This window comes from Canis lupus, chromosome 3, assembly GCF_003254725.2.
Source record: "Canis lupus dingo isolate Sandy chromosome 3, ASM325472v2, whole genome shotgun sequence".
NCBI classification, from domain to species: domain Eukaryota; kingdom Metazoa; phylum Chordata; class Mammalia; order Carnivora; family Canidae; genus Canis; species Canis lupus.
The window spans coordinates 9,855,601-9,927,689 of record NC_064245.1 but is presented as its reverse complement, the minus strand read 5'-3'; the positions used below and the strand labels follow the sequence as shown (position 1 = coordinate 9,927,689).

General features: G+C 35.9%; 1 protein-coding gene across 3 annotated transcripts; it reads left to right on the top strand.

Annotated features, from left to right (window-relative positions):
- Positions 1-33,736: 33,736 nt before the first annotated feature.
- Positions 33,737-69,768, top strand: FAM174A (family with sequence similarity 174 member A). 3 transcript variants are annotated; one of them, XM_025437560.3, is made up of 3 exons: positions 33,737-34,923; positions 40,096-40,135; positions 56,542-56,680. In XM_025437560.3, the coding sequence occupies exons 1-2, from the start codon at positions 34,207-34,209 to the stop codon at positions 40,108-40,110; spliced, it is 732 nt and encodes a 243-aa protein (XP_025293345.1). In that variant the 5' UTR covers positions 33,737-34,206; the 3' UTR covers positions 40,111-40,135; positions 56,542-56,680. The 3 variants fall into 3 exon arrangements, with proteins under 3 accessions (XP_025293345.1, XP_025293347.1, XP_025293346.1); XM_025437561.3 differs by lacking the exon at positions 40,096-40,135 and adding an exon at positions 69,165-69,768 and having other exon boundaries at positions 34,371-34,923; positions 56,542-56,676; XM_025437562.3 differs by lacking the exon at positions 40,096-40,135 and having other exon boundaries at positions 34,360-34,923.
- The last annotated feature ends 2,321 nt before the right edge of the window (positions 69,769-72,089 follow it).

Sequence of the window (72,089 nt, the reverse complement as noted above, 5' to 3'; positions counted from 1 at the left end):
CAACATCAACACAAGACCCTTTATCAGCAAAAATATTATGGATCTGTGAAAGCTCAATTAAAGGCTAGCCTTTTTAGCAAAGAGGTTTGTTTATAGAATTCTAACATGTGTGGGCACAGTGGGAGGGATGGAGGGAGACAATCTCAAGCAGGCTCCACACTCAGCATAGAGCTCAATGTGGGGCTCAATCTCAGAACTCTGAGATCACATCCTGAGCTGAAATCAAGAATCAGACACTTGACTGAGCCACCCAGTCACTGGGGTGCACTGAGCCACCCCGGGGACCTGGCAAAACCAATGAGCCACCCAGGCACCCTGGCAAAACTATTCTTCACTAAAGGTGTATACACTGCTTTTCTTTGGACCTAACAATGTTGTAGACTTAATATAGTATGGTATAAACATAACTTTTTAAAAATTATTTTTAAAGATTTTATTTAATTATTTGAAAAAGAGAGAGCAGAGGGGAAGGGTAGAGGGAGAAGAAGCAGACTCCCTACTGAACAGACAGCCCATCCGGGGCTCTATCCCAGGACCCTGAGGTCATGCTTGAGCCTGAGCCAAGGACAAACACTTAACCAATTGAGCCACCCAGGTGCCCCAATGCCCTAGCATAACTTTTATATGCACTGGGAAATTGAAACATCCATTTAACTCACTTTGTTGCGACATTTGCTTTACTGCACTCTGGAATCAAACCCATAATATTTCTGGGTATGTCTGTATTGAAAGATCATCCTCTTGGAACACCACTTTTAGTGTAAAATTACCCTCAAAAAGGGTCCTGTTTCTTGAAGGTAACTGTGTTTCAATTTCAGATGATGTTTGGTAGCCTTTATCAAATCATTTGGAAAATTTTTAATTTTCTGGGGAGAGTTAAGGAGTGTGTATATGGGAGAGTGGGAGTGGAAGGGTGGCAGTAAGCTGATAAAATGCTATGATTGAAGAATGTTATGCTAACTGTGACCTTTAAGCTTATTATTCAGTTCTACGGCAAATGGCAGCAGCTTCTCCTACAGGTTATGTATATCACAGGTTTAGCAGCAGTAAAAGACAGATGTGGGTCCCCATTTGGCTTCATAGTTTGCAGTTTGTCCTCACAGGTTCCAGTTTTCCTCTGTTCTCCCCTATTACACATACAGCTTTCCTTCTAGACTGATGGCCTAGCTGATCTTTTTTTTTTTTTTTTTTTTTAAGATTTTATTTATTTATTCATGAGAGACACACAGGGAGAGGCAGAGACACAGGCAGAGGGAGAAGCAGGCGTCTTGCAGGGAGCCTGATGCGGGACTCGATCCCAGGATCACTCATGCCCTGGGCCAAAGGCTCAACTGCTGAGCCCCCCAGGTGCCCCTGAGCTGATCTTTTGAGACTTAAGGCCTAGCATAAGATGCAAAGGCAGCAGCAGCGTTGCATAGATTTCTACACCACCTCCCACAATTATCTGAGGTAAAAGCCTCTATGATAAATCTCTACATCACTCATAGTGATTCTATTTCTCAGGCCAAATCCTGACACATAAAGCAGGAATGCAGTGACGTGAAGAAATTATTCAAAGGGATTCAAGTCCAAACACTCTCCAAGGCAGTTAGCAGAAGAACCTAGAAGCCTTTATCTTCTTTGAGTTGATTTCACAGCTCTGAATTCACACTTCTATAGTCCTTATTTTAGAGACTACTTTACACAGTAACATGGAGTTTCTCCAAAAGTAGAAAGAATATAGCTTCTAATAGCTACTCCTTCAGACATGTACTCTCAAGCCCACTAGAGTCTTCAGTCTGAAGTGTTGTGGTTCTCCTTTTCTCTGCCTACTTGCAACTACTTGGAGAGATTGTACCTCAGGCTATTTTAACAGTTCCTTAAAAAAAACAAAACAAAAACAAACAAACAAAAAAAAACTATCACAGGTTTTCTCTTTGTGTATTAAGAGTGAAGTCTTTACAGTTTAGCTATTCACTGCAAACTTGTGAAGGAAGAGATGCTCACATTTTCTTTCCCCTCTATAAGGGTTTCAGCCTAGCTGTGATAATTCTAGCAGAAGCACAGTAAACCAATGACCACATCTCCTACCACTGCACTAAATCATTCATAATGTGAAAGGAGCAGGGGATATTAGCCTCTGCCTAGGAGCTACCAGACAGCCATTTCCTTCTATTCCAGCAAACCTAGTTTTTGGTAACCTGAGCACTTCATTTTTCTTTTCTGACAGCTATATCTGAGTCACAGGTCCATTATACAGAGCCCTTCTTTTTCCTTAAGGTGTTATCAATTATTCTATAAGTATTTACTGAACACTTACCATGCAGCATGCATAGTACTAAGTCTAGGCCTTGCCTGGAATAAGATATTTGATGAGGGAAGACTTTTCAGTTATGTCTGAGGACACAGCATATCCTTGGGGATGCAGGCCACCCAAAGTATATATACTTTTTCATTTTACCTAACCTGTCACTGCTAGAGTTTTGTGTTATGTGAGTAGGATTCTCATTCTTTTAGGTTAACCCTTGATGCTTCCATTACAGCACAATACATGGCTGAGAAGAAGTGGTTTATAGTAGACCTCTACAGTATGCTCTTTAGATAAGCTATGCCCAAGGCTTGGGCTTCGACTCATCCAGTAAACACAGATTCAAATCAATATTCCTTAGATTGCAATGTAGATCGTAGAGTCTTACTTAGGACATAAAAAGAAAAATCAATTCCTTTCTGTAGTCTTTTCCCATTCATCAGTACATCCTACCACAATACAGTAAGATAGTCAGTAACCCATTCATCCCAAACGCAACAAAGGAGAAGTACCTATTGTTAACTTACTACAAATCAAGCTTAAGACTAAAAGAAATCAAAATAGGGACCATATAAATGACTGCAATTTTACTGCAATTTTACAATCTTAGCCGTACACGTACATATACAAAATATACTGGTGTGCACTAAAATACTTCTCAAGGCAGAAACTCATAATTATGTTTATAAGTATAAGACATAGCACATAATTTCTAAGTAATATATTCAATTTTGTCAGATTATCTGAATTAGCAAATGTAAAATAGCACATTTACCAAAAACATTGATGCCTAAATATGTTTTTAAACTTAACGGGGAAAAAAAGAGCTTCCCCACTCCACCATTCAAGTTAAAATACTTTGTATTCATTCTTCAGTGTTGGCCCTTTTTTCTTACTACTATATTAAGGATACATTAGTAGCTTTTTAACCTAAATAATAAATATTTACAACAAAAAACTATAAAAGCATGTTGTTACAGAAACCATTTCTGAAAGCATTTCAAAACGATAGACCGCGTGATAGACCGCGTGAAAAAAATGTATTAAACAAACAAAATGATTTATATGCTGCCCAATCACTATTGTTATTTATTTATTCATTTATATTTGTACTCTCGGTGCTTTTGGAAATGATTTAGGGCAACTTATAAAAGTAAATGGTACAACAAAATGCATGAGATAAAGAAGTGAAGAATTTGTGGCAAAGGTGAATCAAGGTAGAAACAAAAGAATAAATGCAAAAGTTATACAAAATACATGCCCTAGAGTACAACAGATAACATCAAGCCTCTAATTTGGCAGTGGAGGAAAAACAATAGATCTTTACAAAAGAGGCAGCGGTGGGGTGCTGGGGTGCGTAGAGACAGAGAGAGACATGGAGAGAATACAAATGACACACACACACAAAATGCCTAATTTCAACAAACAGTTCCTGGGGTCTCCACAAGGCTATTCGGAAATCATACCACTGAATGAACACATAAATAGTGAAAGCTTTAAGGTATGTAGCAAAAATGATAGCAATAATATAATTCTAGAAAAGATGTCAGTTCATTTTAGTCATATTTTTTTATTTTTCAAAAAATTGTGTATCCATGTGCTTATTCTTCAGAAAAGCACCCACAAATATTTAATGATAAAAGATCATAGTATATATTCCAATAAACATGTCGTTGCTGGATTCAAAGCAGTAAACTGTTGGAAGACATGTACCAAAAGGCAATGTATGCCTTTGGTTTTAGAAGAGCTGATGTGAATTCATTTCTTCTGACATGAATTATCTAATCAATTCAGTTGGCTCCAAATTTAAGAAAATAGATTTCTGTCATTTGCACAGAAGGGAAATGTGTTCTATTCTATCTGTTAAGAACATGCTCAAAAGTGGCAGCAAGTCATGATTTTTCCTAGAAAACACATTTTTATAAAAATGTATTAAACTATGAGTTCTATATAAAAATTAGTAATGAGGTATCTACATTAATTCCAAATAGCTCTCATTTAATTATTGTATAAGTATGAGACAAATTTAGAGATTATGCTGATAAAAACAGACAATAAACCTATCAATTCCTTTTTTTATTACACTATTAAACTGTTCACCTCAACCTAATAGTATGGATACATTATAGCCATACTTGACTCTAAGTCATTGAAATAAAGGACAAGTAAGGTCAACAAAAGTTCCACATTATTTAAAATTCTTGTCAACAGAAATTTCCACAGTGAGGAATAATATAGAGTTCCATAATGAAATAGTTACACTTTAAGCTAGCCTACTCTTCAAATAAAGAAGTTGACATAAAAAGCCCAGACTACAAATTGTGAAGAACAGAGTTTAGTTAATATTTTATATGGAATATCTATGAATAGAACCATAATATACTGAAAGCAGAAGCTTGCTTTAAGAAATGGATAAGTTTGCTAATTCTTTCAAGCAAACTTACTCTGCTCTCCCTTGTTATTGCTACTCATCTTTCTGGTCTATACTTAAATTTCTCTTTTTCAGAAACCTTTCCTTCAACTGACAAAGTAAATCAGGGTGCTGTCATGATTTCTAGTTTTACCTTATACTTTTATATAGCTTTTTACTTTGAATTAAATTTCTGGGGATCCCTGGGTGGCGCAGCGGTTTGGCGCCTGCCTTTGGCCCAGGGCGCGATCCTGGAGACCCGGGATCGAATCCCACATCGGGCTCCCGGTGCATGGAGCCTGCTTCTCCCTCTGCCTGTGTCTCTGCCTCTCTCTCTCTCTCTGTGACTATCATAAATTAAAAAAAAAAAAAATTGAATTAAATTTCTGTACCTTTATAGAATCGTTTAACAGCGGCATTCCTCATCCCTAGAAATTGAATCTTGTGAGTGTTGGTTTCTTCTTTCTCTCTTCTTATTAGTTCACCCTTGTGCTTACTCACACTCTCGCTCCCTCTCTTGCTGTCTCTCACTCATGTTGGCTCATGCTTGCTCTCTATCTCTGTCTCATTTGCTCTCTATCTCTGTCTCATGTTTGTTTCCATCATATTCCCAGCATCCAATACAATGTCTGTAACTTGAAGATACTAAATCAATATTTGTTAAATTGATGAACGAATGAATAAATAACTGGACGGAAGAATGGGTAGCTGGTTTAGCATCTATGCACTATCTTCTCCCATTCTGTATGTTGCCTTTTTGTTTTGTTGATTGTTTCCTTCACTGTGCATAAGATTTTTATCTTGATGAAGTCCCACTAGTTCATTCTTGCTTTTGATTCCTTTGCCTCAGGAGATGTGTCTAGTAAGAAGTTGCCATGGCCCATGTTGAAAAGGTTGCTGCCTGTATTCTTCTAGGATTTTGATGGTTTCCTATCTCACCTTAGGTCTTTCATTTTTTTTTTTTTAGGTCTTTCATTCAATTTGAATTTAATTTTATGTTCGGTATAAGAAAGTGATCCAGTTTCATTCTTCTGCTGTCCAGTTTTCCCAACACCATTTGTTGAAGAGACTCTCTTTTTTTCCATTGGATATTTTTTCCTGCTTTATGGAAGATTAGTTGACTGTAGAGTTGAGGGCCCATTTCTGGGTTTTCTATTCTGTTGCATTAATCTGTGTGTCTGTTTTTGTTCCAGTACCCTACTGTCTTGATGACTACAGCTTTGTAATATAGCTTGAAATCCAGAATTGTGATGCCTCCACTTTTGATTTCCTTTATCAGAATTGCTTTGGCTATTAAGGGTGTATTGTGGTTCCCTAAAAATTTTGCAACTGTTTTCTCTAGCTCTGTGAAAAATGCTGGTAGTATTTTTTTTGTTTTGTTTTGTTTTTTTTTGCTGGTAGTATTTTGATAGGAATTGGTAAACATGTGTAGTTGCTTTGGGTAGTATAGACATTTTAACAGTGTTTGTTATTTCAATTCATGAGCATGGAATGTTTTTCCATTTCTTTGTGTCCTCTTCAATTTCTTTCATAAGTGTTCTAGCTTTTCAGAGCACAGATATTTAACTTCTTTAGTTAGATTTATTCCTAGGTATCTTATTGTTTTTGGCACAATTGCAAATGGGACTGATTCCTTTATTTCTTTTTCTGCTGCTCTGTTATTGATGTATAGAAATGCAACTGATTTCTGCACATTGATTTCATATCCTATAACTTGCTGAATTGATATTATGATTTATAGCAAATTTTTGGTGGAGTTTTCTGGGTTTTCTACATAGAGTATCATTTCTGCAAAAAGTGAACGTTTGACTTCTTTCTTGCCAATTTAGATGCCTTTATTTTTTTTTTAATTGTCTGATTGCTGAGGTTAAGCCTTCCAGTACTATATCTTGTCTAATAAGGGAAGAAGATATTTGCAAATGACATACCTGATAAAGGACTGGTATCTGAAATCTGTAAAGAACTTATCAAACTCAACAAACCCCCCCCCACCCCCACCAAATAATACAGTTAAGAAATGGATAGAAGACATGAATAGATATTTTTCCAAAGACATCCTGGTGGCTAACAGACACATGATAAGATAATCAACATCACTTATCATCAGGGAAATACAAATCTCAACCATATGAAAAACCACCTCACACATGTCAGAATAGCTAAAATTAGCAGCACAGGCAACAAGAGATTTTGGTGAGGATGCAGAGAAAGGGCAACTTCCTGCATTGTCAGTGGGAATGCAAACTGGCACAGTTACTCTGGAGAACAGTTTGAAAGTTCCTCATAAAGTTAAAAATAGAACTACACTACGATCCAGGAATTGCACTACTAGGTATTTGCCCAACGGATACAAAAATACTGATTCGAATGGATACATGCATCCCAAAGTTTACAGCAGAATTATCAACAATAGCCAAACTATGGAGAGACCCCAAATGTCCATGGACTGATGAATGGATAAAGAAGGATAGTGCACATATACTCAGCCATCAAAAAGAATGAAATCTTACCATTTGCAATGATATGATGAAGCTAGAGTGAATTATGCTAAGTGAAGTCAGTCAGAGAAAGTTAAATACTATATGGTCACACTCATATGTGGAATTTAAGAAAGTAAGCGGGTGGACAAATGGGAAATGGGAAAGGAAAAAAAAAGGAGAGAGAGAAACAAGCCGTAAGAGACTCTTAACAGCAGAGAACAAACTGAGGGTTGATGGAGGGAGGTGGGTGGGATATAGGCTAGATGGGTGATGGGTATTAAGGAAGGCACTTATTAGTTCAAGCACTGGGTGTGCTTCAATGAATCAGTGAATTCTACTCCAGAAATCAATATTTCATTGTATGCTAACTACTTAATACTTAAATTAATAATAATAAAAATAATATCCATGCACTGAAAAAATACATATTAATAATTATTTCTCAGTCCCAGGTCCAGAGCCCTGCATTATCAAAATCAAAATCAAAATCAAAATCAAAATCAAGCAATGGTTAAACGGTTTCATTGAATCTTACTGTATACATAACACAAAGCAGGGGTTTATAGATTAGGTGCTTTCAACAAGTCAACTGCTACAGATCACTTTTTTTTTTTTTTTTGTAGACTACATTTTTCCTGTTGTTTGCTCCTAGGCAAATCCTTAAATTTCAGTAGCAAGGAACAAGGTCTGAACTCCCTGGGAGTAAATTACTTGCCAGTCTTATCATTTGTTGAATATAAAATAGAAAGGGAAAATTGCATAGAATTGCTTAGGATTGATGTTGGAGGGATGGGAATAACATTGAGTGTATGCTGTGTGCCAGGCATATTTTATAGTTTCACAATAAATTAGGAGGTGGGGGGAACCCTGGGTGGTGCAGCAGTTTAGCGCCTGCCTTTGGCCCAGGGCGCGATCCTGGAGACCTGGGATCGAATCCCACGTCGGGCTCCCGGTGCATGGAGCCTGCTTCTCCCTCTGCCTGTGTCTCTGCCTCTCTCTCTCTCTCTCTGTGACTATCATAAATAAATAAAAAAAATTAAAAAATAAATTAGGAGGTGGGATTTGTTATCTCCATTTGGTAGAAGAAACCTAATTTAATGTTTAAATAACTCACCCAAATAACTAATCACTAGTTAGTCTGTGTAATTATAGAATGGTGCACAACATTTGTATGTCTAAAAATGCATATATGTATGTGTGTGTGTGTGTGTATATAGCAAAGTTTAAAAATTATGTAAAATTATCTTTATCAGAAATATGTAAGAAATATAAATAGATGTGAGAGGTTTTAGGGGAGGCCAAAAAAATGTGTATTATGTAAAAATGAGTGAAAATTTATAGAGTTACAGAGAAAGACAAACTCTTTTATGAATCTATTTAATAAGTTTATCCAAATAATGTAGTACGCAACACAACAAAAAAAAAGACAAATAGAGTTTCAATAATAGACATGCACATTATCAACTAAGGGAAGGTATGTGTGAGGAGGCAAAGGGAAGAGGCAATGCATCTCTCTCCTCTCTCTGCTATGAAGGCATCCTCAGCCAGACATCTCCTCTATAGCTCTAGCTCCAACCAATCTCTCCCTCCACAATTCCATTTTTTTCCAGGCAAACTGACTAATGTGCACAAATAACAATATCTCAGCCCTTTGTGTTCACCTTAGAAGTGAGAGCAGCTTCCCTCAGTAGCTAATCTCTGGTTGTTTTACCTACCTCTATTTGCCTTTTTAATTCTCTAAAAATTCTCTAAGTAGTTCTCTACTAAGTTCTTTCTATTTAATTTCTTGACATTACATCTGTTTTCTGACTGGATGCTAACTGATGCTCACATCATTTTGTTATCTTAACATCTCTGAAATTGGAATGAATCATATCATTTTTCTTGATGAGCCAGCAAAACTCACTTATCTGCAATTGTCTGTATGTGCATCAAAACTTATATAATGAATGTCAGTGGCTTAAAGGGAGAGCTAAGAGAAAATAATAGAACATTCCTTTAAAATGTTTTTAAAAGATTTTATTTATTAGAACATGCTAACGGAGAAAGGGACACAGAGAAGAGGGAAAGAAAATCTCAGGCAGACTCCCCACTGAGCATGGAGCCCAACACAGGGCTGGATCCCACCACCCTGCAATCACGACCTGAGCCAAAATCAAGAGGCGGAGGTTTAACCAACTGAGCCACTCAGGTGCCCCAAAAGAAATATTTACTTTTCTTAAAGAAATATTTACTTACTTTCTTAAGAAATATTGCATCATATGCCCTTATAGTCCAACGGATATTATGGGTAAAAGTATGTACATGGACCACTCTGAAACAAAAAATGATTCAACAGAATTTGTATTTCACATAAAGACAATTTAGGAGTATCTTAACCAATTTGCTTCACACCTATTTTCTTCCTTCTGCATATACAAGTGTCATCTGTGACTAAAGTTATTTGCTAAATTGCCAAAAAAGACTTTTCAATACATGGAAGTAAAAATGCTATGTCATAGACAAGCATTTTATCATAGTTTTAATTGGAAGCATATCCTTTTTCTTTCTTAGTGGTTCATAACATAATGGAACATCTTAAAATTGATAGTTATCTTTTATTTTTGGAATTTTATGTCTTTTATTTAATTTTTTAAAAAATTTTTATTTATGATAGTCACAGAGAGAGAGAGAGAGAGAGAGAGAGGCAGAGACACAGGCAGAGGGAGAAGCAGGCTCCATGCAGGAAGCCTGACGTGGGACTCGATCCTGGGTCTCCAGGATCACGCCCTGGGCTGCAGGCGGCGCTAAACCGCTGTGCCACCGGGGCTGCCCTTGACAGTTATCTTAGATGAAATACGTATAGGGCAAGCAACTGGAGAGATTAATTCCAAGTTCAGTTTAGGGACTTTTAGTTCCTTTATAACTTTGTTTCCTTAATTTCTAAGTTATTATGTTAAAATATTTTTTTAAAATAAGAAAAATCTATACTTTTCAGTAAGGATATATGTCAAAATCAGTATTACAGGGATCCCTGGATGGCTCAGCGGTTTAGTGCCTGCCTTCAACCCAGGGTGTGATCCTGGAGACCTGGGATCAAGTCCCACATCAGGCTCCCTGCATGGAGCCTGCTTCTCTCACTGCCTGTGTCTCTGCCTCTCATTCTCTCTCTCTGTGTCTCTCATGAATAAATAAATAAAATCTGTTTAAAAAAATCAGTATTATAGCTACATTCTGGACTCTGTGCTTAGGCAGCTGAGTCTGAATTCAAACCTAGTTTCCTAATATTTCTCTGTTACTCTCTTAGGTTAACTGACACTGTAGAGCTTAAATCAACTGGTGATTCCCTTTCTTATTAAAGGGACAATGATTATTGCCATTTCCTTGTAATGTTAAACTGAGATGAACTCTCATTTAAAATTTGAATATTTAAATTTAAATTTGAATATTATCCGACAAATTCAAATTTAGTAGCAAATCCAACAAATTGATCCTGGCATAAGGATGGACCCCAAATCTGGAGTGTTAAAGTACTCTCTCAAGAAACACGAAGATCTTGATAATGCAGAAGAATACATTCTAGGACAACAAACTCTGGATGAGAAATGAGTATCACAGGCTGAGATTTTCCTAATAATATGTCTGTTTGTCAGGATGATGAGATGGAGATAACACAAGAATGTGCACATATATAGTAATCATGAAATTTCAGGCACTGTTTGAAGTACTTTACATATATTACTCATTTTATCTAACTATCCAGTACTATTATCATCCTCAACTTATACATATAGTACATATAGTACAAGAAGCCAGAATTACCTGGAGAAAGGAAAATAAAAATATTTAATAGCAGAAGATAAACCTTTACAGTTTTTACAGAGATTGACCCTAATCTTAGTGCCTGCTATGTATCCTAGACACCATGAACTAAATAAGATTATCAAAATTATGGAAAGAAGAATAGGACCTTTTTTCTTTTAAATTTCCTGGATCATAGTTACTGAAAGGGTATAGTCCCACTCTATGAATGACAAACATAAAATGAAAGAATATTTGTCATCATTTATTTTAAAGAAATCATTTCATAAAGGAAAAGCTTACGTTCCATTGTAGATGAAAACAACCAGGGTATCGAACTACTGCTGCATAAACAAATTACTGCAAAATTTAGTGGCGTAAGACAAGAAACTTGATAACGTCACAGTTTCAGAAGGTCAGGAATCCAGAAATAGCTCAGCCATGTGTTTATGGCTCAGGGTATCTCATGAGACTGCAATCAAGTTGTTGGCTGATCTGCATCTCTATGAATGGAACTGGAGGATCTGTGTCCTAGCCCACTCATGTGGCTAAAAAGAGGTTTCAGTTCCTCACCATGTGGGCCTCTATCGGGCTTTCCCCAAATGGAATGATGTGAGAGAGAAATCAAAAGACTGACAGAACAAAGAAGTTGGTGGCTGTCATCTCTTATAATTTAAACTCAGAAGTGACATACCATCCCTTTTGCCATATTTGATTCACCAAACAGATCCACTCTAGTACAATTCAGGCCAGGAGGCATTAGGGGCCATCTTTAAGGCTGGCTATGCAAAGCCTTTGCTTTGGAATCCAAAGATTCAATAGAATCATTTGGGTAGTAGGGGAGGATGAAACCTCTTCTCCTATCTTCCCCCAAATGTCTATTATTAGAAAAGATGACCCTTGCTCTTCCCTTAGAGGTCCTGGATATACTGCTGATTTTGTCTAATCCTTGGGAGACAGAGTGTATTTGATAAATGAAGTGTTGCACTTAATGCTCTCCAAAAATCTTGAATTCCAATTTTTATGCATTCTCTAGTTAAAGTAATGAATTTACTAGAGATTGTTAATCAGAAGGGGGAAGCAGTTTTCTTAATGGGAGCAACTGAACAGAATAACAAAGCAATTGCACCTTTGAGATGCTATATTCTTCATTCTTGTCAAAGTTCCCATCTATCCTCGTGGCATCCACAAAATAGTTTTTAGCTCTTTGAGGACTTATGAATTCCTCTTTGATGTTTGCCTGAAAAGTTTTCTATATGCTTCAAGACGGAACACTGAATTAAGTTAGCCTCAAGGTGAACCTACACTCTAGGCTGAGAATTCACAGTCTGTTCTTTATTCAGTCTTAATTAGGCTAGTAGGAGTGATGTAGTCTAGAATGACAATAAGGTGTATGGCTTACCATTGTATAGAGAGGGTTTTATAAATGTAACCTTGCTTAAGTTTGCCTCTTTAAACAGAATTTTTAATAAGACATACATTTTTCAACGTAATATCAGGTATGCCAATGTATGCAATTTTAGATTCACAATCAAGAAGAATTAGGAAGGCAACAAGTATTTTTGGGCTAAGCTTCATTGCTCAGAGTGACTACTTCCATGGAACAAATGTAGTTCAAACATCAGCCTGTCTCTTCTTCATTCATTTTAAGAGAGAGGCTCTTTTTTCCCCTTATTGATTTTTCTCTGCTCATTACGGATCATTTCATCTCCCTTTGATTTGTTTCTCTTACCGATTTGGTACTTCTGTAGGTGCTTCACTTCTCACTAATGGCAATTGCTGCCAATTGACCAAATATGACAGGACTACTGAATCGAAACTTTTTACATCATTATAGCTCAATACTGGTAAATGCAGTTTTATATGCTCCAAATTAGCAATTACAATACTATTAAAAAATGTAGAGGTCACCAAGGACAAAATCATAATAAAAATGTCCAACAATGAAATCAGTTTAGATTTATCCTGATACTGTAAGATAAAATAAGTTTGCCTATCTAGAATCAGGTAAAGAAGATTCCACAAACTCCCCTGTACTTACTGAATATCTATGTTCATTCACTGGGATTTTTATTCCATATGGTAACAGAACAGCAAAAATTAAATTATTCCTATATGGTAATTATTTGGCTGTTGAATGAATGAATGAATGAATGAATAAATCACTGATTTTTTTTTCTTTTTTAGATGCTGCATTTGACAAATCCAACTTTCTCAAAGTCCATAATTGCTAACTTAGCCATCTTGTCAGTATGGAGTGATAGAAAACAGATGATTACACCCACTGTTTTCTAACCTGTTTCTATGGCTTATCAGAATTGCTGACTCTTCACTTTTTCCCAAAGTTGCATTTGTAATGTAACATTCTACAGAATATGTGCCTGTAGCAGAAAATGGAAATACATTCCTTTGAGATACGTGCATGTTTTGGAAACACAGAGAGTCAGATATAGGAAGGATGAAGCATAAGAAATGGTAAGAGGGAAGAAACTAAAAAACTAAAAAATGAAATGGTATCGTGTGTTTTTTGCCATACTTATGAGGGCCCTAGAAATGACACATACATCTTTTAATAGGACACACTAATAGAAACTGAAGAAAATATAAGATGCAGAGCTGTGTGAGATTTTATTTGAACTCTTTTTTGAACACTGACCTTTTTCTTTTTCTACTTGAGCGTAAAAGTACATGATCATTTATATGAATGAGGTAAGTCAACACCTTCTTATTGACTTCTTTTCCCATTCTTCTCACTTATTTTGCTGTACTTTTCTACTCTCCTTGAATCCTTAGCCTGCTTCTTAATTGACACTCTCATGCTGGCTGCAATATGTTCAGTCCTTTCCATTCCTTCCAAAAAAATGGACAAAATTATCAATGTATTTCAGCTTCCACTTCTTTCTCTTTTTCTGACATAGGCTCTCAAGAGGGATCTACATCCACTTTTTTTTTTTTTTTTTCATTCTTCTGCCTCTCAGTGAGGCTTGAATTCATTGCACTGTTTTTGTTTTTGTTTTTGTTTTTGTTTTTGTTTGTTTGTTTTCCCTACCACTCCACTGAAACACCTGAAATTGACTCCTGGATTGTGAAATAGACTTCACTTTTCACCTGCTTTGTTTTCCTTTGTGATATCTATCTTCCTAGATATTCTCTCCTCTTTTAGCTTGACAGGCAGTACTATTTGATTTTCCTTTTTAACACTTAAAATTATTTATCTGGCTGGCTTAGCATTAGTTTTTCATCTGCTCTCTTGCTCATAGATGACCATTTTTGTTCCTGTTATGGTTTTATACAGTCCCTTCCATGATGTACACTATATAAAATTTTTTCTCCAGTATTAAACTTTCTCCTGAATACAAGGCTCATTTTAGTTGACCTACTAAACTCTGAACATCTATACAGTTCTCCAATAAAAATCTCAAGTATATTATGTACAAAAATAGTAATATTAGTATTATATTGTTATGATAGAAATAGTAATACATTTCATATACAATATCTGTTTTAATTTATATAATAATCCATTCAAAGTAATTACTCTACATCTTTTATCATGAACAAAACTAAGAATGATTAAGTAATGTACACAATGTCAAAAACCAGTAAAAGCAAGTGCAGTGATTTGAAATTCGCTATTTCATTAGAATTTGATCGCTAAATTCTACTGCATACCAAAATAATTTTATGTACATTGAAACCTGCTTGACCATCTTGTTTAAAGCTCAGTTAATAGCTGTATCATCCAACAATCATTCATATGTGAAATTTAATTTTTATTTATTTATGATAGTCACACACAGAGAGAGAGAGAGAGAGAGAGGCAGAGACACAGGCAGAGGGAGAAGCAGGCTCCATGCACCAGGAGCCCGACGTGGGATTCGATCCCGGGTCTCCAAGATCGCACCCTGGGCCAAAGGCAGGCGCCAAACCGCTGCGCCACTCAGGGATCCCCCATATGTGAAATTTAAGAGATAATTCTGACCACTGTATCTCCAATAATACCCACATGCAATTTATATATGAATTTTGATAAACTGGTGCCAAAAATGTCTTTACATTAAGTTATCTTTTTCTTCCCTAACCTTGTTCACAGACTTTCTATCTCAGTTCTAAGTCATTTTCCACTCATTACCTGAATTATTCTTAAACTTAAGGCTTTTCATATCATTTCCTTGAACAAAAGCTTTCAATTATTCTAATTGCATACAGTTTAAAGTTCATACTCCCAACCCTCATATTCGCATATCCATTATCATTTTTAGTTAGATCCCATGCCACTCAGTCCCATGCCTTTTTGCATTTAGATTCACTCTATCATTGTTTAGTGGGTGAACATGCCAATCATTTCACAACTTCTTATTCTTTTGCTAAGTTCTTCCTTCTGTCCTTATTTTCTTCCCTGACACAAGTTCATCTCTATTCATTACTGATATATTTGGATTTGAATAAGTTGGTCATATATGTATCTTCCAAAATAAACTGACAAGTTTTCAGGGCAAGAGTCAGCTATTCATTTTCATAGATCCGTTCTTTTTCCTCTAGAGACTCCATTGTCTAGAATTTCTTGGACATAAAAGCTCAGACTGAAATCACTGTTTCACAGCTACAGTGGGATAATAAGAAAAAGTTTCAACATTCATATATGAAGTTTTGAGACCCTAGGAAGAATATAAAAGTGAGAATAATCATAACTTTTCAATAAATTACAATGTGACAATGATATATGCAAAAATCTCACCATTACATGGGAACATTTCAGAACAGTTATAACATGGAATTAATCTTTGAACATTTTTTAAATAGAAAAACAGATTATACATAATGGAGATAAGGGAAGCATCACAATTCTTGAAATCTATCTATCATCTATCTATCTATCTATCTATCTATCTATCTATCTATCATCTATCTATCTATCTATCTAATTTTTTTTTTTTTTTGAGAGAGAGAGAGAAAAAAAAAAGCATGAGCAGGGGAAAGGTTAAAGAGAGAGGGAGAGAGAGAATATTAAGCAGGTTCCATGCTCAGTGCAGAACCATTGCAGGGCTCAATCTCAAGAGTCTGATGCCTAACTGACTGAGCTACACAGGTGTTGCACTATAATTTTTTTTTTTAATTAAGGATACCCCCTACAAAAGTATAAATTTGACACAAAAACAGTCCAATCATGCAAGGAAAAAATGGAATGAATAAAAAAGTCTTAATTTTAGCAAAATTCATAAAAAAAACCCATAAGAAACATAATAACAGAATATAAAATCGACTAAGATAAATAAGAGCTTAGTATAGTTGTAAATAAAGATTAAAAACCTTTTACATATTATTAAAGAAAAAAGGAAAGTAAAATGCAAATATAGGTAGTTATACCCTAGAAAAACTAAAACGAAGCCAATAAATTATACATAGGTAAAATATAAAATAAAGGCAGATAAAAATATTTTAAGGTGGCCATTTTATATTAAATGACACAGTATTCAAGAAAAATGTCTTAAATTGTATTAATGGGACAAATGTCAATCTTGTACAATGAGAAAAGTTATAAAATTCTGAGCATTTATTTATTTAATATTTTAATTATTTATTTATGAGGGACAGAGAGAGAGAGAGAGAAAGAGAGAGAGAGAGAGGCAGAGACACAGGAAGAGGGAGAAACAGGCTCCATGCAGGGAGCCCAATGTAGTACTTGATCCTGGGACTCCAAGGTCACGCCCTGGGCCAAAGACAGGCGCTAAACCGCTGAGCCACCCAGGGATCCAATTCTGAGCATTTATAAACACACATTCCTTTAATGTAGAAACAAAATATATAAAGCAAGAGTAGTAGAAACAAAAATTGTCACCTCTCTCCCTTCTATAACAGATTAATGTTAGGAGACAATAACTTATTTACCTCAGAGTTCTATAGCTTTAGGAGTCAAAGAAATGATAGAAGAGTTATCAATCTTCTATCAACCAATATCAACCTAGATTTCCCTAGACTTTTATACCATAACCTGTATATTGTTTTTAATTTACAAATATTACTTATAAAATCAGCTCTATCTTTTCCACAAAGAAAACGTCAGTAAATTTCCAAATAGTGACTATAAAGGCAACATTCTTTAACTTTAATGCAATCAAAACTATTTTTAAAGTTAATATAAAACAGGAAATTTTAAAAAAATCAATCTTTGAGTAATTTTTCCTAAAAGGAGAAACTATATTTAAAAATGTGCCTTAAATTAATACTGATGAAAAAAACATTACATTCATGGAATACCTGCAGGATTCAAAGCCATACACAGTAAAATGAAAATATGCATCTTAACATCTTTTATAAGAAAGAGACTATATGGAAAATAAATTATGTATTTAGTGTAGATAAAAAGTAGTAAAATATATCAAATGAATTTAGATAGATATTAAAGTGGATTTTTTTAAACTAACATCATTTGTTTTTGGTTTTATGCAAATTCAAGTTAGTTAACATGAAGCGCATTATTAATTTGGGGGTAGAATTTAATGTTTCATCAGTTGCAATATAACACTGAGTTCTTATTATATCAAGTGCCTTCCTTCTTCCCCATCCTCCATTAGGTCATCCCTTCACCAACCTCCCCTACAGCAACCCTCAGTGTGTTCTCTATAGTTAAGTGTCTCTTAGTGGTTTGTCTCCATCTCGTTTTTATCCTATTTTATTTTTCCTTCCCTTCTTAAAAGTAAAACCCTCAAAAAGTTATGTGGTCCCACTTGTTTATCTTCATTTTTGTTGCCTGTTCTTTTGATGCCATATCCACAAAACCACTGCCAAGATCAATGTCATGAAGGTTTCCCTTCTGTTTTCTTCTAGGAGTTTTACAATTTCATGTTTTATGTTCAAATATTTGACCTATTTTGAGTTGATTTTTGTGTATTGTCTACAATAAGGGTCCAATTTCATTGTTTTATATATGGATATTCAGTTTTCCCAGCACATTTGTTAAAGTGACTATCCTTTTTTCCTTGTGTATTTTTGGTGCCCCTGTCAAAGATCAAGTGATCTTATATGTGTGCATTTACTTCTAGGTCCCCTATTCTTTTGTATTAGTCTGTATGTCTGTCTTTATGTCAGTACTATACTGTTTTGATTAATGTAACTTGATAATATATTTTGAAATCAGGAAATATGATGCTTCTAGCTTTGTTCAAGATCAATTTAACTCTTTGAAATATTTTGTGGTTCCATATGAGTTGCAGAACTGTTTTTTTTTAATTCTGTAAAAAAATTACTTTCAGATTTTAATTACATTGAACTTAAAAAACTTCTGCAAAGTAAATAATCAAGATTTGAAAGGTAACTATTGATTGGGAAAAATATTTTGAAATTACGTATCTGATAAGGGGTTAATATCCTAAATATATAAACTCCTACAATATAGTAACCCAAAAGTAGTAACCTGAATAAAAAATGGGCTAAAGATTTGAATAGACATTTTTCTAAAGAAGATACACGAATGACTAAAAGGTTTATGAAAAACCGTTCATTGTCACTAATCAAAGAAATCCAAATCAAAACCCCATTGAGATATCACCTTACACCTGTCAAAATAGCTATTATAAAAAACAAACAAACAACAAAACAAAACAAAACAAAACAAAGCAAAACAAAAAATAAAAGACAAAAGTTGGGCGAGGATGTGGAAGCCTTGCACACTGTTGGTGGGAGTGCAAAAAGGTGCACCTACTATGGAAAAGAGTAGGAGGCTCCTTAAAAATTAAAAAAAAATAGAACTATCATATTATCTAGCAATATCATGTCTGGATACGTATCCAAAAGAAACTGAAGTCAAGAACTCAGAGAGGTATTAGCACGTCTATGTTCATTGCCATACTACTCACAATAATAGCTAAGATGTGGAGATCTTAAATGTTCATGGATAGATGAATAACTAAAAAAATGTGGTAACTGCACAAGGGAATATTATTTGGCCTTAAAAAAAGACATTACTGTAATACATGACAATACACAAAAACCTAGAGGACATAAAGTTAATTGAAATGTCAGACCCAGAAAGATAAATGCTGTGTGATTCTACTTATGTGAGATATCTAAAACAGTAAGATGCATAAAATCAAAGACTAGAATGGTGGTTATCAGGACCTCAGGGGTATTAGGAAATGTGGAGCAATTAATCAAAAGGTATAGTTTCAGTTAAGATGAATAAACTCTAGAGATTTGCTGTAAAACAATGTACCTACATTCGATGATAATTTATATATACTTAAAATTTGTTAAGATTTATCATCTTAATATATATATCAGGTTAAGTATTTCTATCACATTAAGAAAAGTTAGCATGATTAATAAGACTAAGAGCTGGGATTTTATAATGACCAACAGAACAAACTTCTAGGAAGCCTGATTAAAAAAAAAATCAAAGAGAAATAAAAAATAAACATCAGAATACAAATATAATGACAAATAAAAGTTAGATTAAAAATGTAACAGAGCAAAAAGATAGTGTTAAATTTAAGGATACTTTTAGTCATTCATTTATTGTAGACATTTTTACAAGAAATATATGGTATCAGAAACTATCAGAGCTGATTCAAAATGTAAGAAACCCAAATAAACCGAATTCTATAAAATAAATGGAAAAGCAAGTCAATGATCTACTTTCTTATTGTTATTTAAAATATTTAAGAACATAGATTTTTAAAAACAAATTGCTTTCCAATTTATTTAGAAATCTAACTATACCCTGACACTTAACACTGACGAACAGCACAAAAACAGAAAATCATACTCATTTCATTTATAAATATGCAATAGATTTGTATTTTATGAGATAATTGGGTTCTGAAACCTAAGGTGAAACTTTAATATTTGAAAGTACTCCCTAAAAGTCCTTAAAATACTCATAACAACATAATATGTTGTTTTGTGTTTGCAAAACAAGGCAATACTACTCTGTATATACACCAGATTACAACAGATTAAATATTCACTGCATTTAAGAGCCCCATTGGTTTAAAAATACATACTTTTAAACACTAAACTAAAAAGTCATCTTACAAGTCTTCCACAATGAGAGGCAAACAGGAACTGTGTTTATCTGAATAGAGATTTCTGTCTTCCTACATCACCCTATTTCAGAGGATGTATGCATTGGGTAGAAGGGCAGAAAGAAAGTGCCCTTACTAGTTAAGATTTACTATCTAGCAATTTTGAATCTGAAGGAAGCATACTTAGCATGATAAAACTATACTCAGAAAACAAATGTACACTCTGTGTATTTACAAGTAAAACACTACAACCAATTCCATTTAAGAGAGAGGAGGAGGATAAGGATGTCCACTAACATCACTAGAATTCCAGAATTTGACATTGTATTAGAGGTCACAATTGGAGCAATGTATCAACTGAAATAAATGTTTAAAATTTCAAAATAATGAGGCAACTTTCCATTATTTCCAAGAATATAATACTTAATTAGAAAAGTAATATTAGGGACATCTGGGTGGCTCAGCAGTTGAGCACCTGCCTTTGGCCCAGGGCGTGATCCTGGAGTCCTGGGATAAAGTCCCACACTGGGCTCCCTATCAGGAGCCTCTCTCTCTCTCTCTCTCACTGGGCTCCCTACCAGGAGCCTCTCTCTCTCTCTCTCTCTCTCTGTGTCTCTGATGAATAAATAAATAAAATCTTTTTTTTTTAAGTAATATTGTATTAAGAAAAAAATACTATTAGATATTCTAGGAGAGTTTAGTGAAGTGCCAGGTGAATACTGATATACTGAAATTAATATCTTTCATATACTAAATCTTTTTGAAAGTGAAAAAAATAATTCAAATTTACAATAATAGCAAAAACTATAAAATACATAAGCATAAACCAAACAAGAAATATGTAAACCTATAAAAAAACTGCAAATCTTTGCTTAAATAAATAAAAGTTAAGGGAAATATATACTATACTTTTAGATGAAAAGATTCCATATCATAAAAACAAAATGATTCAGCAGTAAATGCCAAACTCAATAAAATTCTCAGAGGGTTCTTTGGGGGAGACGACAACAAATTTATTCTACAGTTTTTTTCTGCATGAGTAAATGTTAAAGAATATCCAGGAGAATTTTGAAAAGGAAGAAAATTAGAATAAGGCTGAAATATTTTTAAAATATGGTATTGATGCAATAATGGACAAAGAGGTCAAAAGAATCAAGTTGAGGAGTTAAGGAAAAAACACGAATATTTAAGGGAAAGTTGTATATGAAAACAAGAAAATTTCACTTTATTTTTTTTTTAATATTTTACTTATTTATTCATGAGAGACATAGAGAGAGAGGCAGAGACACAAGCAGAGAGAGAAGCAGGCTCCATGCAGGGAGCCTGATGTGGGACTTGATCCCAGGACTCCGGGATCATGCCCTGGGCTGAAGGCAGCACTAAAAATACTGAGCCACCTGGGCTGCCCAGAAAATTTCACTTTAACAGGGAATAAATAAGACAGGGATAATCCCAGTCTTCTGCCATAATAAAAACAATAAACTCTAAATAACTAGGCAATTTAAATTTTTATATAAAACATATAGTATAAGAAAAAAAATGTTTTTTAATGTGCCTAAGACTTTTCTAATCATGATATGAACAAGATGCCACAGAAGACAGATTTGACATTAAAACTATAAACTTCTGTGTATTACCAGGCCTATTCACAAAACAAAAAGAAGTGACACAAGACAAAAATATTTTCAACATATGTAAGAGTTAATATCCATAATACATAAAAAGTTCCCACAAGACAAAAATATTTTCAACATATGTAAGAGTTAATATCCATAATACATAAAAAGTTCCCACAAGTCATAGTAGAACAGGTTGTTTTAGAATCTAAAACCAACTTTCACACAGGGTGCAAAGATGAAAGTACAAGAATGCTTATTACTGCAGTGTTTCTAATGATAAAATATTAGAAACCCACCAAATGTTCATGAGTCAGAGAATTTAAATATATTTATCATAGTAAGAGTGTTTTATAGTTTAAATTTTATGAAAGATCAGTTTGTTTCATATCCTTTCCAAAACTTTTTAAAAGTCAGTCTCTTTAATTTTAGCTATTTGGGGGATATATAGGGTTACCTCATTATTGTTTCAACATGCATACCTTTTATAACTATGAGGGTGAGCACTTTTTCATAAGCTTATTGGTCATATTGTATACTCTCTTTTGTCAAGAAGCTATTTAAATTCTGCTCATTTTCCCAGGTTATCTCTTCCTTACAGATTCTTAATTATTTTATTTATTTATTCATGAGAGATAGAGAGGCAGAGACATAGGCAGAGGGAGAAGCAGGCTCCTTGAGGGGAGCCTGATGTGGGACTCAATCCAGGGACCCCGGGATCACGACCTGAGCTGAAGGAAGACCCTCAACCACTGAGCCACCCAGGCATCCCTCTTCCTTACAGATTTATAGAAGCTGCCTCTATATATTTAGATACAAATTCCTTGATGAATGTATGCATTGAAATATTTTCTTTCATAGTATACCTTGCTTTTTCACTCTCTCAGTGGTGTCTTTTCCTAATAGAAGTTCTTAGATATAATGAATACCAACATCAACAAATATTAACACTAACATCAACAGAAATTAGTACATGTCCAGAATGATATGTACAAAAACAGTCATATTAGCTTTATTCATAATTGTCAAATTTAGAAACCATTCAAATGTCCATCAATATAACAATAAATTAAATTGTAAACAATAAAATGGTACATTGGGGCACCTGAGTGGCTCAGTGGTTGAGCATCTGCCTGTGGCTCAGTTCATGGTCCTGGGGTCATGGGATCGAGTCCTGGAACAGGCTCCCCACCAGGAGCCTGCTTCTCCCTCTGCCTATGTCTCGGCCTCTCTTTCTCTCTCTCATGAATAAAATAAAGTATTTAAAAAGATAAATAAAATGGTGCATCAATAAAAAAGGAAATATAGCTGCCTGCAATGACACAGCTCAATCTCACAACCATAGTCAAAACAGCATCTACTATAACAGCATAGATATGTAGGTCTATACTCAAGGAAGTGATGGATTGAACAAAGACAGGGAAAAAATGCATATCATCTAATTCCATGTATGTGAAATTCAACAATAGGCAAAATTAATCAGTGGTAAAAGAAGCCAGAATAGTGTTTACCAGTGGTTGTCAACTAAGAGTGTTTACATCCTCCCAGGGACATACGACAATGTCCCTACTGCCATCTAGGATTAATGGGCAAGGATGCTGTCTATTTAGATATTGTCTTTCATTTTCTTACTTTGTCTGCCTTGGATGGATACCTAAGAAGCAAGAGTGAATTATTAGTTTAATTTAATCCATTAATGTCTCCAAAACAAGCATCAAAATTGGGAATGGAAAGAAGAAAAAAAAAAACTCTAAAACAAGGCAGAACTAAAACTTTCATATTATTACGAGGGAATACAGGCATTGATAGGGAGACTAGAAGGAGGCCAGAGCCACTTAATTTTTTTAGACTTAGTACTTCTGCTTCATTTTTCATGATAATTTTTGTCCTAACCTTTAGGATACCAATCTTGTCTGTTTTCTGAGGATATTTATTACACTTAAATTATTGAAACATTTTATTAATTCTGTTTTGTGTAAGCTGTGATGTTTTCTTGCAGAGCTGTATTCTTCAGATTTCTGGTTATTTCTTTCTTTCCCTGTAAACTGTAGTAGTTGGAGAAAAAAAATTAGGGATGTATTAACTTTGGCCATTCAAGACCCCTTGAATGATATGGAAAACCCAAGACAGAGGGTGTTTATGGTATCTCTGTGTTCAGGCACCTCCATTTGCTATCCCATCAAAAAGTGGCCGTAATGGTTAGCAAATATCTTTATAGTTCTTACAGGGTGCTATCCTTCCAAGAGATCACTATGTAAATACAGTGGTTCTTAAAATGGACTGAACACTGTAATACCGGGGATGCTTTACTAAATATGCCTAAGTCCCAGAGAATCTCACTTACTTGGTATTTTTGTCCGTCACATCAGAATTTTTTAAAGTTCCCTACCTACATGATTCTAACGATAGCCAAGATTGAAACTAATTTTACAATCAGAAGATTCAATTTACAAAGAACTCATCATATCAATCTGTTTTAATCTTTTCCTAGTAGCCTATTGTAGCGGTTCTTAAACTATAGCATGTTTCCAGATTATGTAGTGGCTTGTAAAATTACAGATTGCTGGGCTCGGCCCAAAGTTCCTGATTCAATAGCTTAAACTGGCACCTGAGAACTTTCATTTCTAACAAGTCTCATAGCTGATGCTATGGCCTCCACTCTCTAAGAGAACAATTGTCCTACTGTTGATTATTTATACTTATCCCTAACTTATAAAAAAAAAGTACATTAATATGTTGCTAGCAATTACCTTATCACTTTCTAAACAAAATTATTCATGTAAGTACAACATGAACATTAAGTAAAAATAATTTTAAGTTTATTGAATTAAATTTTTTGTTTAAGAAAATGATTTGAAACTTTAGGGCACTCACGGAATTAAGTAGAAAAATCTCGGAATGTTGAAGAAGTCACATTGGAAGTTACTGTTCTGACCTGAAAATTTGGAAACTATAAATAAAATTATTAACCTTTGTAATGATCTAAAAGTTTTTCTATTTTTTTGTAACTTTAAACATGCTATAGTAATAGTAACAGACTAAACTATTAGATTTTGATCTACTGTCTTATTGAATAAATCAAACAAAATAATCACTTTGGAGAATGTTTTGTGAGGAGTCCATCTGAAACAACATACACTGAGAGTTTATTACACTATCTTGAAGATGTAGGATAATTATGTGTCCTGTTATAGCATAACTCTCTAATAATGCTAAGCCATAAATTGACTTAAGTACTTGGGAAGTTCAAATCATATAATATAGATACATGTGATGTCCTTTAACACTGTATATTGTTTTTCAGAGCTAAAAGCTAAAAAAAAATGCTAATGGTTATTAAATACTTTTTTAATTTGTTTAAGATTTTTATTTATTCATGAGAGACACAGAGAGAAGCAGAGACCTAAGCAGAGGAAGCAAGCTTCCTGTGGGGAGCCTGATGTAAGGCTTGATCCCAGGACCTCTGGATCAACACCTGAGTTGAAGGTAGATGCTTAATCATGGAGCCACTCAGGTACCTTGAATACTGAATATTTTAGATATGACTACTGTGTCCTCACCTAATGATTTATGTTTTTTTAAGCTTTGTAAGACAGAAGCTACAAAGATACAACCTATAAAATTTTCACTTTCCAAAGGGAATTCTGATGTAAGTCAACCTTACATGGAAGTCTAAGTAACTTCATGGCATTATGCAGCTGCTGATCCTGTCTTTCAAGGAGGCCGTCCAAAAATGGTAAGATTGAAGTGCTAACACAACCATTTTACTGAATCTATACTTAGTGGGCTAGCAACATGTGGTGGTTTTATTTTTTCCTGTTCTTTGCCTCCAACTAGCCTCTATCAACTCTCTTTTTCTTTATTTTTCTTCTTAAGAAGATCTTTGAATCCCTAGTAAGAGAAAAGGGATATTGTCCTTTAAACTATAAGGAGTGTCTGGTCGACATGTGTCCCCAGGTTTCCTTAAAACACATCTCTTTGTCCCCAGTTTTGGTTCCTAGTTACCAATTTCCAGGTACAGGAAAGACCAGTTCACCACCCTGTTATACCAGTTTTAGAAAACCAAGCATGTTAACCTCAGAGCATGAAATGTTAATACAATTCTTTCTTTCTTTCTTTCTTTCTTTCTTTCTTTCTTTCTTTCTTTCTTTCTTTCTTTCTTTCTTTCTAATGAATATCTATCCTTCAGATTCAATCAAATATTTTTCTGAACTACACCTATTTAAAGTTCAAAGTCAGTTGCTCTTAAATATATGAATTGATCAACCTGCACAATTAAAATATCATTTAGAAAAAAATATTATTTAAATCTACTAGATTGGAGGCATTAAAGAACTGCAGAATTAGGGCATTTAAATCTCCCACACATCCATCACAGTTATCAAGATTCTTTATCCTAAAAATCAATCAGAAAAAAAAAAAAGGAAAAATAAGGCAGTTTACCTTAAAATCAGATGCTTTCACCAAATCTTTGCTCTTCTGTAGAGCCATCTTAATGACAGAAACTTAAATAGTATATTTGACTTTAAACACTATATAATGAACTTTCAGAAGAGGTGTGAGGATGACCTAAATACACTAATACAGGACAAGGTAGTGTATGCTTCTATTTACATTCTGAAGAGTTAAAATAATAAAAGTTGAGCAAGTAATGTAAGTTGACTAAAGGCTAATCAGGGAAAATACACTAGAGAAAAAAATGCTTTAAATTAGATTCTGAGGGAGGAAGAGGTCCATGGAAAAAATTAAATATGGTGTGCTCTCTTTGGAGAGTACAAAAAAGGGAAGAGTATATGAGAATTGACACAGTAAATATTGCGGTAAAAGGAAGGTCTAGACATAAAATCTCTTAATTTCTCAGGTTGGCCACTAACAACTCATTTCCCTGGTGTCTCCTCCCAGTTTCAGTGGTATTACTTCTAAAATCAAATTATTTCTTTTCCTGAACATGTTGCGGGATGGAGGTTGGGGAGAATGAGAGTACCTTGAGTATGGAAGACTTATGGATGCAAAGGGGAAATGGGTTTGTTTGGGGCTCACTGGTAGTTCCCAAGCTCTTGAGACCCAAGAAGACTAATGTCCCAATGTCTGCTCTAGATTTTCTCTACACTTTAGTATGAAAAATGATTTTTTTTAGCTTATCAGAGAAATAGGAAACATCCATGCACTATGTATATTTCTTAAACTGCTTGTCCCTTAGTAACTCAGTTTTTAAATTAACATTTAAAAATGGAAATCAGTTAATACACATTTTCACCATTTCCCAAATCCTTTTGTGACAAGCAATTTTCATCATTGGCATTCTGATTTCAAGAGTGGTCCAACATCGAATTCTGAAATTCTCCTCATGTATCTACTAGACATACACCTTCACTTTTAATAAAAGACCACTCTCTAGTGACCAGAGATGAATGTCTAATACTCGCTTTAATTTGAACAAGCTAAGAACCTGCAGTTTGCAGACACTTATCTGCCATTTCAAAATATAAATCTGCAAAATTATCTTCCAGAATGAGATTAAATTTCCTAGACTTCACTACCACACTTCAATATAGTAGTCCTCAGAATGACTTTTCATCACTAGGGTATACAAATATCTTTCAACCCATTCTGTGCTACGAAAACAAAACAAAGCAACAACAAAAATCTTAGTAGTTTTTTCAGATTCAAGTATTTTGAAACCCAGCTTAACTTGAAGCTGCATTGAATCTCACAGGCATTCTTATATGAATCTTCTTTCAGTAGCTTCTCTTTCAATTTAAGACTCTTAAAAGCAGAGAATCTTAGAAACATTAAAATCTTGCTCATATAACACTGCCCCATTTTGGTAGAGCTGCTTTGTGAGGACAATAGTTTTGTGTAAAATGTCATAAAAAGTCCCTGATTTGTTATTGCATAATACATACAGATGACTCCTGCACAATTAGGCATTCTTGTTTTACTTGTTCGAGGGAATTTTTTTTAATCTCCCCCGAGGGAATTGTTTAAAGGATAAATTTATGTTAGATAGATGGAATCCAGAAAAAATCCAGAAAAAATCCAGAAAAATTAAGATCATGAATTCTTGCAGTAACTTACTATTTTTTATTTTTATAGCATTGGTGATTTTCTACCCTTACCATATGTAAACTCATCCATTGTTCTTACTTTTTTTTTTTTTTTTTTTTTAAAAAAGCTTAATGGAGAAGTTAGATATCCCAATTTGGGTCCAATAAAAACCAGTGACGTAGTTGAGGTTAACTTGTGCAGATTATAACACACGGAATAGCTTTGTGTTATTTAGTTCTATGGATAAATAGATTAAAAATGCATTTTGCTTAAGGGGTAATCACTAATTTTATATTAATATTTGTAAAATTTTTACCCAATGTTATACAACAGCATCTATATTTCATTTCCCTGAAAATATCTTTATTTTCATATTTAATAGGCAATTCATTAATTAAATTAACAGCTTTTTTATTTCTTTTAGCATCTTGAAGATGCCATTGCATTGTCTTCTGGTCTCCATTGTTTCTATGGAAACGCATGCCTTCATTTCCATCTTTTTTTTTTTTTTTTTTGTATGTAATGCATTTTTTTTTCTGTATCTTTTTTCAAGATTTTCTATTTTGGGGCACCTGGGTGGCTCAGTTGGTTAAGCATCTGCCTTCGGCTCAGGCCATGATCCTAGGATCCTGGGATCAAGTCCTGCATCAGGCTCCCTGCTCAGCGAGGAGTTTGCTTCTCCCTCTATGTTTCCCCCTGCTTGTGATCTCTTTCATGCTCTCAAATAAGTAAATAAATAAATAAATAAATAAATAAATAAATAAATAAATAAAATCTTTATTAAACAGATTTTCTATTTTGGACACTGCTATTTGTGACCATGTAACTGTGATACACCTAAATGTGGTTTTCTTTGAATTTACCTTGGTTATTGCTCTGATCTTCCTGGCACTGTAAGTTAAAGTTTTTCATCTTTCAAAAATATTTTACTGCCACACTATATTCTGATTTCACTTTTGGAGCTCCAACACATATACTAAACTGTAATATTGCCCCATGAGGTCATGAAGTTCTGTTTTTTTCTTGAATCTTTCTGCTTCTGAGACTATTTCTGGGTTCCAAGTTCCTCTAGACTGGAGAAGTTTAATCTCCAAACTGTCTCCTCTAAGACTTTTATTAGAGCTTGATTTTAAGCTTTGCTAAAGTGGGTTTAGAGGGGCCTTTCTCTGGGTGTGGCCTTTACCAAACAGCACTGGTTTGGCCTGATTTCCCTTGTTGTTAGGTGTTGAAGTGTTAAAGTCTGTCTATTCAGTATGTCTGGGTTAAAATTCTAAAGTCCCCAGCACTCTTTCATATTTTAACATCCTTGTTCTGCTCTCACCTCTGTAGAAGTTACTCTAAGACTTGAGTGGCCATGCCTATGGTTGTCCAGCCCAGTCATTGGTTAAGGACTTATAGGAAATTCCCATAGGAGTTGCAGGACTTCTATAGACTCCTTTTCTTCATATCCTGCCCCATAGTTTCCAATCACTTCAAATGTCCAGAACTCTCATCTCTGCCTCCTTAGATGAGAGATACTTCCATATTCTGAATGAATTTCAGGTCACTGCACTGGATCTAGGAAAATTTCCTTAAGCAGAGGTCCAGAGCAACTGTGGGCTCACCTCTTTCTTTCCTCTCAGGAACCATAGCCCATTTCTGCGGTCATCTTCTTTTAGATATTTAATTCTAACATTTGTTCATGTTCCTTTTTGGTTACACAGTGCCTACCCCAACAGCATTGTTCTCTTAAACTGTTGTTCTTTAGCTGACATTCCAGTTTTGCCTTCATATTCTAACTTTCACTATATTCTCTTGGCCTCCTGGTTACAAATTGGTTTATATTCCGTTTCTGGATTATTGAACTCTGCTTCCTCTTGGATTTCAGGATATAGGCAATCCCCTGATATGGAAGCTTCTGACCTTTAAAATATAAGATACTTTATCATATATGGCTATGAATTACTATTACAGTTGAACCACCCTCCTTCCTTGTCTCATCTTTAATGGACAAGTAAGAGGATTTTGACACCAGGGAACACTTATTGAGCCCTATTTGCTATTCAACTGAACTAAAAATAAAATGCTTATCAAATTCTCCTCTTTTTCTTTGCTAACAAGTACAATTTAGCTAGACTAGAATATGTCCATTTAAATATTAAAATTCCCAGATTCCTGAAAGCCAGAAGTGGCCAGAGAACACATTTCCCCCCAGTGAAATGCATGTCAAGGGCATCAGGTAGGATTTTGGGACAACCAGTTGTTTCGTTAAGAAAATAAAAAGAAAAGATACACATGAATCCCATTGCCTTTCTACTTACACACTCTGCTTTATGAAGTTCTGGTCTTAGACCTGAGAAGAACATCACCCAGAAAGCCATGAGATCCCAAAGAATGAGAAGCTCCTGTAGTAAAACTGAACCTAATCTGTGGCCTCGAACCCACTCTCTACAAAGCCAGCTTATATCAGTCAACCTCAGCTTTTCCAAAGTTGTGAGATGTAAATGCTTATTTTGCCATATGCCAGTGAGATCTTTTCGCTATTGGTTATGCAGCCCTGATTCTGGCAAAGCTGGCTGAGACGTAAGTTAGACTCAAATACTGGAAACTCTTAATTAGAAGATAAAAATGTAGGAGGAAGTAGCCCACCTCTCCTGCTAGACTGCCTGTGTTCACTGACCAACTCTATTTTCAATCAGATTTTCACCCAACTGACTATCCTTGTGTCTCAGGTTCCTTAATTACAAAGCAGGAATAACAATGTTTTTTTTGTGAGGATTAAAGAGATAACAGTTTAACATTAGATAATATGAAATTTATTACATAAAATGATTAATAAGTACTCAGAATTATTAGTTAGTACCAGACTTAAAGGGTGAGATTTTACTCAGCCAGCCAGTGGTTTTTAACTCTATTTTCATGGAAGACTAGTTTGCCAGCTAAAGTGTTCCTTAATAAATCAGAATAATAGTGGCCTTTCCCGTGTGTACATTAAGTAAATTTATATAAATTCCTTGTTATAAGAATTTTTCTCCCCTAATTTTCCTCTTCTTTTGGTTGGCACGATTTGTTTGCAAGCCAAATGAAAACAAGTAAAGGAGTGCAAAGTATTAATAGAAATAATTCAGAAACATTAACCATACCTAATTTGATAATGGGTTTTTTAAAAAGACATGTGTGGCCCAAATTGTGATTTTATATTATGCAGCAAAATACAGTATTTTCTCCTAGGAAACTTGTTCCAAGTTCCTGTGATGAAATTGGAATTTTTTTTTCATTATAATTTGCAAATACAGTGTTCTTCCCAAAACAATAATTTGTAGGTGCTTTGCGTGCATAAGATCTGTTGTTGAGGACTCAAAATCTCTGGGGAAAAATCTACTTGGTGTTGTTTTTCTATTTTAAGAGAGAGCTGTACTTGAAGGTTTACCCTGACAGTAATATATAAAGTTTAATTGAAGGTGGAAAGGGCTGGGACCCAAGCTAAAGGATAGCCACAGCAAGATTAAAAAAAAAAAAAAAAAAATCCTTGTCAGGAGCATAGAACAGGAAAGAGTTAATTAATGAAAAAGATGCTAGGAAAGTGGATAATCTGACATCATCAGGTGCAGTGGCAAGGGAAAGGAAAGAGATCCTTAAACTTTAGCGCAAATGATAATCCCTCGGAGAGCTGTGTAAAAATGCAGAGATAGCCCTTGTCTCCATTCCCAAGAGTTCTAGCTCAGAATTTCTGGAATAGTGACCTAGAACCTACAGTTTAAACACATTCCATTTCTGATTCTGATTCAGGTAGCTGAGCGTCACATTTGGAGAAAAGTCAGAACATGATATACTTAATCATTTGGAAGCATTAGATGGACTCTGCTAATTCAATTATTCAGCACTTTGCACGTCAGTTACCCGCAAGGACTGATGCAGATGGTAGACCAATGGTAAAGGAGGACTCCAAGATTCTATGCTTATGCATCTGACAGAATAATGCCATCAACGAAGATGAAGTACATACTGGTAAAATGATATATTGTAAGGAAGGAAAGATGATTCTTTTTTTTTTTTTTTCATGTGTTGTATCCTGGATTTTTTTTTTCAAAAGGTAGAGGGGAGCATTAAATACCCACCCTCTTCCATAGACGGTTCTGAAGAAACTTGTGAGTAAGGGAGATAGAGAATCCACACAGCCATTTTATTACTGATAAAGGCCAGGCTGGAAGCTAGAGTTCGGGTGTGTCACTCACGCTCTTCCTTACACTGCAACCCAGCATGACGATGCCGCCTCCCTTCAATTTTACCAGGCAGGAGCAACACAGCATTACTGTTACTTCCAAGCAGCGAAAAGATATTATCTGAACTACAGTAGCCCTTTATCAAAGCTTTACTGGGGGCCCTGTACTAGTCATTTATGACACACACTTCAGAATCCAGGACAAAGGCAGCCCGGATGGCTCAATGGTTAAGCACCTGCCTTCGGCTCAGGGTGTGATTCTGGAGTCCCTGGATCGAGTCCCACGTCCGGCTCCCTGCATGGAGCCTGCTTCTCCCTCTGCCTGCGTCTCTGCCTCTGTCTCCAAGAAGTAAAAATAAATAAATAAAATCTTAAAAAAAAAAAAAATCCAGAACGGGTGCAACCCCTCACTGTGTTATCTCTATTCGCACCTAAGTGCCATAAAAGCGAGGACCACATCTTATTTGCCTACCGTCTCATACTCCTCATTTTCGCACACTGCTAAGCAAGGGGTAGAAATTCTAATCAACTTGTTGAATGGATAATTTAAAGGAAAAAAAAAAGAAAAAAAAAAAAGAACAAATGTTAACTTCGGCTGCCAACCGGACGTTTTCCGTTACAAGTTCCGTGTTAGTGACGTCAGAGTCAAGGAGGTGAGCAAGGTTTTACTCGAGATTATCTCAATCGAGGAGAGGCCGCAACTCTCTTCCAGCACCAAGTCCTGGTAAATAGCTGGAGATGATACAAACTGGGGTGGGGGTGGGGAGTAACACCACTGACCACCCATATTTACTGACTGACCTTCCCCAAAGGGAATACTCCATGCACCCCCCCCCCCCAACATGTGTGACACAAGGTAGTGGGCCGCCCGGGGGGCCCAGCGGTTTAGCACCACCTTTGGCCCAGGGCGAGACCCCAGAGACCTGGATCCAGTCCCGCGTCGGGCTCTCTGCATGGAGCCTGCTTCTCCCTCTGCCTGTGTCTCTGCCTCTCTCTCTGTCTTTCATGAATAAATAAAATCTTTAAAAAAAAAATAATTGATTTGGGGGGCAGCCCGAGTGGCTCAGCGGTTGTGCGCCTGCCTTCGGCCCAGGGCGTGATCCTGGAGACCAGGAATCGAGTCCCACTGCAGGGAGCCTGCTTCTCCCTCTGCCTGTGTCTCTGCCTCTCTCTCTCTCTGTCTCAAAAAAATAAATAAATAAATAAATAAATAAATAAATATATATATATATATATATATATATATATATATATATATAAAATCTTAAAAAAAGAATCCAGAACGCGTGCAACCCCTCACTGTGTTATCTCTATTCGCACCTAAGTGCCATAAGAGCCAGGACCACATCTTATTTGCCTACCGTCTCATACTCCTCATTTTCGCACCCTGCTAAGCAAGGGGTAGAAATTCTAATCAACCTGTTGAATGTATAATTTAAAGGAAAAAAAAAAAAAGAACAAATGTTAACTTCGGCTGCCGATCGGACGTTTTCCAAGTTCCGTGTTAGTGACGTCAGAGTCAAGGAGGTGAGCAAGGTTTTACTCGAGATTATCTCAATCGAGGAGACAGGCCGCGACTCTCTTCAGCGCCAAGTCCTGGGAAACAGCTGGAGATGATACAAGCTGGGGTGGGGGTGGGGGGTAACACCACTGACCACCTGTATTTACTGACTGGCCTTCCCCGAAGGGATACTCCGCGCCCCGCCCCACCCCCACCCCCCACGTGTGACAGAAGGTAGTGGGCCGCCGGGGGAGCCCAGCGGTTTGGCACCACCTTCGGCCCAGGGCGTGACCCCGGGGTCACGGGATCGAGTCCCGCGTCCGGCTCCCTGCGTGGAGCCTGCTTCTCCCTCTGCCTGGGTGTCTGCCTCTCTCTCTCTCTCTCTGTGTCTCTCTCATGAATAAGTAAATGAAATTAAAAAAAAAATGCTTAAAAAAAAAAAAAGGTAGTCTCACAACTTGGCCCAGGGGCCGGCCTGCGTCGGGCTCTCCCCCCTTCCGCAGAGACGGCGGCACGGCCGGGTAGCCGCCTTCCTCGAGGACGTTCCCCCAAAGGCGTTCCTTTCAAGAGGCCGCCCCTGGTTGCAGAACTGCCACGAACTTCTCAGGGGCCTCGCATCTCAGGAACCCACAATCGTCCGGTGCGTGAGGCAGATGCTCCCAGGAGAGAGAGCCCCGGGTCCCGGGGGCGGCCAAGAGCACGCCCGTCAGGTGCGCTGTCCCTGAGCTGAGGGGAAAGTGTAGCTCGTCTGGACCGACGCTTAGCCGTGCCGCCGCAGCTCTGCTCCAAGGGGACTCCACGAGGAGCTTCCAGGCGCTCCCGGCTCGCTTTCTCCCTTCGGGCCGAGACGGGCAGAGAGCATGCGCACTCGGCGGAGCGCGCCTGACGTCATCGAAGGCGCCTGCCGCTCCTCGTTAGCAACCGAAAGCGTCCGTAGTACCGCGGGCGGCGGAGATGTACGGACTTCCGGTTCTCGGGGCAGCTGCCGCGGCCGCCGCCGCTGCCCCTGCCACCTGCCCCCGCCGGGCCGCGGTCCAGGGGTGGGTCGCCGCTTCTGCGTTCGCCGCGGCGCCCATGGTCCCTCGTGGAGCCAGGGCGGCGGGCCCGGCGGCTCCCGCGCGCTGAGAGGGCGCTCCGGGGACGATGAAGGGCTCGCGCTGCGGCCGCGGCGTCAGCCCGCTCTTGGCCGCCGCCCTGCTGCTGCTGCTGCTGCTGCCGCCGCCGCCGCCGGGCCCGGGGGGCGCTTGGGCCTCGCTGCTGCGGGCGGCCGCGCCGGGCCCCGCGGCCCCGGGGACCTCGCCGCCCCTGCGTCCCGGCCCCACCGCCGCCGGGTCGCCGGGCCGGGCGCCCGCAGACGCCGCGGGGCCGCGGGGCGCGGAGGGCGGCAACGGCAGCAGCCCCCGGGCGGGGCTGGCCGCGGACGACTCCGGCGGGAAGGCCCGGGAGGAAGACTCGGCGGGCGGGAGCCTGGCCGTGAGCCCCAACCCCGGCGACAAGCCGATGACCCAGCGGGCCCTGACCGTGCTGATGGTGGTGAGCGGCGCGGTGCTGGTGTACTTCGTCGTCAGGACCGTCAGGTGAGGCGGGGCCTCGGCGAGGTGGGCTGCCGGGTGACCTTGCTTGCAGCCGGGCAGCGACCTGGCGTTGCACCTGCTGGCCCCGGTTACCCACCACCTGCCTGCGCGGGTGGCCATGGCGACGCGCGGGGGCACCGCTGCGAGACCTGAGGCCCCCAAGCACTTACCCTCTTCCGTTCATGAATCATACATTGCTACGTGCTCGAAGGGCGCACTCTCCTTGAAGAGCAAGGAGTCTTTTATCTATTTTGTTTTGTTTTATTTTATTTAAGATTTTATTGACTTATTCATGAGAGGCACAGAGAGAGAGAGAGAGAGGCAGAGACACAGGCAGAGGGAGGAGCAGGCTCTCTGCACGGAGCCCGACGTGGGACCCCATCCCGGGACCCCGGGGTCACGCCCTGGGCCCAAGGTAGATGCTCAACCGCTGAGCCAGCCGGGGATCCCCGGAAATCTTTTACTGACCGCACTAAGACTCCTCTCTATGTGTTGTCGTGTACTCTCTCGTTTTGCCTATTCGGGTGTAGACTTCTAGCAGGGCCAGGATTCCGGAATAGTAGTAGCACCTGTGAGCTCTGGAGTTCTTTGCACAACGCCGTCCCTTACTAGGAAATTGTTAGTATTATTGGATTCATACTAGTGCAGAAAGACCTTGTGAGTATTTTATTTTATAAAATATATTTCTTTAAAAAAATATTTATTTATTTATTTATGATACACGTAGAGAGAGGCAGAGACACAGGCAGAGGGAGAAGCAGGCACCATGCAGGGAGCCCGACGTGGGACTCGATCCCAGGACCCCAGGATCATGCCCTGGGCTGAAGGCAGGCGCTAAACCGCTGAGCCACCCGGGCTGCCCTATTTTATAAAATTTAAAAGGAAAGTTACTGCTTGCCAGCATGTTCTCATATTGGTGTTTAATCTGCCACTTAATTCATTAGATTATACTATATGAAGTTTCCTACATTCCTCTTGTTTTTGGCCAGGAAAAGCAACAGTTTTGTACGGTCCAGTCTATGCCATGTGCCTCATTTTTTTTTTTTTTTTTTTTTTTTTAACTTTTTTTTTTTAATTTATTTATGATAGTCACAGAGAGAGAGAGAGAGAGAGAGAGAGGCAGAGGGAGAAGCAGGCTCCATGCACCGGGAGCCTGACGTGGGATTCGATTCCGGGTCTCCAGGATCGTGCCCTGGGCCAAAGGCAGGCGCCAAACCGCTGCGCCACCCAGGGATCCCCGCCATGTGCCTCATTAATCAGAAGTGTTTAGCACTCACTTGACATGGCACAAGGTATCTCAGTGCAAAGTGTTACCAATTGGCATGATAGAAAACCTATGCAGCCAAAGGAAAAAGAATGTCCAACATACTCAGGTTTTAATATTAGAGCAAATATTTAATACTTAATAAAACTAAATCTGACTTCGAATTTATTGAATTTTGAATTCGTGAATGGATACATTTGATACTTCACCTTCCAAAACAGCCTTTCTAAAATGAATTCGTCTGTGAATAATCTAAGTCATTCAAAAGTTTAAATTTACAAAATAAATAATCTTGTGTCCATTCTTACTGCAGAATGCTAGATTATGGAATTCTTTAAATTCCAGCTTTGGAACATATATGATGACTTAAATGGCACCTTTCCCCCCCTTAACTGTGATTTATCTGGTGTCTCATGGGGTTTAAGTAATCTATAATTGTAAATTCCACTGTTTGTTTGAATTTTTTCCCCTTAGCGAGATGTCTAGGTGGATTTAGTAGACCAGGTCATTATGTTGTTTAAGTACCAGATTATGAATACAAGTAGATGATTGGGGATCCCTGGGTGGTGCAGTGGTTTAGCCCCTGCCTTTGGCCCAGGGCGCGATCCTGGAGACCCGGGATCGAATCCCACGTCGGGCTCCCGGTGCATGGAGCCTGCTTCTCCCTCTGCCTATGTCTCTGCCTCTCTCTCTCTCTCTCTCTCTCTGTGTGACTATCATTAAAAAAAAAAAAAAAAGTAGATGATTGATTGTCACTTATTATTCTACTTAATCCCTTATAAAGTAGAAAAGGAATTATGTAATTAAATTGGTGACATTATTATCAGTCACCTTCGTTTGATACATCTTTTTATTGCTGAAGTTAAATTGTTTAATGGCATCAATTGTGATATTTAAATATACCATATAACAAGATTGACTTGGAAGAAATCTATAATAAGAGTATAAGATGGAAAAATCTAAAGGTTATTATTTCAGTGGCTTAGTTGGCGACTATCTGAAGAGCTGACATATAGAGTTAAGATGTCACTTTCTGAAGGATTCAGCCAAGAAAAGAGCCGAAGGAACACCATCTAACTAGTTTTTACGTCCTGTGGAGTTTTGGTGTAGTATTAAAGAAAAAGAAACACTAGTATTAAAAAAAAGAGAAGTCAGTTACCTTGCTCCTCCCTTTTCCAAGTTCATACATATGTGGGAACCTGGATTTTCTTTCTTTATTTCAACCAAACACACATTGCAAATGATTGAATGCAGGAGAAAATCTCAAAACCTGGCTGTTTTTTTTTTTTTTTTCTATCTAGTTCTATTTGTTTAAGCCAGACATTAAAGGGATTTGAGAAAATCTGTATCAGTGCCGTTTTTCATTAGTTTTCTTCTTGACGATTACATTTTTCATAAAAAAAGATATGTCAACATGTAATGGATTTATTATTTTAAATAATAAAGCTTTATATTTATTTTAAATGATAAATATAAAACTTATTAGGTTTAATATATTAAGTATTGATATGTGTAATCCACATAAACATAAATTCTTTGGAGTACCGAATAATCTTTAAGAATGTAAAGGAATCCCAAGACCAAAACATTTGAGAACCACTGTTGTAAACAGCATTATCTGAGCAAGATATTGCTATTGATAAAGCCAGCAAATCCAGGTCCACTTTTCTGTTGAGGGAAAAGTGAGAACATGTTCATGAGGTGTTAAAGACATAGGACCACCAAACTCGGGGCAGCCCGCGTGGTTCAGCGGTTTAGCACAGCCTTAAGCTCAGGGCGTGATCCTGGAGACTTGGGATCGAGTCCCGCGTTGGGCTCCCTGCATGGAGCTTGCTTGTGTCTCTGCCTGTGTCTCTGCCTCTCTCTCTCCCTCTCTCTCTCTCTCTGTGTGTCTTTCATGAATAAATGAATACAATCTTTAATTAAAAAAAAAAAAAAGATCTTCTCATGTAAAGTGGGGAAAGAAAGCTATTTTATAAGGTGCAGATGAACCTGAAATTTCATGTACCAGCTCATTCAGGGTAGTCAGTATTTATTCAGCTGCTCAGAACTGGGCACTGAGGTTCCAGTGTGAGTGAAATAGGCATTTCTTCCCCCAAGCACTTAGAGACTAGAGGAGCAGAGAGACACTAATCAAACAGTCATACAGATAGTAAAGAATATATAGGATGCTCTGGAAAAGTAAAAAAGGCAGGTCTTACTAATACTTAGTGCCTAGTAAATACACAATATTAATTTAATTTTAATGGTTCATATACCTATAAGGTAAGGCACTAAATTAGTTTTCTTTAAAAGTCTTTACTTTGTAACTGAAACCTTATTTTTGAAATTTTATTTATCATCCTGACATCTAACATTTGTTAGTTATTTATGTACCAGATACAATGCCACACACTTCATAGGCATTTTCCATTTTAGTACCTGCAAATACCTTCAAACTAAATAACCACTATTCTTGTACAGGTAAAGAAATTGAGGTTAAATAACTTGCCTAAGGGACACATATATAGACTATAGCAGAACTGCATTGAAACCCAGGCCTGTCTGAACTTTTCCAACATACGTAGCTACCATACTGCTTCCTGTGATTACTTAAAGTAACCAATTTAAAGTGATTTTGCAAATATGAACGGCTGGCTTATCTTAGGACAAATGTTTAAACGAGTATTGTATGCACAGTACTTTTCTATTTAAAAATAATAGCTTTTGTGAATATTAAAAACCCTAAATTTTATTTTTAAAAAGTTGCGTTGACCTTAGCATTTATTGATTATTATATCTGTGCCAACCTGAAATAATTTGGTATTGTACCTCAGCCACCTACTATTCTTTCCTCCGCCAAAGGTTTTTTGATTTGCTAGACACAGGGAGTAGTGATATTTTACAGCAATTTCTATTATTAATCTGATCGTACATAATTCTACCTCAATTCCCTCTGGAGCTATTCATTATTGAATTATAAATGTGGGATTGATAAAGGTATCTTTCCCATCTGGTTACTCAACAGGAATCTGACTTATAGAATTTATTTTCTTATACTCCCAGAGGACATATGGTTTCAGCACTACATATAAAATCATAAGATATCAATAGATATCACTCACTTTAGGCAGAAATAGGGAATACTTCGACTATTTAACATTTATGTGTTTATTCACTGTCATTTATTCAGTAAATACTCTTGAGCACTGACAGTGTGACAGTGGTAGGCCCTGTAGTGAGAATCAGCAGTGCTCAAGATAAGAAAAGCCCCTGTCTTAAATTCCATGTATTGATACATTCTGGGAAAGTGGAGTTTTCTCAACAAGTATAAATTCTCCTGGTTTGTCATCATTTGTTCAACTAGGTAGGATATATTGAATGTTATAGAGACTCAAAGCTTAGAAATATATTTAACAAGTATACGTTCCTAAAGAATTGATATTCTCTGCAGCGATGAAACTTCTTTTCCCAAAACGTTTAGTCATAGTCTTAAAATACTGTAAAATGCTAATGTGGCTTTGTGGTCAAATACCAAAATGTCAAGGTGATTATGTATCAGTTGTACAGCAGTCTGATACGTCCAGAGTCACTGTGAAATGAGAAGACTCAGAAACCGGATGAGAACAGAAGCCATTTATTTCTTCTTCTACTTTTTTTAATCCAGGAGTAAATGCAGTGTTTGCACCCATATATCTAGTAAGTGAAGTAGGTGGCCAGACAGAAAAAAGAAATATTTAGGTAGGGAAAGTAGTTTACTAGATTTTTCAAAAGAAATAAGAACCCCTCTTACATCTCTTGTATACTTTTTATTTCCTGCTTACTTCTAATAGTAAAGGATTACGTTACTGCTTGTATCACTCACTATTTTGGTTAAACACATTAAACAGTCCTGGCTAACTTAAACTAAAGGGGATTTTTTTAAATTTCAGAAAGTCAAAGACTAACCGAAGAATCGTGTTTTGATAACAGGTAGGAATTAAAGCAGTTTAGGAGGTAAGAAACCAAAACAGAAGTTTCTTTCCACTAGATAGATATGAAGTGGTTTTCAGTCTCTTTGTCCCTCAGCTCAGGAATTGACTCTTATGGAAGGGGAAATAAATTTGCCCCACCTCTTGGCAGGGATGGTTACAATCCTAATTATTACCTCATCAGACTATGTTTATTGTGGTAGAGTTACTACCAATAAAGGAATGTCCCTGCAAACAGAAAAAGGATATAGTCACCACAAGCAAGAGATGTTTATCTCCCTACTCCACCTTTGCTCCAGGTTTCAAGGAGGAATATAAATTATTCATACCCATCTTGCCAGATATTTTTTTATAATCCAGCCATTTAAAATACAAGTTCCAGGCAACCCCGGGTGGCTCAGTGGTTTAGCGCCGCCTTCAGCCCAGGGCCTGATCCTGGAGAACTAGGATCGAGTCCCATGTCACCCATGTCACGCTCCCTGCATGGAGCCTGCTTCTCCCTCTGCCTGTGTCTCTGCCTCTCTCTGTGTGTCTCTCATGAATAAATAAATAAAAACCTTTTAAATAAATAAAATAATAAAATAAAATAATAAATAAAATAAAATAAATAAAACAAAATACAAGTTCCTATGACCAGTTTAAACAGTGTACTGCAATTTGACCACCAGTCTGTAATCACCTTCAAATTACCAAGTGTTCTTGATTCTACCAGAAGACTCATGATTCTGAATGTTGCTTATCATTTAATACTTGAGTTATTTTTCTTGCCTTGACCCCTGTTTCATTAAGCTGTCCTGATCTCATTTCAGTGTAGTCTGATGAGAAGTCAGATTTTTTGAGTTCTAATCATAGCTTTTCAGGAGAGTATAATTGTTGTATGTATCCTTGGGTTAAATGGCAGATCTATGGTTCAGCTCAGGTTTTGTAAAATAGAGAAAATGATAGGATTTACCAGAAAGGATTGTTTCAAGAACCTATATAAAATACTTAGCACAGTTCCTGGCACATAATTGTTCAGTGAATTTTAGTAGTAATAATGACGGTTATTTTTCTTCTTTCATTACTCTTTTCTGATCTCTTCCACTGGTCTTATCTCTTTTCTCCTGTAGTTATCTTGGTGGAGTCCTGTTAAAGCTATCTCTTCACTCTGTTTTTCTACATATGATAATAGGATTCTCTCTACTTAAGTAGTTTTCCATCAGGTGGGCAGTCCTGGGAGATAGAAGTAATGAGGTTAATTTATTAGGCCCAGGGCACACTTCCCAACCTTTTCCATGTCATCCCACACTTAGAAATTGATATCCATGTGGGATGAATGCTTGAGTCTATTTACTCTGATCTCTGTCTACCTTGGGCCCTGTTAGCAACTCAAAAGCTGAGGGGATTTTTGTTTTGGCATATCAGTAAACCATTCGCAATTATGGCGCAGTGGTTGGAGAATGTTTGTAAAATGGTGCTGAATGTGAACTATGCAAAGAAGTCGTTGGGGAATTTATTGTGTTGACTACTTTAAATTCAGTCCAAACATTCCATGATAAGTTTGAGTGACTTGTGTTACTTAATAAACTGTTCTGGGTATTGCATAAGTTTGAGTGACATAACAGTCTGGTTATAGTAACTTAGAAGGATAATTAATATGTCATATTTTTCCTCAAGGAGCTTAACAGCTAGTGAAAGAGTATCACTGCTTTTTGTGATAATGGATTGAACTTTGAGGAATACAGTAGCAAGAGATTAAGCTAGTTGGGGGAGGCTGCTTAGGAGATAGACAAGGCTATTTGGACAGTTAATACAGCAAAAACTATTAAATTTGTATCAAAGGCTGGAATCTCTATTTCTTATCAACATGAATGATCTAATAACTTTTCCTATAACTGAAGTCTACTTTTCAGTTGGCCTTTTCTCCTCGGGTATGTTTTGGTCACTCTTAACAATCTTGGCTATTTTGTCAGGGAGAAGTATTGAATGGGGAGGAGGTGTTCATTTAAGAATATAATATTGGAGTATATTCAAATGTTAGTAGTAGGAAAAGAGCCAATAGACAAAGAAATATTGAAGTTAAAGGAAAGGAAGGTCCTTGAGAAGACATGGAAAGAGAGATTCTAAATAAAGCCCATGTGGTGGCAATAGCATGGATGACAGGGGAGAGATGTCCTCCACTGAAATACTCCCTATTTCCATACCTTCCATTTGCTCCTCTGGTTGTTGTAGTCTGCTCTCTACTTCTACTGTTCTAAAAGTGCCCTTGCAGGAGATAATTAATAACTTTATCCCATCAATTTCATGGACACTTTCCTGTCTTTCCTGTAGCAATCAATATTTTATTTATTTCGACTTCAGATTTTCTTAACTCTTTCGTTATTTATTCTCCAGGTTATTCATGAACTTCTTTCCCTCATGGACTACTCTTCCTACTACTAGAATTCTTTTATACCTCTAACCTCCTAGAGAAGAGAATCTGCATTGTATTCATCTTTGGTCCCTGCCACATTCCTAGAAGACAACGCCTTCATTAAATGTTTGTGGAGGGGAATGACTTTTACCTCTTCTGTATTTGGATATTCTATGGGTCCTTTCCTTAACTCTGCAGTTTGACTGTCCATATATTCTGAGTGAGCCATCCAAAATTCACTTCTTTGATTACCATCTCTAAGCTATTGATTGCCTTCTGAGTTTCCATTATGTATTGCCAGCCAACTTTTATGGATATATGATTCAAACTCATGAAACTCAACCTTGAAACCATCATTTTTGTTTCCAAACCTTCCTTGCGCTCTTCTGTAAAGGTAAATGGTATCACCTTATACACGGTTTCTTGAATGGAAACCTGAGCCACCCCAAGTGTCCCTTTTGTTTACCATCTATATCCATTCATACAGTTTCATTTCATAAATAGCTCTTGACTACATTACCACTTGGCCAGCTCCTTTGATATCACATTCCTTTAGGCTCACATCATTTGGCTACTGTGTTACCATTCAGATTTGTTTCTTCACTTCCAAGTGTGTCCCTCTTTCAGCCTACCTTCCTCACTAAACAGCTATTGTTCCTTCTAAAATTTAAATCTGATCATTTTCTGTACTTACAGTTGTGCTTTATGGCTGTACAATATGGTAGCCAACTAGCTACATGTAGCTTTTTAAAAACTGCAGTAAGTTAAAATTAAATTCAGCTTCTTACTGCACTAGCCACATTTCAATAGCTCAGTAATCACTTGAGTCTACTGGTCGGCTGCCAATATTGGACCGCACAGTATAGACTATTTCCATTCTGGCAGAAGATTCGTTGGGCAGTGTTATTCTAAGGCATTTGGTGGGATAAGGTTCATATTCCTTAGCTTAACATTTAAGGTTCTCCTTAATCTAACTTTTTTTCATCATTTCCCATATTTATCTTATGTTCAAGCGTGCCATATATTTATGGAAGAGCATTTTTCAAGCAGAGGGATTACACGCATTTTTTTTTTTTAAATCAAACTCCTAGTTGTCTTTGAAGATGAAAATAAAAAATCAGCTGTATCAAAAAACCTCCGTGATCCCAGACCACCTTGTTGTCTTGGTTCATTTAGGGTGCTATAACAAAAGTACTGCAGACTAACTAGTTGATTTATAAACAATATAAATTTACTTCTCACAGTTCTTGAGACTGGCGAGTCCAACGTTATGATACTGGCAGATTTGGTGTCTGGTGAGAGCTTACTTTTTGATTCATAAATAGTGTCTCCTAGCTGTAACCTCACATGGTGGATGGGTAGGGGGGATTGATTACTGGGGCTCCTTTTATAAGGGCACTAACTCTATTTATGAAGGCTCCACTCTCATGACTGGTTCACCTCCCAAAGACCTGACTTCCTAATGCCATCACCTTGGTGGTTAGATTTCAACATGAATGTCGGAGGGACACAAACATTCAGGCACAGCATCAGTATAATGGCAGTATTTCCAGTCAATAATAGTTGTAATGATAGTTCACTTGTCTGCCTTCTCTATACTATTTATTCCTTAGAACTTTTTCTAAAATAGATATTCAGATGTTTTCTAAATAAATAGCAGAAGGACATAGGAAGAATGTATGGGAAAAACTAAAGCAAAGTGTAGAAATGATTAGAAATGTGAGGTAGTTGTGCAACAGGTGTTAACATTAACTAATAATCGAGTCATTTTAACTTACTTCACGTGCTTTCTATACTTGAAGAGCTATGGACTCATGTTCTGTGGCTGTGCAGAAAAGTCAACTGGGACTGTTTAAAATATATAAATTATTTGCAGATATTTATCCAAGATAACATACATTATGGTTATCTAAAATAACTGCAGTAATCGGGATGAATTGTAATAAGTATAACTGGGAGATGCGTTTGCTGGTGATTAAAAAGGTTAGATTTGGGACAGATAGGATAAACTGGAATGAGATGCATCTGGTTAGTTATTACCGAGTTTTCCTGAAAATAAAATAATCAACAAATGTGAATTATGAGATTTTAGTACTAATACTCAGATGGTATATACCAGTACACTGTACCAGTACACTTGGGCCAGTTGTTTCAGCTAGCATCTGTCTTGATCAGTTGATTCTTACATCTTACGGTTTGTTAATTAGCTGAATATCTTGAATATGATCTCTGCTTATCCTACTCTTCAAAGTTTGAGTTGTTTTGTCATGGTCTCCGTTGCCCATGTTGCTATTTATCTTTTATATTAAAAAAATTGGCCTTTAATTTTATTTTTGGTAAAGAAACTCAAATCTATATTTTTAAAATTACTTAAGCTCTGTCTTTTCTCAAATATGAAAAACAGAAAGTTAAAATTGGATGGAAAAGTACATTTTGATAAGTTGCATTGCTTAGTATAATATAAAGTGGCATGAAAAATACTAAATCATAAATTTGGAATCAAAGTCATTTTCTTAAGAAATCATTTAGGCTTTTCCTAATTATTTTTCAGAGATCTTTACTGTTATTTTAATACTGGCTTTTTTTTTTTCTTTTCTATAATAAGAAATAGGCAGGAGCTTGACAGTTCTCAGAATAACATGAAGATACTGAATCTTCTTAGATTTTGGTTAGCACGTGATGTTATTCCTTCTATTTAGCCAAACTTATATTTTTCTAAAGTAAAAATATCAAAATATACTGTAACTTGTCTCTATATTGTAATTTTTTTTCTATATTGTAATTTTATTTGTTCTCTTTTTTTTCTCGCATTTGAGTTTTCTCAGTATTATGACTAAAGATTGAAAGGATAAAAATAAACTTTTTGTACTAGTTGATTTACATGCAGATGTGTACGTGTTATACTATTCCGTGTAGACTTCTTTTCCTCCAGTTGACATAATAGTTTTAGTTTTAATTTTCTTTTATTATGCAGGTCTATGAATGTCACTACATGTTAGCAACATATTATATTTTGAATAATTATAACCTTATGGTATCATTTATATATCTTTCTTTTCACTAGGTATATTAGACAACCTTTAATTTATATAGATTTATATAGAACTTTTATAAAGTTTTTTTTTTAAGATTTTATTTATTTGTGAGAGACACTACTTTTTTTTTTTCTTGCATTTGACTAGCTTACTTGTTCACTGTGTATATCTTTTTCTATTTCATAGGTTCTGGCTCCTGCTTGTACTTTTTACTCTCTTAATAAAAATTAAGTAATTTTTTCTTGCAGGGAACCAGATATGGGACTCGATCCCAGGACCCTGGGATCAAGCCCTGAGCTGAAGGCAGATGCTCAATGACTGAGCCTCCCAGGCACCCCTATAAGCTTTTTTTTTTTTTTCTTTAACATTATGTTACTTTATTCTCATCTATGAGGTAAATGATTTTATAGTTATTGGGATGGATGTGAGTGTCTGAGGTAATAAACTCAATCTCAATGGCTTAATGCAGTAAAGTTTATTTCTCCTTTATGAAAATTCAGCTGCAGGCTTGGATTGTCCTCTAGGACAGTTGCCCCAGGACGGCAACTCAGCAGTTTGGCTGACCTTGATCTTAGGATTTTGACATTTCAACCTAAGCCCTCCACAGTTGTCAGAGCTTGGTAGAAGAGACGAAAGGATGTTATAGGGGCTTTTGACTGCTTCAGCCTAAAAAGGAGACTAATTGTATGAAAAGCTGGGAAGTGAGAGAGAGAGTTCTACATTAGGTGAGCACTAGTAATGTCTGCTATAAAAAGAGATACATCAAAGGTCATATAGCTGGAAAATGTCCAAGCCCCTGCAGAACCCAGAGTTTAAATTTGACTCATATTTCTTTGATATTGTTCAGTGAGTTCTCAAAGTGATTGATCATATTTTTACTTTTTCATTTGGATGAATTTACATTTTACAGAATAATAAAACAAATTCTTAATGATACTAAAAATAATAAGCAAATAATGCTTTTGCAGTTACCTTAGTCTGTACTGTGTCTTACAAACTACTCATTATAATGGAGGCACATTGATACCCATTGGAAAACTGTCCTACTCTTGAAAAAAATTATATGGCTATATAAAATTAACAGAATTTATCTACACTTTAATTACCTTCTCTCTTTTTTTTTCTTGCATTTGACTAGCTTACTCATTTACTGTGTTTATCTATGCTTTAATTATCTTCTCTTTTTTTTCTTGCATTTAACTAGCTTAGTCATTCACTGTGTATATCTTTTTCTACTTCATAGGTTCTAGCTCCTGCTCGTACTTTTTACTTTCTTAATAAAAATTAAGTAATTTAGTAAGTTAGGGCTACTGTGACCCATTATTTCCTTTATTCCATGTGCCTTGCAGTCTCTCCATGAGTTTGTTAATCTCCAACACAGCCTCAGATTGCCTCATGTTCTTATTTGCACCTATGTGCATGTGTTTTCTTCTGTATTGACTTCCTAAGGTAGATATTCTGATTGGCTTATTTTTATAGACGAGGCCACATCATCGGTCACCATCCAGTCTAGAGATTGACAACCCTTAGAAAAAGTGCCCATTGGAGGGTGATATTAGTTGTGGCTTAGAATAGGGGATTTTGCACAGTCGATTACTTCATTAACTGCCTTTACCCATTCAAAAGAGCTTATAGGCATAGTAATTTCCTAGAGAGGATAGAGCCAGTAGACCTGACAGGTCCCATGATAGCAGGCCTTGTGCATTGTTCTAATGTTAGAGTTCCATCTTTTTTAGTGATAGAGACTGGCTACCTTTCCACTGAAATGTAGGACTCTGAGGAGTCCAGTTTAAAAACAGTTGTGTCCATAAATTTGGGGTACTGAATCTGAGGAGAGAAAAAAAATGGAAAGGTTATGATCTAGATGGAGGTGAGACTACTGAGTCACTGAAAAAGCAAGTGTGGGATCAAACTGAAAAGTTTTAGTGGACTTTTCTGTGGCACTGCATTTTTTATTGAAAAATGCTAAGAAAAATAAAGTGATTATTTAGAATGGAGGGATTGGTAATACCAACCTGCCTAAGAGGTTCTTAAAAAAATTAGAACAAATGCACATCTGAGTGATGGAAGATTGGCAACCTAACTCAAAGAAGCTGATAAGTCCCCTCTTCAGTTGGGAAGTTTACCTATAAGTAGTACAGTATCCAATTAAAAGTGACTTTAACATAAGGGCATATTTTGTTGTTGTTGTTACTTACTTATCACGAATATGGGCAGGCTCCGACTTGGTTCAGCAATTTAGTGAGGTTACCAAGAATTGATTTTTTCCATCCTTGTCCCTCCATAAGATGGCTACCTCAGCTTTAAGGATTCGGTTCTCACAAAGTAGTGTCTCAAACAGGAAAGAGGGCCTGAAGAGAGGCCTCTCTTCCTATATTCTTTATCAGGGAGAAAAGTCTTTCCCAAAAACTGCACTGCTGGAGTTATCCCATTCTACCTCATTTGTCTGAACTGCTTTATCTGCTCAGCCTTAGACCATGACTGGCAAAAGGAAAATTATATTTTCATGATTGGTTTACACCAATTATTATGATCATTATCTATCTCTTAGGGCTGGGTCCAATTGCTCTCTAAACAAAATCATGATACTGTTAAAGCAGAATAAGGTTTCCTTTTGGATATACAAGAAGCAGATTCTTGTATACTACTGTGATCAAAACTAAGAGATGGCTTAATTAGAACATAAATATACATGTTAATGCAAGTAGCTACCAGGTTACTACTTTTTACTATGAAAGGGTGAACCAGAAAACATAGTTCATAGAATATTATATTCATTTTGGTATAATGTAAGATTGTTGTATTGGGGATCAAAATACTGTTTTGGTAGCTGATTTTGTGACCTTGATTAAAATTACTTCGATTCATTGGGAAGACAGTCTCGCTTAATGTTTAAGATCCCAGACTCAGGAGTCAAGTACTTGTGTTTGAATCCTAGCTCTACCATATACTGTCTCAAGTTTATTTTTTTTTCCAACCTTGCCTTTCTATGTGTAAAATTGTGATTGTTGTGAGGATTATATTATATAATGCTTGTAAGCTAATTGGTTCAGTGCCTGACATATGTGCACACTAGGTAAATATTAACATTATTAGTAATTTTGTATGTCTAGAGTTGCATTTGTAATATATTTTGGGGGTTTTACTGAATTTTTTGATGCCTCCTCACACCTAACTCTGTGTATGTAGTATTGGACTTCTGAAAATGGTTGTAATCAGTGAGACAGTAGGTTTGACAAGGTTAGATACAGGGTGAGAGCTGGGGAGATTGTAAGAGAAATCTGTCGGGGGGATTGGTCATAGATTAAGAAGTGAGGTAGAATGAACTTTGGAAATTTGTAAACAGGACTTTAAAGTTGGTTGGAAAATAATTCCATGCTGAACTCATTTAGAAATGTAGATCAGAGAGTTTTCAAGCCTTACATCTCAAGCTTTAGTGCCTGAAAAAGAACAGTAGGAAATCCATGTAAAAACCAAGAGAGAGGTGAACAAAGGAGTTGTATGCAGGACACTTCCTAGCTAAGCTAAGTAATATTTATTTAGGATTTACTTTACCTGGGGTTGTCTACCAGTATACTATCAAATAGATAAGTTTAAACACAGGAACTCATTGTATGTATTAAATTACAGGGAGTGGGTGAGAAAAGGGCTATATCAGAAAACAACATTACAGTATTAAATATAGATGAACATACATTTGATTTTTTTTTTTTTTTGACTTTTGAGTGTTAGCAGTGAACATTTTACTGGAGATAAACAGTGACAGGATACTTTATTGGGGGAGTCTTCTAGTTAGTATTGCACTTGGTCAAGGTCATGATCGTGACAGAGCTTGGTCGCTGAAGGCCAGTAGAGAGGACCCAAGAATAATTATGAAGAGAAGCCAAAGGAATTTTTAGAAAGCACAGTAGTCTGAAAACTTCAACATGGGGTCAACAGTTCCCAAGAGCATTATTGTTTTACATCAAAGTGGAATAACAATAATAATCTTGAGACGTCAAAAAGAGTAGAATTAGGTGCCTGGGTGGCTCAGTCTCTTAAGTGTCTGTCTTTAGCTCAGGTCATGATCCTGGAGTCCTGGGATCCAGCCCCCTGCCCATTGGGCTCCCTGCTCAGCGGGAAGTCTGTTTCCCCCTCTGCCCCTCACCTTGTTCCCCTGCTCATGCTCTCTCTCTTTCTCTCTCTCTAATAAATAAATAAATAAAATCTCAATAGCAAAATAAATAAAAATTTAAAAGTAGAATTAACTCATTTACCCGTCTAGTAAAGCAGGGATATCTTTAGCATTGGATATAGTTCCATATAGAATGCTGAGAATTTAAAAGGTTAAAAAAAAAAAAGTCACTTTGGCTTTTGAACAGATAAACTTCAATTATTTAGAGTGTAAATGAAGTGTATATATGTTACAATATGGTAATTGTACATTTCCAAAAAGAGTTTAGAGTGCAAGCTGAATATTGGTGGTTCTAATTTGAGAAGTGTATGAGAATCACCTGGGCTTGACCTAAAATATACTAAATGAGTAAGAAGTCCTGGGGTGAGTGCATGTTTAATATGTTTATTCTAGTCTTTTTTTTTTTTTTTTTGTCCCAAGAGAAGATAGTTATCCATATTATGATTTAAAAATTGGTTAGCTTCGGTTAAGTTTTGCTGTGGTATATTTTTGGAAATGATATTCTCTTATCCCAGAGGTGCTGATTAACATATAGAATTGTAGGTTTCATTGTTATACATAGAAAATGCAATATAGTCACTCCATATATTTTAGTTTATTTAACAGATAGTAGGTGTTACTAGGGTTATAGTGCTGAGCAAAAACAGATATACTTCCTGCCCCTATGAAACTAAGTCTAGTGGGGGAAGACAAATAGCTTACACAAAAAAGTATACAAGAGTGTCATTAATATGTACTTTAAAGGAGATGTACAGAGGTGCTGTGGGAGCCAATACTAGGTGTTTATTTGTAACCTAGCTAGGTAGATTAGGGGAAGCTTCTCTAAGGAAGCTAGAGCTGAAAGATGAGCTAGAGCTGAAGGATGAATAGGCATTAACACAGCAGTACTGTGGTATGTGGGGAAAAGTGTGAGGCCAATGACAGAGACCACATGGCCATTTTAAGGAAATATGAGTTACAAGGTTTTTTGACTAGAGCATAGAAGGTGAAGCAGAATGTAGAGTAAACAGCAAAGTGAGGCTAGCAAGGTAAGTATGAGCTATCCTAAGTTGAACTTTTTAGGCCGTATTATATAATTGTTACTCCTGACCAATAGGAAACCATTGGAGATTTTAGAGGATGGAGGGGAGGTTAGTGGATGACCAGAGCAGATAGAGGTACACAGGTATTTAAACTATATTAATAGTCAAGGCAATTAGATAGCAGTGGTGAACACTATAACTGAATTTCATGATTCTCAGGAAGTACAATCAATAGGACTTTGTGATTGTTATAGCCACGGAGGTAGGTACACTGATTAGACTTCCCTTTAAGAGACCCTGCAGCAGGAAACATAGTTGACTGTCAGTCTCCTGATGCCACAGCTTTGGATCTATCATTGCCTCCAGGCCAGGGCCATAACTCTTGGGTCTTTTCCATCCGATGACCAAGTGTGGCCAAACCTGGCCATCCTGATTAACAGAGGACTCCCTCTTCTAATAGGCAACCTTAGCTTAAGGATATCCTGTTGGCCTAGTCAAAACTTACTCAGAACTGCATTGGGGTCTGTGGCTCTTCCTACCCAACCATCCTTCCTTTCTACTCTTTTTCACAGGTCTTAGGCCTGCATTAACCTTTGTAGGATCTCTTCTCCTTTTCCCTCCCTTTGTCGTTTGGAGGCCTCCTCTCTAATACAGACCCTATGATCTATAGTTCGCCAGGGCTGCCTGCTTTAACAAAGTATTGCAAACTGAGTGACTTAAACAACAAAAAATTTTCACTTCACAATTTTAGAGGCTAGACAATGGAAATCGAGATATTGGCAAACTTGGTTCCTTCTGAAGGCTATGAGGGAGTGTTCTAGAATGAATGTTTAGGTTCCCTCCCAAATTTGTATGTGACTATATTTGAAGATAGGACTTGTAAGAAATGATAAGTGTCAAATGAGGTCTTAAGGGCAATGTCCTCATCTAATAGGGCTGGAGCATCCTATTAAAAAAAAAGAGATCAGAGCTCTTTCCCTGCACACACCAAGAAGAGGTCATATGAGCAAACAGTGAAGTGGTGGCTGCTTACAAACCAAGAGAAGCCTCAGAATGAAACCTGGTCCCTTGATCTTGGACTTTCTAGCCTCCAGAATAGTAACAAATACATTTCCATTTTTTTAGCAGCCAGTTTTATGGTATTTTGTTATGGCAACGAGCAGACTAATACTTGGAAGGTTCTGTTCCAGATGTCTCTCCTTGGCTTGAAGATAGTGATCTTCTCACTTGGTATTCTTCCTGTATGTGTGTCTATCTGCAAATTTTCTTTTTTTGACTTCATACTGGATTAGGGCCCATTTTAATGATTTTATATTAACTTGATTATGTTAAAACTCAGCTTCAAATAAGATCACAGTCTGAGGAGCTTGAAGATAGGACTTCAACATATGAATTTGAGGGAGACACAATTCAACCCATAACATAATCTTATTTCTTTATTGGTGTCTGCTTCTTCAAGGACTTGAAGTGATAACTGATGATTTGGGTTTTGGCAATGGGGAATGAAGATGAGAGAGATGTCAGATAAAAGTATTTTATATGTGTGTATTTAGTTGAGTTGGATCTCTTGTTAAATCGTAGTCAACTAAAATTGTGGCTCACTAATTTTTATTTGTATTATGTTATAATGGCAAAATGATTAGTTTCAAAATCATTCTCGGTCACTATTTTGCTTTTTGCTAAAAATAACCAAGACAAAAAAATTTGTATCAATAGTTGTACATTGAATTATTAAGAATTATCTGCTTTATCATTTTGTCTTTCAGAGGAGTGTGTATAAAATACTATATTTCTCACGTATTTTTGAATATATCGTAGAAGAAATTAAGGAATATTACTTACATCTTTCCATACTTATTAATACCCTACAGACTTTCATTTAAAAGAAAACAAAAGAATAAAACCAGATGGATACAGCAAGTTACATTGATCAGTTTTCTCTTTCATAGAGTAGTAAAATGCAATTTTATTCTCTTGTGTTTATTTTATGTGGCCTCATACATTTTTACATAAAATTTTATCAAGCTTACTTTAGTAGTTCAGTTTTATTTTTATACTGTAGTTTTTACATGCTATTTAAACAGAAATAATTCTTACCAACCTGAGTATAAATGGAACATTGAGGAATCTACAATTATATTAGACAGCTGTTTGAATGATAACTTCATTGCCTGGAATGGATATGATCAAGATCATTTACCTGTGCATGCCATGTGATGAATGAGTATCATTCAATATAATCAACCATATAGCTATTGTCTTTTGCCTTTTTAATCTTCCATGTTTTCCTATACACATTTATAAAGTCCCTATTTGTTAAAAGCCAACAAAATTTTTCATACTGCAATATGCATTTTCTTTGTCTAATAGAAAAGTGTCATATCTGTAATTATATTGTGTACTTATCAACACACAGACAAGATTGGATGTCATGAACTTAATGAAAGCATTCATTTGAAAAAAAAAACTACAGCTGTTAAAATTACATGAGTTTTAAAGTCCTTTTACATTTTTGTTTAAGGCACACAGCATATTAAATGATAAAAGTAGCCTTTTTACTTAAAATTTCAATAAACTTTTATTATGTGTATTTATGTTTTATGTTTAATATTTATTATTATTTTAAGTAGATGGCTCATTGAATAAGCTCAATAACTTTCAAGCTTTAGAGTTGTTTTTGACCTTCCCTGAGGAAAATCACTACATATGGATATGTTTAATGTCTGTACCCATGTTGCTGTCACAACTATGTAGCCATCAGTGCCCAGATCTTTGGATTTAAGGAATACTTTTTTTTTTCTTTTGAGAAATTGCATTTCAACTTTAAATTCTGTTTAAAAATATGCAGGTTTTTTGTTTTTGTTTTTTTTGCTTATTCTTGTTTTAATTAGTAACATTTACTAATGCTAACATTTACTAAAATGCTAACTTCATTTAAATTGAACTGCATTCCCCCATTTATTTGATGCCTAACAATGTACTTCCTGCATATATGAACTAGGTTCTTGTTTTGAAAGAGCTTGAATTCATGTTTGGAAGATAACATTTATATAAATGATGAAAAGACACTGCAAGCTAGAATAAATAACAAAGTGCTCACACTAATGAAGTCAAACATTTACATTCTACAAAGATAGAGAAAATAGCATTGTTACTAGATTAATTTAGCCACTCATTGAAAGATTGGGGATTCATTCAACAGATGATAAAGACCTTGGGAGTGGAGAAGAGTGTCAGCTGAGATAAAATTTCAAAAGTCCTTAAGGTCTCTGTATCCTTCCCTTTTTTAAAGACTTGCCAGGGTATCCTGTGACTGGCAATGATAAAGTTATTGATGTATTGAATATTTGTTATGTAATATACGACCTGGAAGGATCGTGTTTGTTTCCAAAATCATTCACATGACATTAATTTCTTCTTTGTTTACTGAAAATGCCAGAATGTTTGAAAAGCCATATATGGTGTAGAAACTTGAGCAAAAGCCTGGCAAAGGGGAAGAGGAGAAATTCTAACTCTGAATATTCTTAACTTACACTGCCAAGTAGCTTCACTTAGTCTTGTGTATTCACTTTTTTTAAACCAAAGGAATGCATGAAAATGTTATTCACATATGTGGTTCAAAAAGTCCAATGATAAACTATAATTCCCATTGGACTGTTCTATTCCTACTTCAAGAGTCAGTATTTTTATGCTCTTAGTTTTTCTGTGTTTTCATAAGTCTAAATCACACTTGGTACACTGTGGCCCATCAGCCAGATCTGGTTCCTGACCTACTTTTTTAAGACCTACGAACCAAGAATTTTTTTCTTTTTCTTTTTTTTTTTTTTTACATTTTTAAAGGGTTGTAAAAAATCAAACAAAAAATTAAGATGGATATATGATAAAAGACCATATGTGGTCTATAGAGTTTATAATATTTACTATTTGATCCTTTACCGAAAAATTTAGATCTCTGATCTACATAGGGTGTATGTGTGAATGTGCATGCATACACATACATACATACAAACACGTACACATATATGTACTTGTTAACAACCTACACATTTACGATAAACTGGCTTATACCTCTTATCATTTTTTTTTTTTTAGTCTTAACATTAGTATTCTCTTATATTGGTTACACTTTTTTAAAAGATTTTATTTATTTATTTATGAGAGACAAAGAGGAGAGAGGCAGAGACAGAGGCAGAGGGAGAAGCAGGCTCCATGCAGGGACCCCAGTGTGGGACTCGATCTTGGGACTCTGGGATCATGCCCTGAGCTGAAGGCAGACAGTCAACCGCTGAGCCACCCAGGGGTCCCACATTGGTTACATTTGTAAAATACCATACTTAAAATACTTGTTTCTTGTTCCAGCACCTTTGGGTAGGCATATAGATAGATCTGTAGTCAGTGACTAGTGGAAACTTTCTTGATATTTATCCAGGCTTAGTATTATTTTCTAAATTTTCATGACTGAGACCAGGCACTTTACACTCAGAAGCTAGCATAATGCCCGATGCTTAATGAAACTCAAATGTTTCTTGAATATGTATTTGTATGTATGTGTGTATTATATGTATGTGTGTGTAAGACAGTTTATCTCCCGGGGGATCCCCACAGTCGGGTTTGCAGAAGCTTGTATAGTTCCTCACAGTTGGCCCTGTAGTCTTGGTATTTATTTTCACACTTGTCACTTTAAATAAAGTGACTCAGAAACTTATACACTTAAGTAAACTTTTAGGTTGTTACTGAAATATCTTCTATTTTGTTCTTCATTCCCCATCACTAGTGTAAAACGTTTTCTTGTGTGTGGATTTGAGGTTATTGTATTGGAGGTGACTTAGGCATTAATTGTAGGGTCAGATTTATTTATTTTTTTTAGGGTCAGATTTAGATCCCTGAACTAGAATATTATATCATTCAGACCCTGAATAAATGTTTAAAGAGCATCTTAATCAGACCCTTAAAGAGACTTTCATATGTATTCAAATAATGATAAATGTTTAGCACCCTAGAATATTTTCAGTCCTCTAGAGCAGTGGTTCTGAGACTTTAGCATGCATCATACTGACAAGAAGTGTTTGTTAAAATACCGGTTTCTGGGCCCCAAGTTCAAGGTTTCTTGCTTACTAGGTCTGAGAAGGCATGAGAATTTGCATTTCTAATAAATTCCTAGATGATTGTGATTCCTGTGATCCAGGAAACCATACTTTGAGAACCCCTGACCCAAGATAGTGGTTTTCAGCACACTGGAATAACTTGTAGAACTTTAACAAAATCTTGATGGTTTGTGCCTTCTTCTTGGAAATTTTGACATAATTATGTGGAGATAAGGACTAAGTATGAAGCTTTTAAAAATACCCAGAGTGGTTCTGATGTACAGCTACTTAGGTGTAGAATTTGAATATGTATATACATAACGGTTCTTAGTCGGGCAGAAAGTACCTAATCCTGCACAATGGTAAGAAGGCATGGGGAAGGTAGGGAAAAGGCCAAAATAGAAGGCTTCAGTAAACCTATGGTACCTGAAGGTTTATCTGTCTATATCATAAGCTCATAGAGAAGAGAGTAGGTTGGACAGAAGAAATGGTATGCAACATGTAGGATAGATTTTTGTTTCATAAATAATCCTAGGTAGTAAATTGTTTACATTTCTGAAATGTAGCCATTCTGATACTGAGTGCTTCCAATGCCAGCAACAGAGGGATAATTTTTTTTAGTTTACAAATAGATATAAAGTAAGCGTCGTTTATGCCATATTCAAATAACTTTTATTTATTAATATGTTCTGTTTAATAGGATGAGAAGAAGAAACCGAAAGACTAGGAGATACGGAGTTTTGGACACTAACATAGAAAACATGGAGTTGACACCTTTAGAACAAGATGATGAGGATGATGATAACACTTTGTTTGATGCCAATCATCCTCGAAGGTAAGTGTTGGGCAGTTTCATTCCATGAATTAGGGAGGCAAGCCCTTGTTAAGTAAATTGAAAAAATAAAGTAGAAAAAATACAGTATTTAATTTAGCGGTTTTTATGATAACAGATTTTATTTGGTTATATTTGATGAAGTTCTTTTTTTTTAAGATTTTATTTATTTATTCATGAGAGAAAGAGAGAGAGAGAGAGAGAGAGAGGCAGAGACCCACGCAGAGGGAGAAGCAGGCTCCAAGCAGGGAGCCCGACGTGGGACTCAATTCTGGGTCTCCAGGATCACGCCCTGGGCTGAGGGCAGCACTAAACCGCTGAGCCACTCGGGCTGCCCTGATGAAGTTCTTTATACTACCCCACAATAGCTCACATGCACATGGCTTTGCTAAAATAGGTAGAAATAATACCATTCCAAAAAAAAAATCTATATTATATATCTCCTTCCAGAGCTTTGTCCTTTGAACTGCTACATACTGATAAGTAATATGTAGTAAGTCTGTGTGTGTTTGTGTGTATGAGAGAGAGGCAGAAAGATAAATATTAGTAAACTTGATTTTTCTTTTTGCATTCTGAAGATATTTTGATTTTGGTCTGTGCTCTTCTATTTGTAAATCATGCTTTCACTCAAAATTGTGGGACTAATGGTCTACTAGTGTAGCTGCAACATTTATTCTTATAGATCTGTTCTTGCTGAGTGTTAAGACCTTTCCTAAGAGATTTGTATAAGCAAAATTACATGGTTATAAACTTAGTTCCCAAGCAAATGGAATGGTGAAAGGAGGTAGTAAAGATTCCATTCAGTAGGGAAAGACATGTTGAAATACAGGGGAGATTATTTGGCCAAAGGAAAACTAGAGTCCACAATTAGGTACAAATACCATGAGTACAGAAATCTTGTTTTTTTTTTTTTTTTTTTTTTTTAAGATTTTATTTATTTATTCATGAGAGACACAGAACGAGAAGCAGAGACATAGGCAGAGGGAGAAGCAGGCTCTCTGCAAGGAACCCGATACAAGACTCCATCCCAGGACCCCGAGATCATGCCCTGAGATGAAGGCAGATCCTCAACCACTGAGCCACCCAGGTGTCTCAATCTTGGATTTTTATACAGGCAAAGTTGGGAGGACCAACTTTGGCAGGACATAGGGATGTGCCACAGGTTGTTTTTGTTTTTGTTTTGTTTCCTTTTTTGTTTTGAGAGAAATAGGTAGAGTTTTACAATCTGCTAAAGAATTTGGTACTATCCTGCTGTTATTGCAAAACTATTGGTCTTGTTTGTGTGGAGTGTATATATTCATATAATCAGATTTGTGTTGTGAAGTAATACCTTTTGTAGTGATGGGGAAGGTGGCTTAGAAGAGACGAAGGATGGAGAAGGACAGAGGACAGACCAGGGTACATAGAAGGCACATAAAGAAGAGAATGGTTTCCATGAGATATAATTACCTCTAGTTATCTTTTATTTTATGGCCTGCCTCATCACAGATCTTTCTCCAATATTTATCCCTCTTTTGCCCCACTTTTCATGAATTTTGCATTCTAATAGGGAGCTAGACATTAATCAGAGCTACATAAACAGATTAAGTACAGGGTGATATGTGAACTTGTAGTGAGAGCATAGAACAAATAACCAAAAACTAACGGTCCAGAAAAGCCTCCTGGACAAGAAACATTAATGGAGACCTGAAAAAATGAGTAGAAGTTAGACTAAAATGAAAAGTGGTTACAGGGGTAAGGATTGGAGAGAAAACAGCAGGCACAAAGCACCAGAGGCAAAAGAGAATGTAGAGTATCCAAGGAAGTAAAAGAAGCTAAATAGATGCTATATTAATATGTATGAGAATAAATGAAGGAGTGAATAAATAATCTTTGAGCTTTGAATGCAAAAGTAAGAGTGATGGATAAGACAGAACAAAGAATCAAAAGGCAGATCATGATCCATGGCAGTCAGTGAGAAGTTACTCTACAGGTTATAAAAAAGCCACTTGGGAAATTTAAGATGGGGGAAAATATAATCAAAGTTGTGTTTTGAAAATTACATAGATTGTAGAGAAGCAAGGTAAGAAGTAAGGCAACCAGGAAGACCAGTTAGATAGTACAAGTACATGAGGTGGCCGGTACCAGAATGATAGCAAGAGAAACAGAAAGGGGTAAATTATTCAAGAAACTTTAAAAGGTATTATGAGCAAAATTTAGGAAATGTGTTTGGAGAGTAAAGGAGAGAGAAATTATTATAATAATGGAAAAGCATGTTTCAGGGGTAATGATAATTGTCAATGATAATTGATAATGGCATCATCTTCAGATTTTTAGTAGTATGTCCCCATATATTTGAAAAAAAGACTTAGAAAAAACTTTTGTATAGATATGTTTAAAGTAAGGAGAACAGCAAATAAACAGTGCTTACCTGTTCATTCGCAGATTCATTCATTCATCCAAAAAATGAATGATGGAGCAGCTATATATACATATATATAGGTGCTGTTTAATGCCTGGGACTGATCTGGCCACTTGGGACTGACAGTAATAAAGCTGACAGTTTCAGAATCACTTTGCCTATGGCCCTAAAATAAACAAAGCTTCTAAGAAGGTTTAGGATTTGTTAGTTTTCTCTTCACAACCCCATCTTGCCCAAGACTGAGAGTATATAGTTAGATATGTGATTTGTCATAGTTTTTTCCTCCTCCCCTCTTCAGTGTGTTTATCATAATCGCTTGAAATATAATTGAACTCATTTGAACTTGTGTTCAAATTTAGATTCCCTCTTCCCATTTTCATTGTCATTTTTAATATGAAAAATACTAACATGCTTCCAAAAATAAAAACTACACACATTTTTTGAAGAATACACACAAAGAAGTATCACAATTATTTTGTAATTATAAATTATACTACAGTTAATAACGTTGTACATATGTATTTTTGTGTTGTTGCAGGTGCATTTTCAGGGTAAATTTCTAGAACTGGAATTAAAGTTCAAAGGGTATGAAATCAATTTTAACCATGAAAATTAGAAGGGACTATGAAATATCCCCATGGACATAGCAAATTACATGAATTCATTTTTTTTCTATTAAAAGCAGTGATAAACTGCCTATTATTTGTCCCCAGTTACTCTACTAAGCTATGGGAATATGGTAGTGAACAAAATTGGACAAATTTCCCATCCTCGTTTTAGTTAACAATCTAGTAGATGTACATAAGCTAGAAATACACAACAAAGATGTCTTGGCTAGACTTGAGATTTTCCTTTACTGGTTTTTGACATTGCCAAAATCAGGGTAATGGTCTTCTCTAAAGCAGACCTACTTTTGCCTCTTTTAAAATGATCATTGAGATGGATATTTCACTGCACCAAGAAGCGAAGAGCAAACAGTTTTTCTGTGTTCTCCATTTTTATTTTTCAAACAATATTAAACATCAATTAAATAACATCTGCACTGATTCTAGGCCTCTGCTTTGATTTTTTTTTCATACTCTGTGTGGTTACAGACCCCCTTTTCTGTCTCTCACTTAGGGGAAAGTAGACACTTTTCTTTTCTACTACAGTTTTGTAGTAAGAAACAATAGTTTTCTGTGGCTGACAAGTTTTGTAGAGGTGTGTTTATATTCCTATTACCTTCTGTAGCTTAGAGATTATTGTCTGCGATGTGATGTACTGTTCAAACTCTGCTACTTCATTTGAAGCTGATTCACTGGGTAAGACTCTCTCTGATCTTCTAATGTTAATATTAAAAATTAAACATATTATGCTATCAATTTAGTAAACAATTCAAATTTATCTTGTGGGAAAGATATATATATATATAGATCTTAATTGTGACTGACTTAAGTAACATTATCAGGGTTAACGCTGTTTGTTTCTCCCGTTAGTAATGGGGGGAAATCAATACTTAGATGGAGATTATATTGTGAGGTACTTTTAGGGCCTGAAAGAGGACTTTTACCTAAGACTTCCCAGTGGTCCTACCATATAAATGGTAGAAGAAGCCAAGGGAATGGATGATAATATTGGTAGAGATGTCTTTACAGGGATAAGATCAGGGATCTTATCACTGAGCCCAATGGGGCACCCTGGGCAGAGCAGTAACAGAACTACAATAGGAGCAATTATAATAGTCACTTGTTAGGTATCTACTTGGGTGCAGGATATACAGACACTGTACTAAGCTCTTTACATATATTATGGAACCATCAAGACAATCTTGTAAAATAGTTCCTTTTGGTCTTATTTTAAAGATAAAAAATCGGGATCCCTGGGTGGCGCAGCGGTTTGGCGCCTGCCTTTGGCCCAGGGCGCGATCCTGGAGACCCGGGATCGAATCCCACGTCGGGCTCCCGGTGCATGGAGCCTGCTTCTCCCTCTGCCTGTGTCTCTGCGCCTCTCTCTCTCTCTCTCTGTGACTATCATAAATAAATAAAAATTAAAAAAAAAAAAAAAAAAAAAAAAAAAAAAAAAAAAAAGATAAAAAATCCGAGGCTCAGAGAGTTTAATTTAGGCTTCTCTTCCTACTGTAACTTAATCCCATTTTTAAAATACGTATTTGATTTATACCTTTATAAAGAGAATAATTGTTAGTTCTCTTCATTCTGTCTTCTATATCAACACTTGCTTTTACTTTTTATTTTGCAAATGAGGACCCTAAAAATGAAGAATGTAAATATTATGATGTGCCTACCTTGCCAACTGCAATGCAGAATCCTATTAGTCTACAGTATAACTGCTGGTAATTCTTGTGGGATCAGCCTTACTGATGCTGCCTTCATTGCTTTCTAAAATTAGTTCCTCTTTATTTTCCAGATCCTATCCACAGAATAACAGGAAGCAAGTTATTTCCAGAGAGACAAATGAATTTCCTTGCTTATAATTTTATCACGGCATAAAACTATCCTTTTGTAGCCAGCTCTTTCTGAGAGGAGTTTTTATTGTGGTTTTTAATATATCAGAATTTTAATGATTGCTGTTGGTAGTTAGAATTTGGGGTAATTATTTTCACTGTTTCTTTGTATTAGATGAAACCATATGAAACTGCCAAAATGTGGTTTAATATAACTTTCCTCAAGGAAATTTATTACTTCCTATAATAGTATATCACACATAGGGCAGACTCCAAATACAGTGCATCATGGCTCTGGCTCCTTTTCTTTGCCGTCTCTTGGTTCTGTTGGATCTGCACATCTTCATGTGTTGGCCTCATTTTTAGGTGCATCCCAGCATTTCCTATAATCATACCTAGAGTGGTAACTTTCAGTGGAATTTAGGGACTTGCTTTCTTCTGTCTCTTCCTCAGGAATGAGGAAAGTTTCCCCCAAAACTCTAAACAGATCTGTTTTTTTGTTTTGTTTTGTTTTGTTTTGTTTTTGCTTTCTATATTATTGGTTGTGTGGCCATTTCTAAACTAAACCCCAGGAAGAAAAGTGGAAGTACTGTGATTAGCTCAGAATTATCATTTTTATTTGAACGGATATTGAGATGTTAACCACCATTACCACTATACCTAGAACTTTTAACTGTTGAAGTTAATACAAATTGGGAAATTGTAGGAATGTGAAAAAAAATAATTTGAGCAACTTGGTTAATCTAATTTCTTTTTTAATTTTCTAATTTCTTTTGAAGTGCTTATTGATACTCTAATTTGGTTTATTAGAAGTAATATTTTTATGTTTAGTTACTTGAAACATTTTACACAAAGATATTAGAAAACTAAAACGCAAATGTCAATTCTATAATTGTAAGATGTGTCAGCCCACTTGGATAGAAAAACTGTTGAGGAATTAGGTAGCTTATACTGACTAAAAATTACCTTCATTTTTCTCAAAGAAAAATATTGGAAACAAATACTCATAAACAGTCCCCCAAAAAAGTTTAAAATACTGCTTTACTACACAACAAATGAAAACAGTACTTTCTTACCTTGTGTTTGATTTCTACTGAACATTAAAATTATTAGTATTTTATGATGACATACATACACTACAAGACCTTTTTACCATTCTTGGTAGCAGCTTCTAAAAGCTGGCACTTACATCACTTCAAGGCTATTTCAGTAGTTTTTGTCAAGTATGTAATTTTTAAAACCCTAAATTTGCTTTTTAGCTACTTCTGTTTTGCTTCAATAAATTTAATATTGTATGGCTTCATTACATTTGCGCTCAATGGTATTGACCACAAAATATTTTCTGGTTATTAACATTAGCATATCAGAATTAGAAAGCAGATTTGATATAAGTATTTAACCAGAAACACTCATTAAGAAGATCTTATTCAGTTACCAGTTTGAAAATGGTTCTGATTTCTAAAACACTACTTTCAATGAAAAACATATTATCAGAATAAACACTAAGATAATTAAAAGTAAATAGAATAGAGGAATGTGTCAATTACTAATATTTATGTTAGATAAAAATTGGTATTTTAGGATCTTTAGTGGTATGACTAGTAGGATCATCTGTACTTTCTGCACTTAATGGGTTCTATGCTGTCTTTGCCATTACTTAAATAAGATTAATAAGTAATAAAAGGTAATAAGAGAACCCTCATGTTCTTCTTCTTTCAGTATGTTTTACTTTCCTGTGGACACTGAGCCTTAGAAGAAAATTTGCCTTATCCCATTAATAATTAGACATCACAGTGTGCTTATTGGTTAAAAACATGAATCATTTGTATATTATTTTAACAAATGTTACATCAGATTTTATTTGGTAATGCTGTTTTCTCATATCATTGCATGGTCTAGAATTGTCCTGTATAATTTGATAGCCATTAGCCACATGTGGCTCTTGAGGATATGAAATGTGACTAGTGTGATTGAGGAACTGAAATTTTAATTTTATTAAAATTTACTATAAATTGCCAGATGTGGCTAGTAGCTCTTGTGTTAGAACAGACCTAGAGCAAAAGTATTTGACTGATTTGGTTTAAATTAATACTATTAAATGAAAACTTATACAACAGTTAAATGACAAATTTCTATTTATATAGCAGGTGATCCATTTAATGAAATGTTTACAGCTTTTGTTCAGGATTTAAATTCTCCTCTGATTATTTGAATTGCAGTCTGTCTAAGGTGAGATAGATGAATATGCATAACTACCATGAAGCTGATATGCATGAATGGTGTTAAAGGCAATACAGGGACAAAGATCTCAAGTTTATGAAAAATTAAAACACAAGTTATTAAAACCTTTCCCAGTGTTCTCAGTTAGTAGTCATTCTTTAGAAGCCACAGATACTGTATCTTTAAAAGAACTTGAGAGAGAGAGAAAAAAAAAAAAAACTCCAGGAATCTAATATTTGCAAATATATTTAAGTGAATAAAGAGTAACAATACTCTGGACTCCATTAGGACAGTTTTGTTTTGTTTTGTTTCTGAACCTGATGTAGATTTGTAACTGTTGAGATAGTTTAAGATTTTCAGTTAGCTTTTAGGTTGTCCTTGAAAATAGTGTCTTTTCTTTTAATCATTGTTTCATTATATAATATGAAAAGACAGGACATTCTTGAAGTTTGAAAAGTACTCAAACTGAGGTTTCCATAAGATTTATTAACATTCTCTTTATCTCATAGAAAACCATGATGATTTTTCTTTATTGGGTTAAGAATACTTAACAATGCTGTAGAACAAATTTCTAGAACTTACTCATCTTGCATAACTCAAACTTTATAACCATTGAGTAGCAACTCCCCATTTCACTCTCCTCTCAATCCCCAGAAACCACTTTTGTACTCTCTATTTCTCTAAGATTGGCTGCTTTATTTCCATATTTACTTTTGTCTATTTTAATAAAGAACATAGAATTACAGAAGTTTTTTTCTGAATTCAGGAGTTTTTCTCATGTCATAAGAAGTCTGTAGTAATTGAATCCTGGTATCAATTCAGTAGCTGTTCGATCATAATGTTTACATTTATTCAGTTTTCTCCATCCTTTCCTCATGCTTATTTTATCCAGCTTCTATGGCTGCTATTATTTTAGCCATCGCGTCTGTTTCAGGCAACAAAAGGGTAAGAAGCAAGAACCCACCTCAAATCAGTCTCTTTATCAGGAAATCAAAATTTCTCAGAACTATCCTCTTCTTTCTAACAGTCTTCTACTCCTCTTTGCTAGCAAAACCAAAAACATAAAGAAAGTCAATATTTTTATTAGCAAACCAAAAGAGATAGTTAAGTGTTGAATAGATAGCTTATAATATTTCACCCTGACTGTTCAGAATGTTTTCTAAAGGTTAAATTTGGCAACTGGTAAGAGAAATATTTGCCTTTGGTGGTCACTGAATAAAGGTATGAGTTCTAGGGAATTATTGTTCATGAGTAGCAGTTTTGCAGAGCAGTAATAGGAATTTAACATCATAAACAGATTAGCTTTTTTTTTTTTTTAATACAGCTGTAAATGGTAGAACAATAGAGCATTTGACATTGCATCTAATCTTTAGACTTAAGTGACTAAATACTCATGACTGAGAAGTGCTGTGGTAAAATTAGGAGCACCAGAAGGTGATTATGTAGACTCAAGTGCTTCTTGAGCTTCTGTCATTGATAACTGAATATCCTTACTTCAGTCTCCTGAATCTTGTTTCTATTTCCTTACCAAGTCACCTGACAAGTAGTGTGACTGGACTGCATCTCTAAATGTTATTCCAGCTCTTGGGCTTTGTAATGGTTTCTGTTTTCATCCAGAAGAGTTCCATAAAAAGACATCCTTAATCACTTGGAAACTGTTTTATCCCATTCTTACAAAGAATAACTTATCCAGTAAATAATGGACCAAGATGCCAATAGAATTCAGGCTTACTTTCTAGGCTGAGGTTGTTTTTTGTCCTCTAAGTAATTTCCATGCTGTATTTGTGAGTCTGTAATAAGAGAGAATTATGTTAATTCTTCTTTTTTTTTTTTTTTTCTTTTTTTGTCATCACCATCTTCCCAGTATCAAGCAATTTTCCTGGCAGATGATAGTTCAGTGTATGTTTGGTGATTAAATGAATGTCATTTTAGAAAAAAAAAAAATGTATGTATTAAATTTAGTAGCACACACAAACCAATAGGTTGCATACCCTATTTTAAATAAATCAAGGCATTAGGTATTGTGGTTACTGATACCTGTCTTCACATGAGACTATATTTGAAATAAATTTGTCTGTACTTGTTCTACATGTCACTGCCATAGAATGTGGTTTAGCAAGGATATAATGTTCTTAGGGTTTTTTAGATCTTAAATTCTAACTTAAATTTGTTAATTTCAGTAGTTATTTACAGCTTAAAAATTGTCAATTCAAAATTTAAACGGTATTAATTGAAGAATCTCTATACCTCCCTTCATGCTAAGGTAACATAAGTTTTATGGAGATTTTTACCATTATTCATTTAATCTAGACATTATTAATTTTAAGCTGTAACACTAAGAAAGAAGTCAATTTAATTATGAAATAATATGATATTTTTGTGTAATAGTGGAATTGTGCACACCAGCTTCTTAATACTTTTGCATTCTTCCTCCCTTCTAAAGAATTCGGCAATTGCTCTTGCCTTCGGGTGTATTTCTTGGTTTGTAATAGTTTTTCAGAACAGAAATTAGCAAAGGTTCGTCTACTTGGGATATTGGGACATCTTCCCATTTTTAAAGTCACGGTTGTTTCTTGGCAAAAATATGGAATTCTCACCATTATTTCGGTAGTAAACATTTGCTTCCCCAATAATAAACTATAGTTTACTACTTTCATTTGTTATACACATACAGTAACTTTTGCTTCAGTAATAATTCATGATATTATCTTTTTAAAGGCATTCAAGACATTAAACTCATTCTCTATAATACCAACAATGCATGTAATTCTATTGAAGTGACAAAGAACAAAGAGCCGGATCAGCTTTGTGCACATATAGGCAGTGGCAACTACATAGTAACCACCACCTGTCTGATCACATTTCTAAGATGCCTTCCATCAGCTGGAAGATGCATCTCAGGGTCAGAGATGTTAAAATATGAAAAATGTGTTTTAGAAACTGTGAAATCTAGTCATCCCTGCGAGAAGGTAGCCTTACTGTTCTGCTTGGTTTTGGGGCTTGAACCTCTAGTCCTGCCACTTTCTGGCCAAAAGAACATGTTGTTAACAAGTCCACACAGATTATATTATGTATTCCTCATTCTGTGTCTAAGCTTGAACCTTCAGTCTGCCTTGTACAACTTTGCCTCACCAGATACTGGAAACTCTTGGTTATTTTCCTGATGCCATACATACTAAGGCTTCACATTTTTAAATTGCTGTGAGATCTCTGAGAAACTGCGTTTGGGGTGGAAAATAGGAGAGTTCACTGAGGAGGTGATAAATTTAAGTTGCAGCTATTTTCGAAACTAGTAAGTTATTCTAATAAGAGCCTTATGAAAAAAGAAAGTTGCTTTTCAACTGAAAGCATGTGTCAAGGGATGCCGTGTATGAGAGTGTGTGCATTTGGCATGTTGTGAGCCCCTTTAACATAGGATATATCCTAGGATCATGGAAAATCAGTCAGATTTGGGGCCAGATCAAGAAGGCCATGTTAAATACATAACTAAATATATATTAAGGATTTCGATTTTACTATTTGTGAAAGTGGTCATAAATCATTAACTGCTTTGGTGTGGAGTGATACTATGAGATACATGTTCTAGGAAAAGGATCTTGGTGACCTTATTAAAAAAAAAATGAGTTGGAAAGAAACTAAGGTCTAATTTTTTGAAGCTATTTCAGTTATTCAGTTGAGAAGTATAAAAAACAGAAGCAAAAGCTAGTTTAGGAGATGAAGGAAATGAAAACATTTGACAAGGCAGTAATACTCAATAGGATGTAGGGCATGAGTAGTAGTCAGAGGGCCTTGGTGCCCCCACTGGTGGAATGGTGACTAGATAGGTTGTGTTACCATTGTATGTGTTAAGAGGGTGAGAGGAAGGCCAGGTTTAAGGCTAGAAGATGACAGGTTTGATTCTTAATAGGTTAAAAATATTTCCTATGGGGCATGTAGAAAAAACATCTTCATTATTATTTGGTCTTTAGTGTAGTCGTGCCAGAGAAACTAGAGAATAGTGGTTCTACATAGCACATTGTAAGTGCTAGACAGGATGAAACATCTGGAATGGAATTCTGAGGCAATCCCAATTCAAGGAATGCAATGAGAAAACAGGTTGTACAGTCTGGAAAATAAAAAGATAAGATAAATAAGATAAATCTTATCTTCTGGAAAATAAAAAGATAAGATCAGAAGATAAATCTTCTCTTCAATAAGATTTGGATATATGCAAAATAATAGGTATGCATGTTCACATATGTTTTGGGATTGATTATGAATCTTAAAATGCATTTCTGAAACTGTACAATAAGAGATTCTTCGTGTACTAGGTACTTCTTGATCCCAAAACATCTTACAGTGTCATCATTAAATGTTGCTTAGATTCTGATAAGTAGCCTGAGTTCAAAAGGCTATTTAATGCTACAGTTGGGAATTAGGTACTTGTCATCTTATGTTTTTACTCTGCTAAATGGAACTGCAAGATTTATTCATCTGATTTTTTTCATAGTCCACAAATTCATTATCAAAACGATCAAGAGTTTCAGGCATGCAAAGGATAAGAGTTGTGTAAAAATGAGGACTAGGTTACATTGTTTTTTAATAGCCTTCAGTATCTTTGTTAAAAAGCTTAAATTTATCCTCAAATTAAAATATATTAAAAGTTCATTAGCTTTAGATTGTTTACTGAAGATTCAGATAAAATAATAAATTGGAAGAGAGTATAGTCATTCATATTTCCAATGAATTTTTAAATGTTGCTGGTGATTGTAAAGAAAGACTTATTAAGTTAGTAAGATCTGCACACCCTTGGCTGTTCTTTTACTCCAAATACTTTTTGGTTGTAATGGTCTTACCCGCAGAAATTTCTTGAAAGCAGTGGGTTTAGATTAATAGTACATCCTGGTGTAGAATTAGAGTTAAGGCCTAAAAAAGATGTATGTGATAAAAATGTAAACTCATACTACCAAAACTAGTCAGTAAAATAAGAAAATAGGCAACCTTATGGAAAAGTTCTATATGGATACACTTTGTAACTGAATTATAAATATTAAAAACATTTTTTGAGTGGCATCTGGGTGGCTCAGTAGGTTTGGCATCTGACTCTTGATTTCAGCTCAGATCATAATCTCTGGGGTCATGAGATCAAGCCCTGGGTTGAGACTTCATGCAGAGTCTGCTTGGGATTCTTTCTCCGTCTCCCCCTGCCCCTCCTACTGGTGCTTCCATACACACACACTCTCTTTCAAGTAAATAAAACAAACACATTTTTTTTGTTTCAGAGTATACTTAGGCATGTAGCTTCAGTTATATCCTCATTTCTGAAGGTTTAGAAGTAAAGAATTGTATTTACAGAAACTATAGAAACAAATAACTTTGGGAATATTTTGAAATGTTTTTGAATTGTTCCAGGATGAGCATTTAAAGTTTTGTTTTTTGTTTTTCTTGCAGATAAGAATGTGCCTTTTAATGAGAGGACTTCATCTTTCTACAATGAAGAGCAGAATTTCTATGTTTAAGGAATAAGAAGCCACTTTATCACTGGGGGAGGGGGGTATTTAAGTTACATATATTATGACAAATTTTAATTTGTTGCAATAAATACTGTATCGTTTTGTTATGTCTTTGTATGTATAGAAGTGCTCTTAATGGGCTCAGAGTTGTTGGGAGGGAACTGCACTATAATAGAAATCTGTATGAAAATTACTTTAAGCAAGGTGTTTTCTGATCAGTTACTATTGCTTACCATATTGTAAAAAGTTTTATATATTAATCAGTTAATGTTATTTTGTTTGGGGGTTTTATTTTATTATTGTTATTATTATTATTTTTTTTTTGGTGATTGCCCATTAGTTGCTTTTCCCCCCCATTAATTGTTTTTTGCTAAAACTATAAATCCCAGCAACAAACTGGTGTGTAAAAATAATTTAAGATTTCTTTACAGAGATGTATTCCCCATTTTTGTGGGAAAAAAGCCAAGTTTACTTTGCATTTGATTTTTTTAAATATTAATAAATGAGTTGTATGCAAAAAAATAAATATGATTTAAAAATTATTTTAAAGTGGTACAGAAAGAATATTTACAAAATAAACCCAAATATAGAATTATATAACATAAGTATTTTATATGATTTCTAGAAAAATCTTTCAAAAAATGTAACCATTCATATTTAGCAATTTGTTAAATTAAGATAGCTACTTTGATTAGATAATTTAGAAAACAATACATTTCAAAGCCATTTTATTTATTTACAGCATCGTGAGAGAAGTAATGGCAAAACATTCCAGTCATATATTAAGATGCAGGAGAGTAAGAAAGTAAGTGTGTAGACTTTGGCAGAGACTTAATAGCTCTGAACAAATTATGTAACTGTTGAGCTTCAATTTTTCACATTCTAAAATTAGGAGGGAATTTACGGGAAAAGCATGGGTCACAAGTTTCGTTGCTCATAGGGACCAGGGAGGAAATGTAAATATGTGGTGTCTGTCAGGATAGTCTAAGTCAGATAGTAGTAACAGATGGTCCCCAAATCACATGGGTTATAACAAAGATTTATTTCTCACTCATGCTACCCATTTGTTATGGACCGTGATTCTGCTCTCCGTTGTCTTTTCTTCAGGGTCAAGGCTGATGGAAAAACTTCTGCTTGGGATATTGCCTCATAGCTAGATGTCCAGACGTGTGAACTGCATGCTAGTTCATAAGCTTCTGCCCTAAAGTGATACATTTTATTTCCATCTACATTTTATTGGCCAAAACAAACTCTAAGGCTACTCCAGAGTCCAACAAGGCAAGGATAGGTAATCTGCTAGCAATGAGGTAAGTTGAAGTATTTGGCCACCCAAAATGCCAACTTAGTTTTACCAAGTATGCTAACTGGCTTAACCACAATGAGTCAGGTTCCCCTAATGTCATTGTATTTTTGTATGTTGTGTAATCAGGGACTTAAAGTTAAAATACATTTCCTACAAAAAATAAATAAATAAATAAAATAAATTTCTTCTTCTAAAAGGGTCAACTTCTGTTTCGCTCCCACAAATAGTTACTCTGAGGAACACTTGCCCAGTGCTACTAAGTCATGATATTGTTTTCCAAGGAAAACTAAGACTCCAGATTTCTTGTATAAAGTTTTCTCATTTTGAAATATTATTAGAACACTTTTCTGGATTTAAGTTTAGCCCCATACCTACCATTTTGTGATATTTGAAAATCCTATACAGTAGTATCTTAGAAATAATGGTAATTAATTTACTGACTGCTGTTATTTATAGACCGACTTTTACACTGAAACTAAATGGAGGTAAGAATCAAATCCACCCTAGAATAAGAATTCTGTTTAAGATAAAGTAATGATAATTTTAATAAATGATCTCCAAGTTAGTTTTTTTTTTTTTTTCCAAGTTAGGTTTAAAGATGTTACCAAAATGCCTTAAGTAGCAGCAATAACTTTATTAGAAATACACAATTTCTCTAGGTGACTATTTTAAAGAGATATCCTTAACTGAATATGGAAACTCTGGCATGTTTGTTAAAAATGCTCTTATTTCATTACATTTATTTTTTATTTTTATTTTTTTTAAGATTTTATTTACTTATTCATGAGAGACACAGAGAGAGAGAGAGAGAGAGAGGCAGAGGCAGAGACACAGGCAGAGGGAGAAGCAGGCTCCATCAGGGAGCCTGATGTGGGACTCGATCCCAGGACTCCAGGATCACGCCCTGGGCTGAAGGCAGGCACTAAACTGCTGAGCCACCCAGGGATCCCCTCATTACATTATATAGTCATTCCTGAACTGCACATCTACTGATAAATAATCATCATAATAAGCCACACTCTGATTAACTTGCCAGATAGTATGCCAAAGTTTAGCTTCATTAGATATGTAACAAGCATGCTGATAAAATTGTTAGTATTTTCATCTCAAAGCTGTACATTATAAAATAGCTGGGGATACTTAGATGTTGTGAAAACCTGTTACTATTCTTCTTTCCCATTTTATACTTCTTTGTGGCTATTTTGTTGATGAGAACCTAACCTAGGAATTAGAGATCAATAGAGTGTAATATAATTGTGGTCGTAGCTTAGAATTAGAGTAAATTAGAGAAAGGATAAGTTTGGAGTAATTTATAGATGCTGTACACTTGAACTGACCAACTACTACATGAAGCTAGAAAATTAAGTAGCTTCTTTCTGCCTAATTTCTTGTAATTATTAGGTAGATAACCACTTCAGTCCAGTGAAAAGAAGCCCCTGGGCTTGGACTCAAACTGCACCCAGTCAGCTTCTAGGCGATTACTGACTTTAGTTGCCTTACTGAAGGTATAATCTATTACCTTGTATCACTTATGCTTTTCTCTTTTCTTTTTTTTTTTTT

Coding starts and splice junctions, on each gene's coding strand:
- FAM174A (XM_025437560.3), top strand. CDS start 34,207: ATGCGCACTCGGCGGAGCGCGCCTGACGTCATCGAAGGCGCCTGCCGC.